This window comes from Meles meles, chromosome 17 (assembly GCF_922984935.1).
Source record: "Meles meles chromosome 17, mMelMel3.1 paternal haplotype, whole genome shotgun sequence".
In the NCBI taxonomy this organism is placed as follows: Eukaryota; Metazoa; Chordata; class Mammalia; order Carnivora; family Mustelidae; genus Meles; species Meles meles.
In genome coordinates this window covers 66798100-66870188 of record NC_060082.1, presented here as the reverse complement: position 1 = coordinate 66870188, position 72089 = coordinate 66798100, and the positions used below count along the sequence as shown (strand labels likewise).

Here is a 72089-nt window from a genome sequence, read left to right as displayed (position 1 = left end):
ACCTGAGCCGAAGGCAGAGGCTTTAACCCACTGAGCCACCCAGGCGCCCCAAACGAACTGTTTTTGAACCAAATGTAGTTGGTTCTTCAGGACCATCTGAATTTGGGGACCAAATACTACTTCCACATTATTATTATTATTATTAATTACTACTAGCAGTGGTAATATTGCTTACTTTTACTCAGTGATTTCTATGACCAGGCACTGGACTTCAGTTTTTTATTTTCATATTTCATTTATCTCTTTCAACAATGTTTTGGGATAGATATGATTTTTGTTCCCATATACTACTAAGTTATTTGTCCAAGATTATGTAACTTCTAAGTGGGAGGTCTTAAAATTCAATCTAAGCCATCTTAGGGTTAACATAGAATAAGATTCAGCGACTACTTGATATTCTAAAAAGTATCTTCATATTGGTAAAATCAAAGCTCTGGAAATTCTTTTAACACTAGGAAATGAAGTAGCTTAGCTATGTCTGGTTAACTTTTATGAAAGATAAATATGGTCAGATACAAGTAGTCCATGGAAGTATAATTCTTTTGCTTTGTTTTATAATAAACACAAAACAGAATTTCTCTTCTTTTCTATCTTAAAACATATGATTTTAAAATATTGAGTAATTACAGTTCTAGGAAATTGATGGACAGTATAATCTATAAACCTATCTAATACAAAAATGTAGAAAGCCTAGATAAAATATGGCATATTTCAAGCGCTCAAATATTCTCTTGAAGTCATAGTTGAGAATGGACAATCCACAGTTGCCAGAATCAGAAGGAAGACTGAAAACCACTGGGGAAAGGAAAAATGGTAGAATGTATATGGTGTATGCCTCTAATTATACTAGGGACATAGTTTCTATCGTCCTTACAGAGATGGATGCTGATGCCTTGGAACCATATAAAACAGGGAATTAAAACAAAGACCATCTGAACAGATCCAGAGCTTAAAAAGTCTTGCATCTTTAATTAAAGGATGGAATAGAAAAAAAATTACCATAGATATACAGACATGGCAAGGAAGCTTGCCGGAGAATGAAGTCTCTCCTGATAATTTGTAAATATGTTACTTTTTCTGGCAGGTGTTTGAGATTTGAAATTGTATGTTACGTGATCTAGAAAACTCTAGGCCTAGAAAATAATAGTAAAATTGATCGATGGCTAGTGATACTCCTGGGTCACTTGGCAGATGCAAACATTAAATTACTCGGGAATTCCATCCACAGGTACAAAGGATTCTTAGGAGAAAAAAAACACACCTATCCTATTTAAAGATACACTCCTATTAAAAATTATAGAACACTGAAAGAAACAGTCTGGTGTGAGTGAAAAATAGCCAATATGGCAAACAGCAAGCTTGGAATCCCTGAGAACTTGAGATAACTGGACAATAATATGACATAAAATGACTATGCTAAGATTTGTGCAGTGGCAGTATTGTAGCCAATGAGGTTTATCCGAGGTGTGATTGTTGCTAATTAAAAGTATACAAAAATAAGTAAAAGTCAAATAAATAAGTAAAGCATGAAAAGAAACTGACAGCTGAAAAAATTCAAGAAAAAAATTTAAGTTATTGAAATTTAAAACTCAATGAACAGTTTAAACAACAGACAAGTATCTGAAGAGAAATGAGTAACATGAGAAATAATATTTCTAAAATGTAGCACAGATTGATAATTAATGACACACAAAAAATACATGTACATACAAGAAATTGAGAGACATGGAAGATAGAATGAGAAGGCCTAGCATTTATTTCATTGCAGTGATAGAAGAACAAACGAATGGAGAAAGAGTTTCAAAATATTCTGGAATCAATGAATATACTGAATCCTCTCATCTAAGCTTCACAATAACTTTCAACAAATAAATAAAAATAAGTCATACCTGTACCTACTGTTGTGAATTTGCGGAACACCACAGACAAAGACCAAATCCTTGAAGCAGCCAGATAGAAAAGACAGAGTATCTACAGAGCAATAGCAATTAATTTTTTTTAAAGATTTTATTGATTTATTTGACAGACAGAGATCACAGGTAGGCAGAGAGGCAGGCAGAGAGAGAGGAAGGGAAACAGGCTCCCTGCTGAGCAGAGAGCCCGATACAGGGCTCGATCCCAGGACTCTGGGATCATGACCTGAGCTGAAGGCAGAGGCTTTAACCCACTGAGCCACCCAGGCGCCCCAGCAATAGCAATTAAAGTGCTTCCATAGCAACAATAGAAGTTGAAAGAAAATGCAATATTTTTAAAGTGCTGATGGAAAATAACTGCCAAACTAAAATCTTATATAATAGCTAAATATACACAATTACAAGCAAAATAAAACATTTTCAGTCAAAAGCAGAGATTTTCACTAAAAAAAGGTCAAAGACTGTGTGGTAATGGTACAAAGTTGACAAATGGAGAGTAGAGTGGCTCGGAGACATGTCCAAGCATTTAAGGAAACTTGATATGGATCAAGGCAGCCTTACAAAGCAGTGGGGGAAAGTTAAGCTCTTCCATCAATGGAAGTTATAAAATTGATCATCTATGTATAAAATTAAAATTAAATTAATATCTTATTTTATATCAGACACAAAAATAAATTCCAAAACATGAAATCTTTAAAACTTTAGAAGAAACTATGACTTGAAAGAGAAAAGAATTTACAAAACACAATTTTAAAAGGTAAAAATCATAAAGAAAAAATTGATAAATTTGATTACATTAAAATTAAAACATTAAGTGTGATACAGATGGAGAAAATTAATTTGTAACATGTATAATGAATCCTGTACATTAGGATAGGCTAGGTTATGATAGAACAACAGGTCCAGTGCTCCAACAGGTCCAGTGCCTTAAAACAATGCAGGTGCATATCTTGGTCATGTCGCATGGACACTGCTAGTCAACAGGGAATGCTACGCACTGTGGTTACCTAGAGATCCTGGTTATAGGAGCACCAACATCTTGACCATTGCCACGAACCATGCCGGAAGGAAAGAAAATTTTGGAAGTTTATACTGGCAGTTAAGCAAATGCTCTAACTTAGAAGTGATCCACACCACTTCTATTCAGAATTCATTTAGCAGAACTCCAATTCCAAGGAGGCCAGGAAATTCCATTTTCCATGTGCCCAAAAAGAAAGAACTGTATTTCACTATGAAACACTATTAACTATAACACTGACAAAGAATTTGTCATGTTTGGGGAGCCTGGGTGGCTCAGTAGGTTAAGCCTCTGCCTTCGGCTCAGGTCGTGATCTCAGGATCCTGGGATTGAGCCCTGCATCGGGCTCTCTGCTCAACGGGGAGCCTGCTTCCCTTCTCTCTCTACCTGCTGCTCTACTTGTGATTTCTCTCTCCCTCTCTGTCAAATAAATAAATAAAAGAATGTGTCATGTTTATGCAGAATATATAAATAGTGAATATAAAGTTAAAAGATAAAAATTTAACAGGAAAATGAGTACAGGGCATGAAAAAATAATTCTCCAGAAAAAGAAACTCAACTAGCTATTAAACAGTTGAAAAAACCTAACTGGTTTATAAAAACCTAACAAATGCCCAACCTAACTGGGAATCAGGAAAATTCCAAATTACAAATAAGTAGATAATGTTTAATGGCCACCAGAATGGCAAAATGTAATATCTGATAACACCAATGAAGGCGAAGATGTGAACTGGGAACCCCCCACACAGGTTTGGGATTCTACTATAGTACAACTACTTTGTTGAATCATTGCAACATTCAAGTTAAACATGTCAATACTCGGCAAGTGTACTTCTTGAAGTCCATCCTACAGAAGCTCACACGCCTAAGTGCAAGGAGACATGCCCAGGGATGATTGTCTTAGCTCCATTTTTAACATCAGCAAAGTGAAAACAACCTACCAGTTCTTCATTAGGGAAATACGTGCTCTGAAACTCCCATATGATACTGAATCTCAAAACTTAAGTCACAATAAAATAGAGTTTTGTATTTATATGGCATAATTCATCCATTCAAAATTTTAAAAATGGGAACACACTGGGATATCTTTGTTAAACATACAGGGAAGTATATGTCTATATATAGGAACATCTGTTACATACATGTATCTTAAATATACAGGAGACAGAAGCATCATGTGTAAAATAATTGTTACTTTGCAAGAGCGGGGAAGGATGGAGGGATTTCAACATCATCTGAAATAGTTTACATTTTTAAAAATGAAAGAAAGACTTGAGGCAATAAACAAAAAATTAGCATGTTTTCTCTTACCAGTGGTACATAAGTGAATACAATATGTTCTGAAACTTCATGTATATTTTGGGTCTCATAATTAGAAACTAAAAGAAAAGAAGAAATATTAAGTGCATTTCCAGTCAAGGTGGAGCTTTAAAGTCCCACTCCTCTGCTCCGAAGACTTAGCAACAGTAGATTTCTGTGTGTATGAAATTAAAAGGTAATTTACTGCTCTTAAAGCAGTAAAACAATGTTAAAACTATAAATATATTATATATTTTATATATCCATACAGTATTTATTTATATTATTTATGTATTACATATGTTACACATATATAGATACATTTTAACAAACGTTAGATATATTTGCTGATAAATAATAAGAAGCAAAACAACAATCAGGAAGAAAGCACAGGCCTGCCAGACTCTGGGACTAGAAACAGCCTCAAAGAAATTTGACTCCTATGAGGTATAAAGAACATAAAGGCCCCATACATGACAAAGGACGAGAGCTAAGCTCACTGTGAGAAATAAGAGACTGACTTCCATCTAAGATGAGCTTACAAATTAAAATTCTAAAACATGTTAAAAAAACTAATATTCAACAGTCAACATCAGTCAGTGTATTCAGTAATTGTGATGAATTCACTCTCAACTAAATGAATACAATAAAGCAATTTAAAAATGATTTTGAAATGCTATATTAAAGATGGATATAAAAAAGAAGGAAATTGGGGCACCTGGGTGGCTCAGTGTGTTAAGCCTCTGCCTTTGGCTCAGATCATGATCTCAGAGTCCTGGGATAGAGCCCCACATCGGGCTTTCTGCTCAGCAGGGAGCCTGCTTCCCCCCCGCCCTGCCTGCCTCTCTGCCTACTTGTGATCTTTGTCTGTCAAATAAATTAATAATCTTTAAAAAAGAAGGAAATTGAATTTTTGAAATAAAAAATATAATAGAACAAATATCAAAACAATGAGTGAATCTCTGACATGAGGGTATAAAAGAAAATTAGTATAATGGAACATAATGCTTAGGAGATCCTCTGAATATGGCCCAGGAATGTCATGGAACAAATTTGAAAGAGAAGTTAGGGGAAATAAAGGGTAGATTTTGATGAATCGATAATAAGACTTCTGGAAGTAGAGAATAAAGAAAATATGGAGAAGCTTTGTTTAAAGTAATATTTGTTGGGAAATTTTTAGCCTTAATAAAAACAGGCGTCCCCAGATTTGAAGTAAACACCAAATGCCAAATAAGAGAAATAGAAATAAATTCACACTCGGCATATTGTAGTAAAACTTCAGACCAGCAAAAAATAAAGAAAAAAATTTCTAACCGAGAGGAAAGACAATTTATCCACAGAGATACGAGAGAAAATCAAGCGATAAGCTCTCATTTGCAACACTAGATACTGAACTACATTAAATAGCCATCTCCTTCCAACCATGTTATCTAAATGACTTTTCTTCAATGAGGAGGAAAATAAACGTATGTTTGGATATTTAAAAATAAAACCCGTCTGGCCTCTCAACAGGTGCTTACAGAAAGAACTAAAGGGTCAATGTCAGTTAAAAAAAAAAAAAGTAAATCCATAAAGGAAAAGAAAAACTGAAGAAAAAGCAATGAGAAGTGACATCACTGAAATATCTTGGCAAAAATGAATAATCCTTACTCTAGAAAACTTGGAAAATAGAGAAAGGTGGAAGAAAATAAGTATCTATTAGTTTGAGCATCCCAAGATGTTCACATTTTATTGTATTTCCTTCCACTTTTTACATCAATCACTGGCTTTTGCATTTTTGTATATAATTATAGTAATATTGTATATCAAAGTTTATAGACTGCTATTTTTTTTCGCCTGACAATCTAACAACCATTTTTCTCTATTATCCTATTTTCCTTGTTAACATACCTTTTGAAGCATTATTCCAATTGCTTTTTGGAAATTACCTTTTAAATAACTTTTGAATTTGACATAATTTCAAACAAGAATGAAAACTTCTGGAGTAGTACAAGGAGCTCCCATACATATAACTTCTGAGAACTACAATAAATCCTTTCATCATGTAGGTGCTCAGACATCCTCCGGAAGGGGGAACTCTGAGCTCTTCTGCCTCCATGAGGAGCAAGCAGCCCGTTGTCCCAGGAGAGCAGCTATTCCTGCCGAGAGTGGCTTTGGGAGGGGATCATCTGAGATCAAAGACTGACTCTGTATCTTACAAGCTGTGTGCCTTGGACAGAGGCCCCAACTGTGCAGAGCCTTATTTTCCTTGTCTATAAATGAAGAAAAGAGTACATATCTACTGAGGTTATTGAGCCAATTAAAAGAGATAAGATAGGCAAAAAGCCTGGCACCTGGTAGGGATCCAGTACATATTTATTTTCCCTACTTCCTCAAATAGCTGTTCCATACCTGAAATAATTTACTTATAATAGAGAACCAACAAGTGTTGGGTCAGCTGGTATGAACATTTTCATAGTCTTCGATACATGTTTTGAATTTGCTTTTCAAAAGGATACTGATACACTCACCCCGGCTATGCATGAAAGTGCCAGTTTCACCACACCCTTGCCACCACAGGGAATTAGAATTCAAATTTTCTGGTAGATTATTAAAAAAGAAAAGCTTTTTTTTTTTTTTTAATTGCTGCTTTAAGTTGCGTCTCTTTGATCAAAAGTACGGGTGAATATTCCCCATGTACATGTTCCCTGTTTGCTGGGTTACCTGTTCATAATGTTTGTCCAGTTAACTAAATCGGTGCATTGGCATTTTTTATATCAGTATGTATGGATTGTTATTTTTCTTTCTTCCCTCTGGTGTAGCGATTATGTCATACTTCTTTATTTTGCACCCTTAACACTGTAATTTACTTAGAGGAAGTTTCCTGCACTCAATATGTTCAGCCCAGTGGTTTTTAGTATATTCACAAAGTTGTATAATCACCACCACAACTTAATTTCAGAAACTTTTAACACCGCAAGGAGAAACTCCATATGCATTACCAGTAATTTCCAAAGTTCTGCCGCCCTCCCACCCTAGCCCCACACAGCTACTAATCAACGATCTGTATGGATTTGTCTATTCTGAACATTTCTCATAAACATACCCAAACACTATGTCTCTTTAATTGTCTCTGCTAATTGGCTTCTTTCACTTAGCTTCATGTTTTTTTTTTAAAGAGTTTATTTACTTATTTGACAGAGAGAGACACAGCGAGAGAGGGAACACATAGCTTCATGTTTTTAAGGTTCATCAGTGATGTACCATGTATCACTACTTCATTTGTTTTTATTGGGGAATAATATTCCATTGTATGGATATACCACATTTGTTCACCCACTCATCGGGTGATGGACAATTACAGAATTTCCACTCTTTAGCTATTGCAAGTCACACTGCTATAAACATTCATGTTCAGGTTTTTACATGAACATATGTTTTCATTTTTCGGGGGTATATAGCAAGGAACGAAATTGCAGGGTCAAATGGCAACTCTTTGCTCAACATTTTCAGGAATGGAAAACAATATTCCAAAACGGCTGCACCATTTCACATCCCTATCATTCCTCTTAGCACACCCTTGCCAAAATCATACTCCAAGGAAACTTGAGCCCAAGTATTAAGGTCTCAAGCCCCAGGGATTCAGACCTTAAATCGAAAACCATGCTCCCAGGATACTCAGACCATCAGGCTTGTTCAGCAGAAGTATGGAGGATGGAGAGCCCATCTGCAAAGACAGCATGGAACTGTGGAGTGGATTCCTGATTCCACCTACTCCCTCGCTTGGGCAAGACACCTGATTCCTCACTTGTCCAAGTGAAGTAAAAGACTCATTTCTCATTTAGGATTCCAGTTATGATTACATGACATGCTTATAAAAGGCTCAGTATTGTATTTAGCATTTATGTAGCACTCAAGAGCCATTTTTGTTCCCTCTGGAAAGGAAGCAGAGGAAATTGGAGAGACAGACAAGCAGGAACAAGGAGAAAAGCAAGGAAGACAGAGGGAAATCGGAGCCCAGGAAAACTGGGTGCTCACCTGGAAGCTGTGAGGGAGCTGATCTGAAGGGGAACAAAGAGATTTGGCACAAACGCTCTTTTAAAAAGTACATTATCTCCCACCTGCTTCCCACCCTACTTTAAGTCTGAAGCATACGATACTGAGGGAGAAAAAGTCAGAGGATGTAAAGAGTAAAAGGTACGAGTCAGTGAGCAAGGGAAAATAGGAAGCAAGAGGGAGAAAGAAGACATAAGCAGGCAAGTGTAGAAGGAAATGAAAGATAAACGACAATAAAAGAATCAAAACAAAGTTAAATACCTTGGTAGCAATTCTGGCGAGCAGACAAAAGACCACCAACGGTCTCTGTTAATTTCAAAGGCAAGCCGGTCTTAGTCCTGTTAGTTTGGACCTTTAAGTTTTGTTGGTTTCTTTTCTTTTTTTTTTTTCTTTTTTAAAATGTTATGAGTAGACTGAATCATGACAAATGTTCAATTTAAAATTGATTTAACTGCCAATTGCCTCTCCTGTGAGAATCAACTACCAGCTCCGCTCTAAAACAGATAAAAATGCTTGGATTAATGTATTCAGCAAAAGAAAAATATATCTCTTTCTTTGGGGTACATTGGAGGTAAAGTAAATGAGTTTCTGTTTAAGAGAAAGAGCCAAAGAAAGGGAGAAGCTCCTCTTTTATAACGGACGCTGCCCTGAGGTCTCCACTGTCAGAGGCACAGAGCGAAATCTAGGTAGTGATTTTTTTTTCTTTTTTAAGATTTTATTTATTATTTGACAGAGAGAGACACAGCAAGAGACGGAACACAAGCAGGAGAAGTGGGAGAGGGAGAAGCAGGCATCCCGCCGAGCAGGGAGCCCCATGTGGAGCTCGATCTCAAGACCCTGGGATCATGACCTGAGCCAAAGGCAGATGCTTAACGACTGAGCCACCCAGGGGCCCCTCAAGGTAGAAATTCTTGATTGAAAACATGACTGAAGCATTGAGCCCAGTAGGGTTTTTAGGGGTCACAAGTCTTTGACACTATTCCACATCAAACATTTTATTTTCAGGACACAGTGACCGGAAAGGTTTCTCATTCCAATCAACGTAAAAAAAAAATGGCAAACTGCTCTCCTTCTCCCACGCCAGAGGCCCTCCTGGGAACAACTTACAAGATAAGACATCTTTGCAACCCAACACTCTCAGCTCTCGCCTTTGGTCACTTCGTCCCTCTCACTTCAGTAAGGCTCTTCACAGGAGAGCAAAGACCTGACCCCATGCAGAGCAAATACAAAAGGCAAAATTATTTGAACAAGCTATGCAAGTCAGTGTTTTCTTCAGTCTAGTTCTTGGTGCCTAATTATTGGCAGGCCAGGAAAGCTTAGAGCCTGTGGCATAGGAATAAAGAGGTTTAGGAAGCCTGTGACTTTAAGTGATCTGGGCGGGATTTCTGGGCAGGGAAACATGGATTCCTGGCTCCAACGGATTTGAATCCCGGGGCTGCTTTGGGGAAGTGTCCTGTTTGTGCTGGGGATGTCCCAGGGCAGGGTTTCATTACAGAAATGGAGAGATGTTGCCTTAGGCTTCGGTGCCTTTCCCAGGCTTGTTAAGTGCCATTCACTCATTCCTTCATTCAGTAGGGGTTTATGAAACACTTGTGATGCAGATCTGGGGAAAATGTGGGTTAAGGGCAGGCAGCATCCCGGGAATTGTCTCTCTGACCTTGAACAGGCAGAATTTGAGGTTGGTAACAGAGACATTAATTAGACTCAGGACGTTTTGGGTCTGTGTCCCATATCTTTCATTTTCTAATATGACCTCTGGCACCTTATTAACTTCTCTGTGTTTCAGATGCTGATAAGGAGACTTATTTCATAAGGTTATTATGAGCGTTAAATAAGATATGATTTTACCTATGCTTGCCTTGCACGTTGTAACTGTTATTAATATTTTATTAGTCTAATATTAAGGCATGTTGCTTCTTCAGATCTCTAAATTAAAACAAAGAAGCATGGCTATTATCATAGGAGATATTCGATATATAACAAACCTCTCCAGAGACGCTTCTAGGTGATGGAGTAGAGCCCAAGGTACCTTTGCTAAAAGGTCTCAGTCTTCGAGTACTTAAAAGTGAGTTATGTTCATTAAAACTCTTTTGTTCCCACTGGATTGCCAAGTGCTTTGTGAATACAAACTGATCCCAAGAGACACAGACATCCATTACCTCTGAGAGGAGACCTCCATCTCCACCCAGCCCGTCCTGCCAAATCCAAGACCTTTCCAGGCCTGCAGCGGGCTGAGCATTGCCATACCTCCGAGTTGAAAGAAGCTTTGGAGGTCATCAGTCTCAGCCCTGCTCCGCTGCAAGAGCCAAACCACGGAGCTGAGTAAGACCCTTAGGTCAGCTGATAATATTTCCTCCCCAAGTCTCATGTTTGTTTTGTTTTCAGAGTTTCGGGTCCCAGACTTTCACAGAATGGGCCAAGTAACTTCTAATGGGCCACCTGCGAATTATCATTGAGTTAAGTGAAAAACCAGCGGCTTCATTCGGCGGCTCCCTGCTTTTGGAGGTGGCTGCGCATCTCTGAATTGGCTCTGAGTTTCTATGAAGGGTGTAAGAAAACCACTGCATTCACCATCCAGGCAGTATTAAGACGTATGCATTTGCTTTGTGTGTAGCCTTTGGAAATGCATTTCCACACAGAAGCTCATGCAGAGTAGTAGCAACCACAGCCACAGAAGGCCGATGCGGGGCGACCAGAAGTCCAGGAGAGAGGCCTCCCAACCATCTCCGAAGCTGAGCTCCGGAAGGATGAAGTGCCTTTCAAATAAGAATAATAGTAGTAGTAGTAGTAGTAGTAGTAATATAACCAGCTGCACCAAGAAGTAAAGGGTTAAGCAGTGTTGTTCATTGTCACATGATGCTGGGAAAGAGCTGAGCAGGAACCTCGGGCCAGGGAGGAGGCACATCTTGCCTGCACATGTGGCCTCCACCACAAACACTTCAAAGTGCCTCCTCAGACCGACATAACATTCTGACGCCGACTGTAAATGGCCTTGACACGCAGAGTGGAAAATATCAAACACTCCACCAGTCCCCAAAATGCAGTGTCTCTGCACTGGGAAAGGCCTTAATGAGCCTGCAGTGGAGGAGGGGGAGGTTGGGAGGGAGGACTTGGAGCCAGGGAGAGGGGAGGGGGTGGACGGGTGGTTCTGATTTAAGGCTTGTACCGATGCGTGCTGGCGTGTGCACTTGGGCTCAGACCACTGTGGATCGAAATGCCCTAGGACCTCACAGAGCAGCCCCCAACATCAATTCCAGGCCTTGCTGAGTCAAGACCCTACTGAGACTATTTCCCCTTGCACATTCCAGAGCATATGACTCTTAAGTGGAAGAATTTCCTGGCCCACAGAGCTATGATTTTTCTGCAAAGGAATCTCTGTGCCTTGTTTTCTTCTGCACGTTTCCCCTCCGTTCTCATCGAGGACACTTTGCGATGCTGTCCTCTCTTTGGTAAATTTTCATGATGGATAAAGGGCAGCAACCTAAAAGGTCTCTTCCAGGGGTGTCTGCATTTCTGTGAACAGAGGATTTCCCTCGGGGTCTGTTGTTCTCTGTTCCCAGGAAACCCTGTGCAAAATAAGTCAGTCTGCAGAATAGTCCAGACAATGTGGAGGAAAAAGCTGAGTCCCTCCTTAATACCCCATCTCCTCTCAGATGTATCATGGGATGCTTCCATGGGGATGGGCCGCCCATTCATTCTTTAATTCAGTCACTATTTTTGAAACACAGGAGTACATAAAATTTGTAAAAACATGCTCCCTACTTTTGAAGATATCACCAGTAGTGGAAATGGACATGCAAGGAGTAGCTACAGATGAGTGTGGGTGTTACAGTGGAGACCTGATACAAAGTATCCAAGAACACAGGGAAGGAAGAGACCATGTCAGTTTCAGGCATTCAGAAGTCTTCCCTGAGATTGTATTTAAGCTGGGATTTGACAAATGGGTGGGATTTCGCCAGGCAAAACAAAGAGCCAGTCCAAAATCCTGGGAGAGAGCAAATCCTGGTAAATTCGGGGAAAGAAAAGTTCAGCTTGGGCGGACACGAGGTGTGAGGAACAGCAGCGGTAGGTTGGCTGGACAGGTACAATGTTCTGGGTTCATGGTCCAGGCTAATGCTTTCCTTACAAGCCTGCAGGAGTTTCTGTAGGGATCTGACTTGATCCCATCTGCACTGGGAAAAGGCAGATTGAGCGGCAGAGTAAGAGATGAACTGGAAATGAGGAAGCCTGGAGACTTGACTGTGTGGGACTTGCTCTGTCAATTTTAAGAACATCACTTGCTCCTCAGAAGAGATATTTAATTTCTATGTCTTCCCAGATCTGCTAAACTCTCTTGGTACTGCTGCTCCCAACTCCTTAGAGGCTTAGCATTGAAAACGCCAGTGCTCTCAAGGCATTCCTCTCCTGGCTTTTGCCCCTGCGTTAAGTCTTTTCCATATCATGTGTTCCAGGAGCAAGAACTTCGGGAAGTCATCAAAACCACTGGTCCGTTATAGCGCTACACCCCAGAGGAAATATGGGGGATGAAGTCCTGTTCCCTGGAGGGAGCAAACACATTCTTATATAAACACAGAGCCAATGTGAAATTTTAGCCAGAAAAATAGAATCACTTAAAATGTATTCTGGTAACTAAGCTTGTATCAAACAGGCCTGAAGGGACTCGTCAGGAGTTTTCTCGCAAATTACATCTACGTGGGTTTAGATGGTGTTTGGGTGGTTAAAATTCTTCTAGTATAGTAACATGGCAACATCAGATAAGAGAATAATAAAAAAAGGTAATTGAACCTCCTGTGTTAAGTCCTGGAGTTTTTACAGGTATAGTCTTCAGGGAATAAGGAGGATTTGGCACATGAACAGGAAGTGTTCTGGAAAGAGAGAGAGAGCGGTAGCCGGCAGTGCTTTCTTGCAAAGCTTTAATTGTCACTGCTGGAGACAAGAACCCAGAATGAACTGATTTGCCTGATGAAAACATCAGATTTTATATATTTTAAAAATAATTGGTGGGAACTGCTGTAAAAATAGTTATCTCTTGTTTCTCCCATCACAGAAAGACCATGGATGGCCGAAGTCATTGCTTTGTTTGGAATATTGGTTCCGATTAACACTGTTTATAGTTAAGGCTCCGTTGTTTATTACTGGGAACTTGTATAGCCTTGCTCGGCCAGTATGTCCTGGGCACACTGAGCACACGCTTTTGTTCTGTCCGTCTGTCTCACCAGATGTAGCACTTAGGGACTGCCCTGCCCAGTACTTACCGAATACCGGGTAGCGTACTGTGACTTTTTCATGCCTGTTACTTTATTCCATCTTTGAGCAATTCTGTGAGATAAGTCCTTCTTTTGGCCTCATTTTACATGTGAGGAAACTGAAGGCTCTGGGGGGTCGAGTTAATTTGGAGCTCCCAAAGAGTAGAAATGAGATTTCAATTCAGATCTGACTCCCTTTGCTACACAGAACACTGACATTGTTAAGGGAGGCTAGAAGCTCTTACTGGAGTGTGAGAGTGAGGAGAGGGGGTTGATCTGGGTTGAACATAATCAGGTGGCCTGGGAGAGTGAGGGACAGCTTCACAGAAGTACCACAACATTAACTCTCTTCTTTTTGGGGTGGGCTTCGCTTTTCACCCCCTTGGGTGCCAGAGGAAGCAGGACATTGTTTTCCCTGGACCCAGAGTTGGGTCTCATTGAACAGGTCACGCTGCAGAGCCAACACCAAAACTAACTCGGCAAGCTCAAGGTCTGAAAGCAATTACACTAGACCTAAGAATAAATGGGCTGCAAGTAAAACAGAATTTAATGATGTGTATTTAATTTCCAACTCCCCCCTGCTTTTACAAAATAGCTGGTATATATAGAGATCTGTCTCCAGGTGGGCGTATACCTGGCACTCTCTCCACCCCCTCGGCCAGGCAAGAGCCGCCACTGCTCTTCTGTGTCCCCACCCGCCACTCCTGATGAGAGCAGAGGACAAATGGATCATATACTTGATTGTGGGGAGCATCTCCACGTGACCAGCAGCCATAAGAGGATCTCAAGCAGATGTCCTGTTTCCTCTGGTACATTCGCTACGAGGTTTCCAAGCCAGTAGGAAATAATGCCCAGTCTGCCAGAAAAGATGTGAGCGGGGATCTTGTCCCTATATTGTTCCAACAGAGATGCTGAATCCAGCCGGTCCCTTCAAGTGACAAGCCACTGTGGTGTAGGTTGGAATAAAAGATGAGGACATGGGGCACCTGGGTGGCTCAGTGGTTTAAGCCGCTGCCTTCGGCTCAGGTCATGATCTCAGGGTCCTGGGATGGAGTCCTGCATCGGGCTCTCTGCTCAGCAGGGAGCCTGCTTCCTCCTCTCTCTCTGCCTGCCTCGCTGCCTACTTGTGATCTCTCTCTGTCAAATAAATAAATAAAATCTTAAAAAAAAAAAAAGATGAGGACATGACGGGTCATCATTATCCGGATGTCCTCAAGGCAGCTCCTCTTCCCCTGCAAATGTGTTCCCTGCCCGTACGTCCTGCATCAGTGCGTGGTCCTGCCACATGTCAGGCTCCCATGTCGTCATTTCTGCCTCCTCTCCTAGTAAGCCCTGCCTTGTCCTCCTGGTTATCTCTCTTCTCTGTCTTCTCCTTCCACAGCTATTGTGGGCTCTCCAAATCCTCTTTTTCGTCTTGTCTCCTTCTGCCTCCACACCGCTGCCGCAGCCAAGCTTGTAATCAAGGAATAAGAACAATTACCATCAGAGCCCCTGGCTGGCTCCGTCGGTGACTCTTGATCTCAGGGTTGTAAGTTCAAACCCCTCACTGGGTGCAGAGCTTACTTAAAATCTTAAAAAAAAAAAAAAAGAAAAAACCCACAAAAATTGAATTCACAAAACAAGTATCGTCACAGCCAACATCTTAATGTGTGTTTACTGGCTGCCAGCGGCATGCTGACAGCTCTGCCTTCTTCCGTTCCTTTGCTCTGATAATGTGTCTCTGTTCCAAGGTGCTGGATAATTTCCTTGACCAACAGGATAAAATCGTAACTCTTTCATCCGGAAGCATGATCGGGCCCTTTCCCCATGTGACTCACCTGCTGCCACTGTGATCCTTTCTCTGGAACCTACCGATGCCCCCGCTGCAGCTCACCTGTGCTCTCCCCTCTTCTCGCTTCCAGTCCTGCTGCCCCTTGCTCTCAGGTACCCCCCGCCACGGTCAGTTTCGTGTACCTCATGAATTGAATCACCTCCCCGGATGACACAGTTTCTCTGTGGCTCTTCCCTTCTTCACCCCTAAACCTATCGTTCCTTGGAGCACAGGAAAGGTTCTCCTGCGAGCGAGCACATCCTGGCAACAGAACTTGAGCCTCCCAGGTCCTCAGCAGCTTCCGCAGACTGTGGACTACATTCCAACAACGGATGTAAAAAGAAACGCTTTAGATCAACCATTCTACCACCCACATCGCAGTTTTGGTTGACAATCATCAGTATTGAAGGGACCCACCTAAGAGCTCTATAGCAAAGAAAATGCAGTCCCTGTGGGGATGATTTTCATCAGCGCAAGGAAGGATCTTTCAGTGTTTTGTCCCTCCGTCTCAGTTTCTAGAACAGAGCCTGGCATATTTTAGGCAATCAAATAGTTGTTGAAAAATTTTACTGATGCAAGGAGACAATTTCATGGATACAATTAAACATTTGGACTTGCACATTTTCCCCATGTTACATTTTTCATTTTCTGTGGTAATGAGAGTGTAAACATTTCTGAAAAGCCATTTACTGATATATATTGAGAGCGTGAAAAGAATTCATACTCTTTGTGGCAGTGGCTGCAAGCTGACTGTCCATGACCCATTATTTTTCTGCATCTTTACTAACAGAAATCCTTTATTATTGAGATGGAAAAGTGTCCAGGTAAACCTCTACATTTCCAAGCTTTCTTTGAAAGTAAGTGTGGCCATGTGACTAAGTTTTTATGACTAATGAGATGTAAATGAAATTTTTCATTTCATTTTCATATCCAGGGAGTCTTGGAATTGGAGCAGAACACTGTAAATCGCTCTTGTTTCCCTCTCCTTCCCAAAGGCTGAAAGTCAGATGAGATGGCTGACTCTCCTGCAGCCATCGTGGGCTCATTCAATCAAAAAGGCTTCATTACAGGGTATTGGAAGCCTATGGAATTTCTAAGAGGGCCAAGGAAGCAAGCTTGGTGGTGTCAGTCCAGGCCATGCATCCAGGAGAAATGATATTTTGGGGACTTCTCCGCCATTGCCTTATTGCTCAGCAGCTGATACCTATGAAAGCATGATGGACAATCCATGGGCTCCCCCACCATGTCTCCTAGAAGATCCCATCTTTCTCTGCTTGCCTCCCCTTGGTCATTTCTGCCTCCAAGCCTTGCAGTGGTGTGTCTCCTTGCTGGAACTCAAATCACCTTGGAAACCAGAGCTCTAAGGAGATCTGGAAAATATCGTTCTATTTTCCACTTTTCCCAGCCTGTGAAGTACAGGAAGACGCATGAAAAGGGGACTGGAGTGGGTGTTGAGAGAAGCAGGATGAAGTAGTTACCGTTCTGTCAACTAAGTTTCACCTGTGGTTCTTCGAGTCAGAGCTGTCATTGTTCACAATGAGCAGGGACATGAAGTGGTGAGACTGCGTGATGGGGTATGTCTCGTGCATGTGATGCTGAGGAAGAAAAATCTAGAGAGCGTAGGAAAGGGAGGTTACGGAACAACCGTCAGCTTTGAAAGACAACAGCAAATACCCGCTGGCGGCAGTCGATTCAGGAGCTCGGGGTAGTCCCTGCAGCCTCCTGACAGGCCTCCTGCTGCCACTCAGTCCCTTCCAGCCTCCCTCTACACAATGGCCAAGGTGACCCTGTTAACACTTAACACATCAATCACAAGAAGTCAATCTGGCATTTCGGTCCCTCTCTCTCAGTCTCCATACAGTTTGCTTTAATAAACATTCCATTGAACCAAAAACCCTCCAGGCGCATCGTGGGGCTCTTCCGCTTGAAACTCCCCATTGACATCCCCAAAGACACTCAAGAGCAGAGGCACAACCCCTCTGCCACCTGCCCCTTTGCTCCTCCCATGGCCCAGGACACTTCACCTCGAGTTCTGCTCTGCTGCTCTTTGCCTGGAAAACTGTGCCTTCCGGGAGCGGGGCGGCCTCTCCCAGAGCCACCTTCTCAGGGAGGCTCCGAATCGCACACTGCGATCTCCCTCCCATCGACGTCCTACGGCCATTCCTCTTCGTTTTCTCCCTAGCACTTGTTTCCAGCGTACCGTAGTTTCAACAAACCCGCCGTAGTGCACTGTCCCTTCGACTCCCTAAAGTGTGAGCTCCGGGTAGACAGAGGTTGTCGGCTTCTCCCTGCAGGTCTGTCTCACAGAAACCAGAGCAGTGCCCCGTGACAGGGGCTTCAGAAACGCTTGTTGAACAAATGGATGAATGAGTAAACTGAGGAAATGAAGGAGTTGTCAGATGGATGCAGAAACAAAGGCGGTTTCCTGAGGGGGGAGAGGAGGTAACAGGATTTCTAGGGAGAGAGAAAAAGGAACTTTCTTTTTTTCTTTTTTTTCCCCACAGGCAAGGTCATTTATTTATTTATTTATTTAGTTTCATTATCATATAATGTACTATTAGCCCCAGGGGTACAGGTCTGTGAATCGCCAGGTTTACACACTTCACAGCACTCACCATAGCACAGACCCTCCCCAATGTCCGTAACCCCACCCCCCTCTCCCTGCCCCCTCCTCCTGGCAACCCTCAGTTTGTTTTGTGAGATTAAGAGTCTCTTCTGGTTTGTCTCCCTCCCAATCCCATCTTGTTTCATTTTTTCCCTCCCTACCCCCTAAACCCCCCACTTTGCCTCTCAAATTCCTCATATCAGGGAGATCATATGATAGTTATCTTTCTCCAGTTGACTTATTTCACTCAGCATAATACCCTCTAGTTCCAACCACATCGTCGCAAATGGCAAGGTTTCATTTCTTTTGATGGCTGCATAGTATTCCATTGTGTATATATACCACATCTTCTTTATCCACTCATCTGTTGATGGACATCTAGGCTCTTTCCATAGTTTGGCTAGTGTGGACATTGCTGCTAAAACATTCGGGTGCACGTGCCCCTTCGGATCACTATGTTTGTATCTTTAGAGTAAATACCCAGTAGTGCAATGACTGGGTCATAGGGTAGCTCTATTTTCAACTTTTTGAGGATCCTCCATGCTGTTTTCCAGAGTGGCTGCACCAGCTTGCATTCCCACCAACAGTGTAGGAGGGTTCCCCAGAAAAGGAACTTTCTAAAGCACTTTTCTTTCTGGGTTCCCTTGGGGGCAGGAGAGTTGAGGTGCTCTCTGCCAGCCACCCTTCTATAGAGAGGTCTCGGGGCCGACAGGGTGGTGGCTGGGAAGGAACACAGACAGGCCTGGGACCCATGACCGCAGGCTCCAGCCCTGCCCCTGCCTCCAGCTGCGTGACTTTGGAGAAACCCTTCCCACTCATTTGGCCCCTTGATTTTACCCATGTCCCCATGTCCCCAGGCTTCTGGGTCCTGGCTTTCTTCCATGATGGACTGGCCCTGAAGGGAGAATTCATGGACGAGACATTTGAACTCTGTAACTCCAAGGATACGAGTTTCCTCCGGAAGGGCTTGTGGCAGCTCTGCCCAGGGAGCACATCCTTTGCAAGCTCGCGTTAACACCCCAAGCCCATGCGGGTGTCTGCACCCACCTCATGGGACGCCGTGTCCCATCTGCTACAGCAAACTGGTGCTACAGTCTTCGGTTCCACTCTAAATATGCAAGCTTGCTCTGGACACCTCACATATCTTGAAGGAATCCAGGGATATTTTTCTTTAATCTGCCTGAGATTTGTTTTGGCAGAAGTTCTGAAGGCTGAAGTCTTGAGAGGTTGGGGTTTTGTTAAATTATACTTTCAGTAAGGTTAAATAACTCGGGCAAAAATTGGAGTGTCCTCCCATCGGCTCTGCCCTTGAAGCTCTACCTATCCTGCAGGGCCATCCTGTCCGTGAAGCTTTTCCTCGTCATCACCCCGAAACGGTGTTCTCTTCCCCCGGTGGCTGTGAGCTGGCAGAACATGTACGGGAGAGTCAGAGGGAAAAGGGTTTGAACACCACACCTTGCTCGTGGGTTACCGTGACCAAGTTCAGTAACTTGCATCAACCTCAGAGTCCTCGACTGTCAAAGGCGAGAACGACAACCGTAATAGCTAATATTTACCAGTGCCTGCTGCCGGGCGCCGGATTAGGTATCTTACATGACCTAACTCATTCAATCCTCTCAAGACCCCTGTGGAACAAGGCATTTTACTGTATATATATGAGGAAACCGGAGGTCAAATGGAATGATGCGTTATACCTGGGCAATGAAGATTAAGTTTAAACAATGTATGGATTGTGGCATTCAGTAGCACTTACTAAATAAAAGCTTCTTTCCCGTCAGACCCAGTAAAGGAGTTTGGGTGTGTCATTCTCACAGCGCTTACAATGAGTTGCCTTATATTGTGGTGTATGTAGAATTAGTGAGATTGTCCAGGGCAGGAAATAAGGGCTAGTTTATGGACTGAGCCTCGTTTCTCGGTCCCTGCCCTTGGACACGTGAGCTAATGTTTACGAACCTTGGTCTTCTCAACTGTAAAATGGGAGTAATAATATCGATGAGGTGTCATCGAACCAATATACAAACATAGTCTAAAACAACGCCTGGCATATAACAACTATTATTATTATCATTTATCAATAACGTTAAAATCTATATTTCTTTTTAGTTTGAAATTTACTGAGGAATAAATAGGTCTCTTCTGTCTTTCTGCCCCTGCTCGTGGCCTCATCCTTTTCCTTATATGTTGCAAAGTTGCTTCTCAGATTGCATCCAAAGAGCCGCTTGCACTAGAATACGCTGAAATCTCGTTAAAAGGAAGATGCCTGGGCACCTCCCCAAACAAGTAGATCCAGATCTCTGGCAGTGGCCCATGTGTTGTGTAAGGAGTTTCTATGCCGATGATAGATTAGGGTCATGTATTTAGTCAATAGTGCCAAATGCAACACCAGATTTTTGTGATGCCAGTTTTAGGAATAATGGCCATCCGTCCACTGCTTTTCCTCTGAAGAATACAGAACACCGATATGAGATTTTATGTTTGTGCAGATTACATTGCGATAGCGAAGGAGTGGGGAATATTAATCTCTCCTTTCTGTGTGGTAGAAGGACCCCCAAGAAGATGAAACTGTTTTCCTAAAGTCACATGATTGAAACCCAGAACCTCTATCTCTTCACACGAAACCCCAGACTCCAGTTAGTAGAGCTCACGTGCTTCTTGTGGGGTTCCAGGGTACGGTAGCCTTCCTTCTCTTTGCTTTCATCTTCTAGAGTGATCATTCATAAATTTCAACCACTTCCGTGGTTTTCGCGATCACAGACTCTCTGGACATGGTTCAGCATGTTTTTCTCCTCGACTTCGGCATAGATGTGATGCAGGTGTGAGTCTCCTGCTGGGCAGGATTAGCGAGTAGTGCAAGGGTGAAGGCTCTGGGGGACCACACCTATGGTGTCCCGTTACAGGCAGGTGAAACAAGTGGGGACCAAATCCAAGATCTGCGGGAGAAGAGCCTGCATTCCAGGAAGCAGCCTCAGCGTCCAAGCAGGAGGTATCAGGGGTGGTTGGAGAAACTTGAGAATCAGAGAGTTGTCTGCTCAGAAAGGAGCCCAGTCCATGGGGAACGTTTTAGGCATGGAGAATGACTGTGGGGGGTTGACATAACGAGCAGTCAGGTTGAGAGAGCTGAGTTGGAAGAATCATCTAGAAGCTGGGCGGTCATTGACAGAATGCCCATTATTTTAAAACAAAAAAGAGAGCCGTTAAGGAAAAGATGGCCCTATAACACATGGGCAGAAAGTAAATGAAAACAGAGAAAAACAAGCTTTTTGGCTCAGGCTTTAGTCATCAAATTTCCTTGTTTTGGAAATAATGAATATATGTTTCTAGAAAAATGCACCTTAGGGAGTTGATCAGAAATGTAGTAAAGGTTTCTGTTAGAAGATGTTCATTGTGTTACACATATTATTAAAATAACAGAAGCAAATTAAACATTTTAATAATGGGAGAATTTTAAATAATTTAGCATATATTGATATGAAGTGTTAGATGTCTATTAAATAACAAGTTTTTAAGGAATGTTTTATGGCATAAAAATGTTGCAATGTCTTACAATAATGTATGTAAGTGAAAAAGTAAGACATAAAACTGTGCATACAATTGGCTTTCATTATGTGAAAAAAACACAAGGACATAAAAAAAATTGGAAGTAAATATACCGTAAAGGAAATAATGATACCCTATCTCTAAGTGACAAGCTTATGAAAGATCTTTATTCTTCTTTGTTGAAATTTTCTAAAAATACTTGAAAGTACAACTGACATGTATCTCTTCAATAACCTGAAAAAAATAGTATTTGAAGAAAGATGGTGTGACCGACCCCTATGGAAAGATAGCCAATGTGTCTGGAAGCCAATTTTCCTGCTCAAAACTGCTTCAACATTCTACACCTGGAGAACAATTCCAAACCAGCCTCATGCTGCACCACGCCTGTGGCCATCTTGCCTCAAACCTACAGGAATTCCCCAAGCCCATACCGCTCAGCTGGCCGCAGGAATGCGCGTGTCTGAGCCACTTCCCTTCAGCCATGTGGGGAACATCACTCCCATATATCCAGAGCTGTAAGCAGTCCAAATCCTGACATTTTCTGTGGGTAAAAGGAAGAGAAGGGGCTACGTGATGGCATGCGGAGAATCGCATATCATCTCTCCTGCCATTCCATTTTACTAGCTTTCTTAGGGCCCAAACCCTTCAACACGCTGCTTCTTTCTTTCTTTCTCTCAAGAATTTGCCCTAGACCTGGTGTGTGTAGATGTCTCTTCGGCTCCCCTCCTGCAGCATTCTAGCCAGCCACTCGGATGTGTGGTGGGAGAAGAAAACCGGTTCGCATTACCACTTTTTTATTCTCTGGGTTGAATTCTCTCTAGTTATTGTTTATCTGGTTTTGAAATGCTCTCCTCTTGGAAAATGAGCCTTTGCATACATTGCAGGCAGGAATATGAATTGGTACAATTCTGAGTATTATAAACGCATATATATTCTTTTTAAAATTTTATTTATTTTGTTATTATTACTTTAAAGATTTTATTTATTTATTTGACACAGAGAGAGATCACAAGTCGGCAGAGAGGCAGGCAGAGAGAGAGGGGGAAACAGGCTCTCCACTGAGCAGAGAGCCCGATGAGGGGCTCGATCCCAGGACCCTGAGATCATGACCTGAGCTGAAGGCAGAGGCTTAACCCACTGAGCCACCCAGGTGCCCCTTACCTACATGATATAAGACTCTTGAAAGTATGCATACTCTTTAATGTCAAAACTTTTAGGACTTTATTCTAATTAAATAATCAGCAATGATTCATGAATAAGAGTTTTTATCAGATTATTGTAATTATTATAATTACTCAATTATTATAATTGAGTAAAACCAGAAATAATCTAAATATTTAAAAATTAAAGATTAATTAAATGAATAATAGAGTCACAAAATGGTAGAGTATGCAATTGTTAAAAATAAGAATATTCAATGACCTGAAAATATTAATGATGTATTCACAAGTACAGAAACCAAAGTATAAAATATTGTGAACCCAATTTTTTAGAAAGAGAGAAAAGAAAAGAAAGACAAAAGTGAGCAATGAAAAATCCATACAACTTGTCGATCATTGTAGAGTCTCTGGTGACATTTACATGACATTTTACACTTTCCTTCTGTTCCAAACATTATACACTGACCATAGTATTTCTTTTATAATCAGACAAAAAGAAGCTATTTTATAATTTCTTCTCATTTAAATACTATTGATCTCACATGAAATTTAGTTTAAATAACAACATTCAAAATAATGTGTCATTGGCATTTTTTTGGATCAAACTCCAAAGCTTGGAGAAAAGGTAAGGAAACTAGCATTTGTTGAGAATTTCCTATCTGCCAGACGTTCTCCCAAGCTTATTTTATCTAATCCTCAAACAAACCATCAGGGACTGATGACGTGACAGACAGTCTCCTATAATCCTTTGTACTGCAATCCTTTTATACTGGAATAAAATTCACCCACAATGTTTTCTCGCAAGGGTCTTGTACAAAGTGATTGAAACCACTGTGTAGTCTTCAAAACGATGATCAACCAGTCACTGAGGATGGGACTGGAAACTGTTCTGTGATGGTTGGGATGTGGAGACATGTCAAGTAGCAGCCCCGTGAGGAAGCGACTTCTGGGAAGGAACTAGTTCAAGGCACCAAGAATATCCATAACTGTCAACCAAGTCCAAGCTCTTAGCAGAATTGCTCCCTTCTCCTTCTTTTGGGTCTAATCATTGCACCAGATGACTTGAGAAAATTCACCAAATTCCAAAACAAACATAAATGTTTCTCTAATGGGTTAAATGACCAGAAGGTTTATGAAATGGGAAAAGTGGGCATTGATTATTTAAAATTAATTCCATTTTCCCTGAGATCAGGAAACTTACTTATTTACTTTTTCCAGTTCTTTTTATTTAAATTTCTGTATCATTAACATACAGCGTAATATTAGTTTCAGGTGTACAAATAGTGATTCAACACTTATCTGCATCACCCAGTGCTCAAGACGAGTGTACTCCTTAATCCCCATCACCTGTCTCAGCCATCCCCCCTCCCCCCCCCACCCATCTCTCTCTGGGAGCCATCAGTTTGTTCTCTATGGTTAAGAGCCTGTTTCTTGGCTTGCTTCTCTCTCTCTTTGTTTTTTTCTTTGTTCATTTGTTTTGTTTCTTAAATTCCACATATGAGTGAAATCATACAGTGTTTGTCTTCCTCTTACTGACTTATTTCACTTAGCATTATACTCTCTAGCTCCATCCAGGTTGTTGCAAAAGGCAAGATTTCATTCTTTCTTAAGCCTGAGTAATATTCCTATATATATGTATATGTATATATGTGTATTTATGTGTGTGTGTGTGTATCATCTTCTTATCCATTCTTCAGTCGATGGGCACTTCTGCTGTTTCCATAATTTGCCTATTGTAGATAATGCTGTTATAAACACTGGCTGCATGCATCCCTTCAAATTAGTATTTTTGTATTCTTTGGGTAAATACCTACTAGCTTAATTGCGAGGTCATTTTTAACTTTTTGAGGAAGCTCCATACTGTTTCCCACAAAGGCTGTACCAGTTTGCATCCCCACCAACATTGCAAGAGGGTTCCTCTTTCTCCACACCTCACCACCACCTCTTGTTTCTTGTGTTGTTGATTTTAGCCACTCTGACGTATGTGAGGTGATCTCTCATTGTAGTTTTGATTTGCATTTCCCTGATGTTGAGTGATGTGGGGCGTCTTTTCATGTCTGTTGGCCATCTGGATGTCTTCGTTGGAAAAACATTCTTCTGCCCATTTTTTAATTGGACTCTTCCTTTCTTGTGTGTTGAATTTTATAAGTTCTTTATATATTTTGGATACTAACCCTTTATCAGACTTAATCTTTTTGAACAGACTTGATAGTTTAGTTTTGGCTTTTAAAATCCTTTGCGCCTTTTAAAGCTGTTTTTTTTTTTAATAAGGAAAGAAGACTTGTTTTTTATAAATTCCTTCCTCCATCAGTTAAAACACCTGGGTTCTTCCCAGCAATTGAGATAAAAGGTAAGTTTTCATAAGATGCCCTTCTTCTAGTGACCGTAGAAGAGGAGTCTAACATTTAGGGAGTGTGTACCTCATCTTCTCTGGAGCTTTATTTATTACAAATTCATCACTAGTCAGTTTATGGAGAATGCTTTCGAGTTAGTGTGACTGAATAATATCTTAACTCCAGCTGGATGGGAGTAACAAAATCTTTACAATTATGTGGAGGAAAAAGTAATGCAAGCTTCATTTAGGCAAAATTCTTTGGCCTTGACAACTTCCAGAATTCAGTGACTCAGGGAAGGTCTGGAACTTCACATAAGTGAACATGGAGGCCATCATGATAATTGACACCTGAATTTGGTATCTAAATGCTGCAAGAAAAGAACACAATTACAGACCACAAGAGGACAAGATAGATACTCTCTGTATATAGCTATTCACCCAACACTGTTGTCGTTGCCAAGAAGAGAATTATAAATCACTCCCTGATCATTCTTCATATGTTCCCCAGATTGTAGTTCATTTTCCTGAGCCTCAACTTACTGGAAACAGGAAAATAATTACACAACTATTCAATGGGCCAGATTCTATTGTAGGGGTGAATAGGGAGGCATCAGCTGGTAGCGAGTGCAGAGAGACCACTGTGTTCTTGAAACTCCTTGCCCCCTCCAAAAAGCCATATCCATCTGGGGATAGATTTCAACCAGGACTTGATCCTTCTAGGACCTTTACATCAGGCGAGAAGTTCTGCAAAGCACCTCCTGTCAAACCTTCCTGAACTCACATCCTGAGCTATCTGAGAACCTCAAACTCTCCTGCTTACTTTCATTGTCTGGTTTTCCATTCCCCAGAAGCAGACCCAGAGACAAAGATTCACGTTGAGCAGTATATAAAGGCAAGCAGGAAATGTTGGTGGAAAAGTGGGGGAATAAGGCAAGGAAGAAAATGTTGCAAAGAAAGTGCAGCCTGAGAAGCCAGATACTACCGTGGTTGACTGGAACGTATCCCAGGGGATCTCTGGAAAACAACGTACAGTGCAAACCTCAGAAGTATCCACCCGAGGAGTCAGGAGGACTTAGACGCCTACTTGAGCCAGTTGCTGGATGAGAGTTGCGTAGAAGGGTGGTAGAGTGGGGGTACTTAATTCCCTGGTACTTCCTGTCTATCGAGTGCGGAAGCAGAATCCCACCTGACACTTGGGGGAAAGCCCCAAGGGAAGGTCATGCAGATACGTGAAGCTGGCCATCTTGAGGGACAAGGGCAAGGTGCAAGGGACATGGACAGGACACTGACAGCACCTGCTGTAAATATCAGGACCTTGAGTGTAGGGTTGGTGGCGATCTCTATTCCTCCACCCCTTTTGGCGTATGTACTGTGTAGACCACTGTCTCTCAAACTTCAGAGTGTGTGATAAGCACTCGGGAAGCTATTTAACCAAGCAAACTCTGGGACCTCACCCACTGAATTCTGACCCATGGTTCAGGGATGGAGTCCAGGAATTCACGTCATTAATAAATACCGCACGTGATTCTGACACACGTGGTCTGATTGCACAGTGAGAAACAATGCCTGGAATCCCGGGTCCTACATGGGAAACAGATGAGCAGAGGGGGAGGCCATGGGGTACAGTGAAAAGAGGATGGTACTTGGATCAAGAGAACCTTGGATGTAAATTCTGGTTCCATTACTTAGTGACCTTAGAAAAATTACATAATCTATTTGTTTCTTTTTACCTATTGGAGGGAGAGAAAAATACCCCCTTGTGTTATTTCCTATGATAGTTACCTAAGTAACATAGAAGAGTACAGAGCAGTACCTGACTTACGTTAAATGCTCAGGGTTGATGCTCTGTCTTTTTCCTGTTACTCAGAGAATTGAAGTCTGTCGACAAAGTGATGCCAATGGCATTTAATAACGTTCAATAAATTATACCGACTAAACGAAAACATGATGATAAAATAATGCAGAACTTGGCTCTAAATTTGCGCCGTATTTTCTCAATGCACCTGCAGTTGGGTACTTGCTGCCTTCCACGTATTGCCGAAGATTCCCCGGAGGCTGGGAATGGATGTGTCCAGAAGCCAAGGAACAGGTCCGGCTGATCTCTCCCCAGACCTGAGCCAAGGACCTGGACTCCAGATTCTTATCCATAGACACTGAGTTTCCACACTGAGAAACTATTTGGTAGATCGGGTGTTTGTGCTTCTAGAAAATATATTTTCAAGTAAAAGAAAAAAAAAGGGAAGGTGCCGAGAGAAATGTTGAATAGACTATGATTTTGAATAGATTATACCTATTTTTCGTTCTTAGGTGATCAGGCCCAGACTGAGTGGCAATCAGGATGAATTTGGGACTGTTACGGTATTACCGCAGTATAACACTCTAGAGAAAATACCGGGGCACAAAGCAACACACTTTGTACTTAGTAGGTCCCCAAGTGTTCACTGAATTCAGTGACATTATTCAGGGCAGGGTTACCTTTATGCTTTTCCGCGTTCCCTAGGGAGCTCACTCCCTGGGCCTCATCTTTTCTCTTAGTCGCCCAGTTTGGCTTAAACATTAACCAAATCTCTCTTGTCTTAAAGTAAATGACTTGTGCTCAGTCTTCAGGAGTATAAAGGAACGTGTACCAAAGAACGAAGATTTGTTGCTGCCCCTAAGATCAATTGACTTGATCCCATAAAACATGCCTGGGATAATAGCGAAGATTTTATCTTATTTTATTTTTCAAGAATTTATTTATATATTTGAGAGAGAGAGAGAGAGAGAGAGCATGAGAAGGGGAGGGTCAGAGGGAGAAGCAGACACCCTGCCCAGCAGGGAGCCCAATGCGGGACTCCATGCCGGGACTGCAGGATCCTGACCTGAGACAAAGGCATTTGCTTAACCAACGGAGCCATCCAGTCACCCAATAGCGAAGATTTTAAAAGAAAAATTTTCTTGTAGTGTTGGCTTCATTTACTCCTGACAGAGATCACAAAGGTCATTTACCACAGAGTACGCCACCACCCACAAACGTGGCGCAAGAACTCCTGTTCCTTCAAGTTCAGAAACATGGGCTATGCGTCCACCATCTAACATGATCAAAGGAATCGGCCCTGCTGGGCATGGAGCTTAGGGCACAAGCCTTGTGGGGAGCCAGTCTTTTACCTCACCCTCCTACACTGCACCTCTCACAGCAGTCACTCACCCCTGCTTTCCCAGGAACACTGGAGTGGTCTCTGGACCACCAGAGTGGTTGGTAGAAGGAAGGGCCCCACGGCTGAGGCACCTGCTTTAGTCCCGATCCACCAGGACCCGCCCTCTTACTAAGGGGCCAAAATCAAGCCGCATCTCTATGTCATATTCTCGAAGGTAAAAGGAAAGAGTTGGCTTAAATGATCGATAAACTCTCCTCCTCTCTAGACGTGATTTTTCTAAGGAAAAAAAAATCAAGATATCCAGTAATAAGTATATCCGATTCCCATTATTTGCGGCAGGTGCGTCCTCTAAGTGGCTGGGAACCCTGAATTAGCAAACGGTGATCCGTTGCCCCTGGAGAAACATAGTGTTAGGTTCCTGTGAGCCTCGGCCACATTTTCACGAAATGATCGATAGGGAACCTGGTTTTATGTGTGTTTCTATTTAAAGACACCTATATATATTGTGATTTATTGACGATGAACTCATAGCCGACAGCCCTGTAGTGGTGCCTGAATGAAAGTTGTCGAACTTGCATTTTTCCTCTATAAGGTGCCTCTCAGTCTTCTCGTCCTCAGGAACAGACACAGCATCTCCACACTGCACTTGGGGACCATTTTAAACAGATGAAATCAACAACAAAAAGTACAAAGTGTTAAAAACATGGCATTGAATAGACCGTGGGAAGGACACTTATTTATAGTATGAGAGTCGCCACAGGAAGGCAGAGCACCGCCTCGTCTAACCTCAGCTGGGACTACGTGCACGGGGCTACTCAAAATTTTTGCTGCTCCGCACATGTCTGGGGATGACTGCGAAATCACCCACAAATATATATTTGGAAGTTACAAATGGATTTTAGTGAGTATCCAGATTTGTAAACACGGAATCCATGCATAATGAGAATCAACTGTATGTTAAAAATTTAAAAAAAAAACAAATTATTTTGTTATTTTATAGTCTCTTGCTTGTTAAAACAGCACACTTTCTGTAAAACCTTGACTTAAAGCAGTGTAGTAATCCCCTCTGTGTTGCATGAAATTACAACTTCATCTCACAGGTGGTGAAATGTGGACACGCAGCCGCTTCCCAGTGTCCCGAGGAATGTGACAAGTGAGCCGGGATGCCCCAGGAGTGTGAACTTATCCTGAGTTTGGCACTGGGGCCGTCCTGCCCCTACTCAGTGACGGACAGAAACGATGCTCCCCCTTCGCTACCTGCTAGCTAAGTCCTGGACTGACGTCGGCAGTAGAAGGTTGGCAAAGCGTCCGGGGACACACATCCTGGAATTCTACCAAGTGACTCGAACTACCAGCCTGATTGGAGTCCTGGATGAGTGCTGTTGCCTGGGGATGGACTGGCTGTTCTTTTACCAGAATTTTCTGTTTCAGGGACGGCATCACTGACGTTTTACCCCTGCCCACTCTAGTCAGTCTCTGCTCCACAGCCTCAGACTGAGGACATTGTGGCCTCACCTAAGAACCAACCGTTCCTTTTCTGAAGGGCAACGATCATCTTCTATTCGTTTTTTAAATTCCACTCTCTTCCTCACCGTGTGCGTAGCAATGACTGGGACGTGGAGCCCACTGGAAACACGTCGATGCCGTTGAGTTCTACTCCACAGTGAACAATTCCCCCAACATTTTCAGAACTTTAACTGAGGGAAATACCCCTGCGGAGAGTGCTCAGACCCGCTGCGCACTTTATGTTACATCATCTCCCTTAATCCTCAATGACCCTGCAAAATTGTTAGTATTCCCATGTTATAAATGAAGAAATAGGACCCCATGAATTTACATCACTTGTCTAAAGTCACAAAGCTAGTGAGTGCACGTTTACTATGACTGAAATTTGAGCCCGTTTTTTCCCCCTATGAGCAATGGTTAGTTTATTGGTATCAGTAATGCCTTGTTGCTCACTAGCTGCAGTTTCAACTAAATAGGCAATTTCAGATTAGGGGGAAAAAAAGAAGAAGAATTCTGCTGCTTATTGCCCAGGCCTTCCACAAGAGCTGTGGAAGACAGTAGGGACTGGGCAGTATTCAGGTTAAGAAGATCTGCCATTCCAACAGACACATGAAAAAGTGCTCCACACCACTCGGCATCAGGGAAGTACAAATCAAAACCACAGTGAGACACCACCTCACACCAGTCAGAATGGGCAAGATTAACCAGTCAGGAAATGACAGATGCTGGCAAAGATGCGGAGAAAGGGAGCCCTCCTACACTGTGGGTGGGAATGCAAGCTGGTGCAACCACTCTGGAAAACAGCATGGAGGTTCCTTCCAAAAACTTGAAAATAGAGCTACACTATGACCCAGCAATTGTACTACTGGGTATTTACCCTAAAGATACAAACGTAGTGATCCGAAGGGGCATGTGCACCTGAATGTTTATAGCAGCAATGTCCACAATAGCCAAACTATGGAAAGAACCTAGATGTCCATCAACAGATGAATGGATAAAGAAGATGTGGTATATATACACAATGGAATACTATGCAGCCATCAAAATAAATGATATCTTGCCATTTGCGACGACATGGATGGAACTAGAGGGTATTATGCTTAGTGAAATAAGTCAATCGGAGAGAGACAACTATCATATGATCTCCCTGATATGAGGACATGGAGATGCAACATGGGGGGTTGGGAGGGTAGGAGAAGAATAAATGAAACAAGATGGGATGGGGAGGGAGACAAACCATAAGTGACTCTTAATCTCACAAAACAAACTGAGGGTTACTGGGGGGGAGGGGGATAGGGAGAGGGGGGTGGGGTTATGGACACTGGGGAGGGTATGTGTTATGGTGAGTGCTGTGAAGTGTGTAAACCTGGCGATCCACACACCTGTACTCCTGGGGATAAAAATACATTATATGTTTATTAAAAAAATTAATTAAAAAAAAAAGAAGATTGGCCATTTACCAGTTGCTTCTCTGCCAAGAAGCAAGAATGTAGACATTCACTGGGAGAACCATTTTACGATGTTAATCTTTTAAGAAAATGAAAGTTAATGAAAGTAATATATTACAGGTTGAATACAAACAACCGTATCAGAAAATTCAAAACATAATCTGTAAAATGGTGTCTATTTTACATTCACTCATGTTTCAACTAGTTACAGAGCTTCTCTATTATCTCACAAGAAGGCACATAACTGACATTTTCTTCTCTCTGTTAGTAGCTGCCGGACGTTGTGGGTCTGTGTGGAATTGAGCAGGCAATACAATCTCCATTATATAGATGATGTTCAGAAAGCTTGGCTGTTCCCAAAACTTCTTGTGCATCAATTAAGGGCCCCGCATTGCAACTATCAGTCAACCCTGGGTTTCGTGACCTCTTAAGGTCCCTCGCGATCTATAGTCTGTGCCTTTCTGCAGCTACTCTAAAGATGATCAGATTCTCCCAATATTTATGAACCCATCTAAGGTCTTTGGAAGAATATATAAACCCATGGAAGAGACTTTTTCTTTTCTTTTGACATCTGCTACAACTATTCCAGCATCCCGGGGCTGATTCTTCCCTTTAAGATCTGCTTATAACCGTGTACTGAGAAACCATGACAAAACCCTTGGAAGGGGCCCTGGAGCTCATCTTGTCAACTGCGGTCCTCTTCGCGACACCCGTGCTTCGATTTAATGCTTCCGGTGACGAGGACTTCTCCACCTCCTGTGCCACTGAAAGAAACTCTTCCTGGTATTTATTTAAAATCCATCTTCCCATGGCCTTTCCCTCTAAGTTGTAACTCTTTCTTATTGAACCAGGAAGAATAGGTGCAGATGGCCTTGACAGGACTATGTGGTGTAATCACAAGCCCAGGACAATACTAGTTTATGAGTTTCCAATCTGGTTTACCATGTGTCCCAGACTTTCCGTTGTATAATGAAACTTTACCATAATAGTTGCTTTAGAATAAGTTGTGAAGAGTTTGGCGAGCCTCCCCTTTGTTTTTCCAGCTCTACCGTGGTCTCATGTAGTGGGGGTAAGATGTGCTCGCAATGTACAAGGTTCTTATTCTCACATGTGGTGAAATCCGAAAGATGACCCGTGATAATTCAGTCTCCTCTCCTGGAGAAACAGCTCACTGGTAAAAAGAAGCGTGCTCAGACATGCGTTGTTAGGTACAGCTGTCTCCCCGTGTCAGTTCGTTCCGGGACTAGTGTCCTGACTGCTCGGTGTCAAACTCAGTTGTGTGGTGCCTGGTGGTTGCGAAATTCGTGAAGCCACTGGGTCGCAGTCGGCAGGGGACTGAGCATGAGAAATGTGGTCATTTATCGTTTAGGTGCGTGTGGAATGAGTGAAGGAAATAAAAGCAGGACAGTCCTGTCCATGAAGCGTGAAGAGAATGCTTTGGACAGTTTAGGTATTGTTGTTTCATCTTCAGTGTACTGTGTAAAATCTACAAGTATTTACTCATTGTTTGACGATGCTTTTTTTTATTTTGCAACAAACACTTTTAGCAGCAGTAAGTGTTTGAAAAGGATGTGTGTTGTTGAAAAATAAGTGAATTTTGATTGCTTGAGAAAGTTAACGATGAACGTGTAACGTGCACAAAATGTGTCTCTTCGTGTTGACCGCCCACCGTGGGGTCACAGTGGTATGACGGCTTGGAAACCAGAAGGCTCAGACCTGCTGGAGAGCCATCAGCAGTTACTTCAAAAGGTAGCAACTCGTTTATAAACTGTGATCTATTTACAACCACAGAAATACTCTTCATATCATCCTGTGAGGTACGAATTTTCATTTAGATCAAGTAGCTACTGTTACTTTCATTCACTTTTTAAAATTTATTTTTATTAACATATAATGTATGATTTGCCACAGGGGTACAGGTCTGTGAATCGTCAGGCTTACACACTTCACAGCGCTCACCATAGCACAGACCCTCCCCATTGTCCATAATGTGACCCTACTCCCCTACCCCCCAGTAACCTCAGTCATGTTTTATTCCAAGATTTCTTGTGCATGAATTCAAAATAAAGCCACAGCTGTTAGTGTGTGACTTCATAAACAGCAGAAGAAATTCACATTTAAATACGGAGTTTTGGGTCAGCGTCATCAGAATCTACAAATAAAAAATTAGCTCATCCCAATTATGCTTTTTCCCTCAGTTCAGTCACCAAAGCTAACCTTTTAGAAATTCATCCTTCTGACAGTGTAACATTTGACATTATTGTGAATGTCATCAAGTTAGTGAAAACGTTTGACATTGAAGATAAAATCACATTTTGGCATTGATTACTCAACGGCAAATTCTAGTAAGCTACAATGTTCCTGATAAAAGAAGCAGCCCCGTAAGCAGAGAATTGGATGTGATGCACTCATACTTCTTAATTACATGCAAATAAGTTGGGAGATTCTACTGTACACAGTAACTGAATTCCGTAATTTTCCTACAAAGCCGATTTAAAATTCTTTTTTTTTTAAAGATTTTATTTATTTATTTGAGAGAGAGAGAGATCACAAGTAGGCAGAGAGAGAGGAGGAAGCAGGCTCCGTGCGGAGCAGAGAGCCTGATACGGGGTTCGATCCCAGGACCCTGATATCATGACCTGAGCCAAAGGCAGCGGCTTAATCCACTGAGCCACCCAGGCGCCCCCCGATTTAAAATTTTAAGGACATACTTTGACATGGCAATATGCATTTTTTCTTTGTTATTTGAAATCAGCCTTAAAAAAACAAGCTTTTGAAGAACTCCTTTGTAAAGTAACCCAAATGTCCTACAATTAAAAAAAATATATCAAAAGATTTCTATAAAACTGGGATTGAATTTTAGTCTAAATCAGTTGGAAATCTTTAAGTCAAGTATTTGATGAATGAAACAGAGAAGTACTTTAGCATTTGAAGCTTTGTATATATTATCTTTACTGAGGTATTTTGAATATTTATGTTGAATATATTGAAAACAAACTTGCAAAGAGAAAGGCATTGACATGTATCCCTACAAAAGCAAATAAGAAACAGATCAAATTAAATGGTGAGCATTCAAATAATTTACCTAATAACTTTTAGACCTGTAGGCACTAATAATATCAATGGTAATCAGTAAGGATTAGCTTTGTGCCGGGTACTGAGCAAAGTGTCATATGCTTTATCTTCCATATTCCCAAGTGTGACGGAACCATAACAATAAAAAAGAATAGTGATAATACTATTATTATCCTGGGGTTTAGTTTGATTTTGGTTTTGGATTTGTTTGTTTTTGTCTTTGTTCTTAAATTAAGAATTTGAGCTGAAAGGAACAGAGGCGGATTTACCCAAGATCAGGCAGCAGGAGGCAGAGCCAAGGACGTGACGCACCTCCCTCGGGCTCCAGATCTCGGCTCGTAGCCTTTGCCCTCCAGCGGAGCTTGGCCCACTAGCAATCGCTCAATCCTTTAAGATCTAGGCTTCACCCCGAAACTGCTAAAAGCCTCAGTTTGCCTTGTTTATACCATGAAAAAGTACCCGGCTGTTCCCCAGTGTTGTTTTCCCAATCCAAAAATACATTGTCACTTTCAACTTTATATTTATTTATTTTTCATTCAGTGTATTATCCCCCTCCTGGTTAAAATCCTAATTCTCTCTTGGGAAGACAAGAAAATTTTTTAGCTCTTTTGGTTTACGAACAAGGACTCTGAAGCCCAACATGCTTAAGGACATCCTCCAACTCACAAAGCAGGCTGCAGGCAGAGTTGGGTCTGGAAGTCGCAAACTTAGTTATCTCGCTTAGTGCCTGTCCCTACCTCAGAGGGACTGTTCAGTCCCCACAGCAAGGTTAGCATGAGTCCGAGTCCTCACTCGCAGCTGCAGGTAACCCAGCAGTGATTCTGTGGATGTAGAAAGAGCTATGGCCTCAGGGTGGGCTTGCCCAGAGAACCGCAGGGCTGCCCTAGTCAGAAAGAAACACTCTTGGGAGAGCGCGGGCTCAGAGACGCGAGGCGCCTTAAAGTCGCTTATATTTTCATTGAAGAACATTGTCATTTGCAGGAAGCAGGGAGTGTAGGTCTGAAAATCCTGTCTTCCCTGACTCACTTCCAGAGAAATGAAGAACAGGACCCATGCGGCTTCCAGCCACCCTTCCTGACAAGGCTCCCCTCGAAGGCCCTTTCCCTGGATTTTCAGATGACATCATCAGCCTAAAGCATCTCCAAGTGGAACTGGCTGCGCCCAGAAATCTGTCAGCTGAGTGTTTGGAAGAAACTGAGAAACCCTTGAATCACGTGAAGGGATCAAAAGTACTTATTAAAGTATTTTCAAAAGAGCTCTGGGTTCAATAAGAAGAAAATGAGATCAGATAGAGAGGAATCTGGAGCCCCAGTTCTGGTGTGGAAAACTCCTTATAGCGAAGACCAGAAGAAGGGAACATACCGAGGGGAATGGAGCTCATTAGGAAACAGAGTGTTCGTGTGCCGTGGAATTGCTCTGCCCTTGAACCTGGAGGAGTGTGCAGAAGTAAGCAATTACTTACAGAGACACATCTTTCCTGAGAGATCTGATCCAAGAAAAATAATGAATTACAAAAACACAAATCCTAAGGAAAAAAGAGGGAACAGCCTCTCTCTGACCGAGAGCCTTTTTTGTGTCTCCAGATACCCTGCGACCTAGAGTCCTGACGACTTAGGCATCCGTCGGTGGTTGGCGCTCTAACCGTTTCGTTACAGAAGACCCCAGGGAACTTAGGGACTTTCTTCTCTCACCGACCAACCAACAGTCAACCAATAGCCAGTCAATTAGATGACAGGAGCCTCTACCTGCTTTACTTTAGACTACAATGTAATGCTTTACTTTAGACTACAATGTAACTTAAATGCATGTTACTAAGTAGAACAGTTGTCGGTGGCAAAGAGGATCCATTCACTTAATAAACTCCTCATCTTTGAAGAGACCAGAAATAGCCAAAGCGCAGGCAGACATAAATACTGAGGCATCAAAACTAGCATAGATTTCTTCCCCAGAGTGTTGGAACCCTGTGTGTTGTTCATGAAATTTGAAAAAAGGCCAACGGGTAGGGAGATAGCTATCTCAAAGGGATCAGAGATCTGACGGCAGCAATCGTCCCTTTTAAGTTTCAGGTGTATAATTAATGAAATATGGTAAATTGTAAAAATGAAAAATACAGAGAAACCCATAATACCCGGTGTTCTTTGGATATGATAAAACAGATACTTCATATACAACATGTAAGATCTTAAATTAGCATAATTATTTCTGTAAAACTGGCAGTATTTGCAATAACTTTAAAAAGTCTCGGGGCGCCCGGGTGGCTCAGCGGGTTAAAGCCTCTGTCTTCGGCTCAGGTCATGATCTCAGGGTCCTGGAATCGAGCCCCATGTCAGGCTCTCTGCTCTGTGGGGAGCCTGCTCCCCCTTCTCTCTGCCTGCCTCTCTGCCTACTTGTGATCCCTGTCTGTCAAATAAATAAATAAAACCTTTAAATAAATAAATAAAAAATAATTCCAGTTTAGTGACATATCTTAACGAAGCCGTACGCCCATACGAGGTCAATCCTTACCCACAGAGTTGTTCACTGGAGCTTTGTGTAAAAAAGAAGAAAGAAATAAGAAATATCATGAAGTTCAACAAAAAGGGATTGAGTAAGTAAATCACAGTGGCACACTTGACTGCCCTTTATGTGGCCATTAAAAAACAGAATTTATGTATGTGACCAAATATTTATAAATAAATAAATAAAAACATTTATATTTATATGATTTATATTTATATGAATAAAAGGTAAGTTAGATGATAAAATCACCTTATTCAAAACTGGTAAAAGATAGTGAACACACTCGTGTCTCTATTGCAACTTGAACGCAGTATATTTAAGTGTTTATGGCAGTTGCTTCTGGGTGGTGGAACTGCAAGCGTTTTTGCTTGTTTACATTTATACTTCTATTTTCTAAATATTTGTGTTTGTAGTTGATATGTCTGATACAGCATCCGATCTTTCCTTAAGAGCAAACATCTGCTCTCTGGGCGTAGGTGACCGTCTGACTGGTCCAGGGGTAGTTCCCTGACCCGACCTTATCTCATCCTTAGGTTGGCTGGTGAACCTTAATATGGCTCCATATTTCAAGAGTGATGAGAGAAGTAGAGAGAGAGGGAGGAGAGAGGGAGAAAGAGAGAGAGAAAGAGACAGAGACAGAGAGAGAGATGGTCCTTAAAGCTGCCTACATTCTCATTTTCCATGTTTCCTGGTGCCAGCTGAAGAAAATACATGCCTCACAATCCACCTCTCTTTTCAGGATGGCGGACGTGTGTCTTGTAAACAACTACAACAACACTGTACCAGAAAAGCTAATCTATTATAATTAAGAAAAAATGTTAAGTTGCATTTTGAAATAAAGCTGAATCAGGATAATAAATTTTTATGCTTTGCCGATAGAAAGATAACTAACTAGACACACTTTATATTCTTGACATTCTGTTGAATAAAGTGTGCTTTTCTCAGAGAGGTTAAATTTGTTTGCTGTGTATGCTTCCCTATTTTTTCTTTTTTTTTGTTTTTTTTTAAATTTAATTTTTTTTATATTTTAAGAAACATATAATGTATTATTAGCCCCAGGGGTACAGGTCTGTGAATCGCCAGGTTTACACACTTCACAGCACTCACCATATATGCTTCCCTATTTCTATCATTCTGAGCAAAGGATGTTGTTTTACATGAAGCTAAGATTTTCCTCCTGTATGTAAGTCTTCATCTTAGAGATGTTCACTCAGAATTTCACGTTCAGCACAGTTTTCCTTATTTATTCATCCTTATTTGTCCACACACCTTTCTGAGAGTGGGCATTAGTAATGCTATTGGTCTTCCGTCCACTGTGCTTTGGAAACTTGCAGAATCCACCTATCCTGCAAGTGGGGAATAATATATTAGAAGAAGTCATTACTGAGCAGATGGAGAGACGGATGGACAGATGGAAGAGACCTCAATATGAATCAGGTAGGGTTTTTGTCTAGTGTATGTTTAGCCCTGGGCCAGTCTCTCAGAAGCTGTGAGAGCAAGAATCACGGTTTCCATCCTCAGGAAGCTTGAAATACTGTCATGCCAAACTGCAAGTAAGATCCTCCGTAAGGGAATCTATCTTTGTCAAGGCTCCCTCCTTGAAGGCAGCTGGATCATTCTAAGATACATGAAGTTCTGGAAAAATCATTTTGGGGCTCTGCCTATGTAAACAACTTGCGTGACCCCAAACTAGTGTGTCAGCCCCATTCTGGAGGTCCAACCTCGTGTGCTTCTGCCGAAGAAATTCCACACCAGCCATTGGGATTGATGAGCTTGCCCGGTCAGCCTCTTGAGGCTCTGGGGTGACCCCGGAGGTGGCAGTCTCAGCGCTTCTCACAGCATCTGGTGGACCCTACACATGGGAGCGCAGGTTGCCTGAGATGCGTGCGGGTTTCTGGCTAGGCGTGGAAAGCCTTGCCTGGGTGGTGTTGTGGGCTCCACCTGTTCACAGGCACTAGAAAGTGGACTGGAAAATGCTGAGGGAGACGCTACAAAGCACAGGGCTCCATAAGACATGAGGCTTGAGGCAGGAGTCCTTGCCCGCCAGGACTAATGGTGCTTCTAAAAGTAGGCGTTTCTTTTTTCCAGATGTCCTTCCCCTGGACTCACTGTCGCTTGCTTTGTCGTAAATGCCCGTGGTGTCCAAGGCACCAACTAATGACTTTGGTAATGGAAAATTCCACCTCCCTGCCTAGAGTCTGACATGCCGTCACTGAATTTCCAAACAGCCACTGTAACAACAAGTCTAAGCACAGACGTACTTGTATTTACCTTCCAAGCCTCTGAACAGATTAAGGGAAGGAAATACGAGCTCTTGCTCCTGACTTCAAACCAGGTGACTCTAGTGGTTTTCTCCAGTGCTTAGTCATTTTCCCTGTGTGGGTCAGGAAACTGGTGGGCTAGATGGCTTTCTTCTTCTAAATGAAGAGCCTCCAACCAAAGTAGGACCACAGAGTTGTAAAAGCCAAGTAGTAAAGACCCTCGGCCAGGGAAGGTCTGGGAAGCTGGAGTTCAGAGGACAAAAGCGGGGCGTGGGGAAGATCATGGAGTCTAGTGCCCCCCCCCCCCCGTCCCAGAGCCAAAGAGGAGCCACCAACAAATGCTGAGAATGTCCTTTTCCTTTAACACAAAGTGCCATGGGCAAGCAGTGTGGCCATAGAGCACAGGAGATGGAATGCAGGTCGCATTCATTGAAGGACTCTTCTCCTTTGGTCCGGAGTCAAGTGGGGCCTTTCCCAAAGAGGACCCACGACCTGCAGTTCCATCTCGTGACTCAGGGGCTTTGAAGGCACAAGGACATGGTGCCCTCAGCACAGGTGTCAGTGTCCTCCTGGTGAACACCGGCAGGGACAACAGTTTCAAGGAAAAATCAAGAAGTTTCGAGGACATCAGAGACTCACAAGTGGGTTCCAGAGCAGAAGAGCCCAGCAGGTGCGGCATCTTTACCGCTGTGGGCAGACATCAGCCTATGGTTGTGCACAAGTGAATACAGTGTTTAATACACGTCAGAAGTCTTCCTCCACTCCGCAGGAAAGTCTTTCTTAGAGAAATGAAAAGAACTTTTTATGACTCTTCGAGAAGATCATTGATATTCTGGAGACTCATTTTCCTTATCACAGAGGTGGCGTGAGGACGAAGCACGCCCCGTGAGTCTGCTGTGTCCTTAGTGTGAACAGTCAGACCGCCGTTCTGTTCTGAGGCTCAACAGCTACCGCTGTGTTCTCTGGGCACGGGCGGGGGGAGCACAGTATCCTAGTTTTTCGAAAATGTGGGATTCTTTGCGGGACCCTTCCCCTGGTTGCCAGTTACAGTGGTGAGTAATTACGTGCAAATGCATGTTCTCTACCGAAAGTTGCGAGAAGCAGAAAACTCATTTCTTCAGCGTCCTTGAAAAGACACTAAGGCATGTCTGTGTGCCAGCAGTTTAGAAATGAAAATTTCCACATTCCTTGTGCCTGGTCTCATTAATTCTCTCCCACCCCACTGGTGTTAAGGTTTTATAAATAAGCAAGACAGGATTGATTTGTTCCATTTCAGCAAACTGTAAAAGAAAACAGTGGAGAAATCACTCCCATCATCATTCCTCCCAGCCCTGCCCCTCGGCTCATTGCTCTCTAAAACTGGGTGAAAGCCTGTGTAGCCCCCTCAATTAGGTGAAAGATGATTTCATCTCAGTAATCGGTAGGGAGGTTATTTCCAGTTTGCGCAAACATGCCAAAATAAGGCAGCAGGCTTCACGAAGAGTCCAGTGTGATTTCTCTCTGGCTACAGGGAAACTCAAGATGTAGGAAGACCGGACTCCTAGTATTGTGAGGGGTTACGGCATTTAGCCGGACCTACATGGATGTAGCCTAGAGGAGTGGAAGGAACTTTGAGGGAAGAATCAGAATACCTGGGGGGTGGTCCTTAAAGGTGTCTGGTAGTGGGGTTCACAAACCTTTTTAGCAAAACCCCGGAGATTTCAGTCAAGGGTGGCCTTTTGGATACAGACAGGGAGAGGGGAAGAATCTTCGGCCGGAGAAGATCTGCTTTTGTAGGTTCCATATTTTAGACTTCTGCATCTGATCAGTTCCCCACACTAACACAATCCAAAAACCTTCCCATGGTTCGAATTTTCTCTACTGCTTCTCAGCTGATTCGTCCTCTTGGCTAAACAGCTCCAGTGACAGGGCTCCCAAAGCAGCCATCTTTGGACAGATGCTCCCCAAATTCCCTGCTAGCTCTTTGAATCTGCACCAATGTATGAACGTAAACGGGAAATGCAATCGTGTGAAGACCGAGTTGACGCTGTCGGCCTCACAGGACTCCCCAATCCTATGCAGTCGCTCTTCTGTCTATAGCTAATGAGGGCAAAAGCAATTGCAAATTTATTTTATTTTAATATATTCTTAAAACATGTGAAACTACAACCCCGTCTCTGACACAGGGTGTTGCTTTTTCTTTTCAAGAGGGAAAACATTCACATCAGGATTGATTTAATTTTTTCCCCCTTTTAAATCATAAACAGTCCTGGTACAAGAAACAGTAGCTGTTATTGATTAAAAGTTCATTTTCCTTGCCTGGGCTGATGATTGATACTTGGAGGGGAGGAGGGGGGTTGGATTTTTGGCTGGGAGATTAGAAGTGGGGCAATTTTGTCACATTACCTGTTCTTTATAAGAGTGTTGGTGTTGGAGGAAATTTAGGTCTGGGGAAAGAGCTTTTTTTCCCTCTGTAAATTTTAGGAGATGTTGGTCCAACTTTTTGTTTTATTTTGTTTCTTGCTGTGCTGGGTTCATCAGCTTTAAGTACCTGCAGTGCATGTGAGCTTGTGAGAGCCCCTCTAAATGGGCTTTTAATGGTCTGTTGAATAAAGCAGCTACCAGTTCCAGAAATGCATGCGTTTTATAGGTGTGTATTTTCAAAGCTTCTATTTGGGAGTGCTAGCTCAGACGTGGCTTTGTATATGTTTTTCACAGACTCAGTACGGCAGTAAAGACTGCCTCTGGAAGCATTAAAAAGCAAGGAATAAATTTCCTTGTCCCATTTATATTTCTAATGTCAAGAATAATAATTCTTGTGGTTAAAGAAAAAAAAGTATCTTTCCTTTAGAAAAGTCATTTGAGCCCATCAGAAAATTATAATTTCACAGGAAGGTGGCAATCAAATTCACTGAATGCGCGTGTCTGTGATATTTATAATCAAGGCATAGGGTTTTTGAGAAAGTAAGAAGTGATCAGCAGTTTTAGCAAAATTCTTTGCCTTCAATTTTCTAATTTGTATGTGTTATGAACATTATCTCTCCTTTGGTTTTCAACCGAAGCAAACATGCACCATACAATAGAGATCCTTGGACCTGTCAGTTAGTGGAACATCTGGAAGTAATAGTGATCTTTGCACAACACCATTTAATATTGACGTATTAAATCTAAAATAACAGAATATATAATATGACACCAGGTTTTATCAGATAGCAATAAAGACAACAAGTAGCTATAACCAAATATTTTTTAAAAATGCGGTGGGAAAACCTAGAATTAAAAGATACTCCATTCAATTTTTCTGAAAAACTGGGGAGACTTATTATTCATATTTAATGGCAAAGCACCTTGGCTGAAACTGAACAAGTGGGGTTCCGTGGAAGCATGGTTTGAAAACCCGTATCCTAGAGATGCACGGAAGTTCTGAATTTGTTTCTAGAGAGCTTAGGTATCGTCAGTTGGACTTCTTCAAAGTTGATTAAAAATCCTCAGGACGGTTTAAATCTGAAGCCAAAGGGAAAAGCAAATAAAGAAATGCTGATAATTTTGACTACCATGAAATGTAGTCAGTTTAGTTTGTTACAAAAAGCACCATAAGAAAAATAAAAAGGCAAAAAAGGAGAGAGTGGAAAAAATATTTGCAACACATATTATAATGTGTTACTAAATCAAAATAATACAAGTTTGTACAGTTCAGTAAGTAACCAACTAGTCCTTGGTAGGGTAGAAAACAGTGGTCAAGAGAAAATAAACGATTTACAAAATAAGAAATACATACAGCAACATGCATATCAAAAATTATTCAACATTATTGCTAATTAGAGGAATCCATATTAAAACAATGCGATAACACTTTTCCCTTCAATCTGTGGGTTTAGAGAAAGGAACACAGTCACACACCGCTATGTATAGTAGTATAATTTTTAGAAAAATAATGCCGTGACATCTACCAAAAGCTTTAAAAATTTTTTGTGCTTTTAATCTAATCAGCAGTTTTACTTCCAAGCATGTGTTACCATCTCTCATATTGCTCTTATGTAAAGGCTTTTGTATGGTATTCTTTGTATCATTGTTTAAAGTTGAAAAAAACGGAAATAGTTTCATGGTCTAATCCTAAAGGACAGGATAAGTAGGCGATGGTCTAGCACACGATATCACACTGTAAGGTCTTCAACGACGCGGTTACAATGTTTCCTTACTGACAGCAGCAGGTATTCATAATTTTAATGGGAAAATGCAAGTTTCAAAGATGTATTATGCTATGTTTCTATTTCTGTTAAATTATATGTGCAAAGTAAGTGGCTAGGAGTTTGTACATCATGGTGTCTTTTTTTAAAAGATTTTATTTATTTAATTGACAAATCGCAAGTAGGCAGAGAGGCAGGCAGAGAGAGAGAGGGAGAAGCAGGCTCCCCACTGAGCAGAGAGCCGGATGCGGGGCTCGATCCCAGGACTCTGGAATCATGACCTGAGCGGAAGGTAGAGGCTTAACCCACTGAGCCACCCAGGTGCCTCTGTACATCACAGTGTCTATCTATCATTATATCTGGATGGGTGGAATGGAATTATGTTTGATTATTCTATTTGGTTTTCAGTCTACACATATTTTCTTCTGTAATGATTATGTGTATCAGATTGAGGGGAAAAACAAAGGTATTTTCCATCCTGGAGAAGCTATGTAAGGAGACCAAATGACATATCTAGCCTAAGACATGTTATTATCTCCAACAATCATCTTTTCTCTCTAAAAATAATCTCTCTTACAGATTCTTCCTCTGTAGAATGCATTTTACCCATTTTATTCATGGGTTGTCTCAGCTGATAACGACTGTTATATTTCTCCAAGGGAATGTATAGACCGTTTCTATGCAGTAAACTCTTCCAATCACCAGCAATGAAATCAAATCACTCTAAATTAGGGTCTTAGGGAGGGAAAGGCCAAGTCAATAAATAGCTTTGTATGATTTGAATGAATCCCTGAAGAAATAAGTCAGACTCTTGGCTTTCATCTTATTCCCAGCCCCTGGAATAAGAATGTTAGTTCAGCCAACTTAATGCTTAGGAATACAAAACAAAACAAAACAAAACAAAAAAACATGGAGAAAAAAAGGCAATAAAATGTTTAGGAAAACCAAAAAAGAAAATAAAACAAAACTTTAAAGTCTCAGTGTCCATAACAAGGATGAAGATACTCATTTTGTCCCATTTTCTGAGCATCTATTTAGAAGATTAGTATGGCCTAAACATGTTTTAAAATGAACATAGGAACAAACTTAGAAGGGGAAAAAGAAGGAGAAATAACATACAGATTTTGGAGTTGGCGAGAACTCCAGGGTTCACAGCTCAGCCCTGCATCTTGCAAACTTTGAGAATAAAGAATCCACTTAGTCCTTCTAAAGGGAGATAATACCAAAGTGAAATTAAATAGATCGTGTACGAGCCAATTAATAAATGTTAGTTTCCTTCTCGGGAGAAGAGTAAGAGGGCAGAGGAGGAAAAAGCAGGAGATCTTCTTCGCTTCTAACCCTCATGTTTGGGCACAGCCCTAGCAGTCTGGTGGGGAAAATATTTATGTGTTTGGAGGGAAGGATGTGGGTAAATGATTGGGAGGAGAGAATATTTTAAGGTAATTTAAGCATCCATCCGAGAATCAGAACAGCAACAGCAATAAAAACAAATGCTGGTCGTAAAGAGTAGTAACAACTGAGATGCTGCGGAGTCCAAGGGACACAGACCTTTGATCTGATCTTCCAGAATCATCAGGTTCTCTCCCTGCCCCGCCTCCTCCCGGACCACGCTGAGGGGTACCCTACTGAATGCCTACCCTGGTTTTGCTGTTTGGCAACTGAGAAAACAATTTTTTCCCTCTCTTTACCCAGAATAATACTTTGAAAACACAATATATGGTTGTTAAAAACGCTTTGAGCTTCAGGGAAGGTAACAGACTCGAAACATTGTTGTCCTTGTCAGGCGCGGCGCAGCGAAAGGTGAGTTTCATCTCTGGAACTCTGACGCTGGAGAAAATTCTGTCTCGCTTCCAATCTAAGTGGGAGATAGTTTGGAGGAGATTTGAAATTTTAGGAGCTCTTGAAGCCTGGCGATTGTGGAGCAGGTTTGATTAAAAACAACACAAGTGTTTGTGAAGTGCGTGATGGGGGCTGGTGAGGGGGAAATGCGAGCGGACATGTGGTAAGTACGTCGCACTGAGTGTGGTTTGGGAGAGTTGGTGTGAATTAGGAATATCATGAATGTGAAATACATCTACCACAAGGTCTGCTATTGTGGGTTTGAGCTTGGAATCCTGAAGTGTTTCTTTAGGATCAAAGCTTTGGCAGAGTGAGGTGGGCACGGGGACAGGTTCCAGTCTGGCCAGAAGCAAAATCTCCGCATTTTCCTCAGGAGACATGTAGTCTGAGAAAATGCTTTTGGTTGCTCTGAGTGTACGTGTTCACGTTTATTTTGGAGTACTTTTGAAATTTCTTAAGTAAAAACGCTTGTACTCCGAAACAGGACAATCACAACAGCTGTTTATTCTCTGTCTCTCGGTCTCTGTCTCTCTCTCTCACACACACACACAAACACATCAACACTTATTCTTTGATGCTTTACTACTGTCACTACCTCTGAGTGCACATGATGAACTGGAAAGAGTCCTTCTGAGGTCCATCAGGAGCTCTGTGCCTGAACCCTCTGGAAGGGCCCCGGTGCTTCTCAGCACATTTCTTCTACCACAGTCAGGTTAGCTTTACTTGAGGTCAGAATGGCAGCTAAAGCATGAAACACACTCTAGGTATTTGGGGAAAGAAAAGGTGACCTGGACGGATGTGGGCACTTGCTGTGTCTCGGGGCAAAGACAGCACGACCACCCAACTGCGTCCCACGAGGAATGCCCAGTTGGGAAGGACATCCCTGAGCGTTTGGGCCAGATGTTCACAGCATCTTGCACCTTCCCAGGAAATTAATTTTGGGATAAAGGCAAAGCATATGACTGGAAAATGCTCCTGTGATGGAAATTGAAAATGTCAGGGAACAAAAGGCATAGGAAATAAGAGTTCCCTTTGGACGCAGCTCTCACAGCTGCATCTGAGAAGAGTGAGGCAGCGTCCCGTTCCCGGCCAAAGCCCACCAGTCAGCCCAGGGGAATGAAATCCAAAAGGGAATCTGGCCTCCCTTGCTCTGACCTCTAGAGGTGGCGGTGGAGGGGACTGCTCCCCATTCCCAGTTTCCCGCCTTCCCTTTCGCCTTCCAAACGCAACGCTGTAGTGGAGCAAAGTCTCCGCCCCTACCAAGTGGCACAGAAGCAAATTCTTAAAGGACTGGATGTTAATTTCTCTCTGTAGCTCTGCCTCCTGCGGATAAGTACTCAGTAAACGCTTGTTCATTGCGTGTGTGGAGGTGGTTAAGGGTTTTGGAGCACCTGCCCTGGGTCCGAGGGCCAGGCACAGGGCCGCACGTTTCCTACGAGCTGTGTCACTCACCTCTTCTACCAGTCCTACAGGGTAGGTCATCAGAACTTCTCAGGAAATGGGGGCACATGGAGATTAATGTCGTATTTGAGCTGTTGGAGGTCGGCAGTTGAATCGAGAACGGCCCACCCCAAAGAATGAGCTCCTTCCCTACCAAGATGATGGGGACTGTCACCGATTACATCCTCTCAGACAATGATTAGGCAGTGCCATGTTTACAAGGTGTGAGGTGGGGCAACATCTGGTATTGTGTCATTGTAGAGAAGGGTCCCCCAAACTCAAATTATTCCCACCTGTTGGCTGATAGACCAAATCCATTCCAAGTTCCTTTCTGAAGGAAGCCCTAGGACTTAGAATCAGAGTGGAGTAATGTAAAAGATTACTGAAATTGAATCTTTGGTGGATTTCCAGCATTTCCCCTGACTGAATACGATACTCTATGAATCAGGCTGCCTTTCTGAGTTCCAGTCTGTTCGACTGGCAAGCCGGAATGTGCAACATCTCCCGTGCTTTCGCCACAGAAAATGGTCTTAACTCAAGGATTAAATTTGAGGAATTTCATGAAAGAATTTGAAATCTGTTAGATCGTTAAAGTCAGAGACACTGCTTTTCATCTTTGTGAACGCCAAACACCTGGGAAAGTGCTCAGTAAATTGGTGAACCGGGTGAAGTAGTATAACTTCATATTCAACCACAAGATTTCCATTTTTCTGGTTCGGTTTAGGCAATTGTTGCCACATAGTGGTCTCTTCTTTCCAGTGTCCTGGGGAGGTGAAAGTGGCTTGTGTAGTATACCTGAGGAGAGCGCGTGAGATAGGAGAGATTTGAGACATATGAAAGTGCCAAGCTTCAGCAAAAACCCTAAAACCCGAGACTGGCAAGCAAATAGCAGGACTGCCTAGATTCAAGGGCACAAATGTGCTTGAACAACTTATCAGTGATGGCCAATGTTGACCAATGACAACCAGATACCGTGAAAGTTACAGGAAGAATAGTTCTTGTATGATACCAGAGAGGTTGGGAGGTTTCCTCTCTCACGACCCCCTATCAGTGTTGCAGATGGCTGGATTTTAATTTTCTACCATCCTGACTGGAACTCATTAAATTAGATTTAAAGAAATAAGTATATATACCACTTGTGACCCTGACACTATGAATCAAAGTTCATACGTGTTAGAAAGGCAATATATAACTTCTGACCGAGGAGCAGGCTACACAGTCCATATGAAACGTGTGCAAGTGCCTTACCCCCACTTGAAGAAGCTTCCTAACTAGTAAATGCGACTCTAGGAAGCCTTTTGGTGAGCTCTGGTGGAAAACAGAATCACTCAGAAACGCCTTTAAATCCCACTTATAGGGGCGCCTGGGTGGCTCAGTGGTTTAAGCCTCTGCCTTCGGCTCAGGTCATGATCTCAGGGTCCTGGGATCGAGTCCCACGTCCGGCTCTCTGCTCAGCAGGGATCCTGCTTCCTCCTCTCTCTCTCTGCCTGCCTCTGCCTACTTGTGATCTTTCTCTGTCAAATAAATAAATAAAATCTTTTAAAAAAAATAAATCCCACTTATATTCATTTTATCGTGTACTATTTCCCAAGTGCTTTATACATATGAATTAACCTGAGTCATACAATAAGCCCACAAGGTAGACGATAATATTATCATTTTGTAGATCATGGAAGACGAGTGACAGACGATAATCCAGTAATCAACCTTCTATGAATGGTCCAGAAAGGCTGTGTGTGTTCCCACAGATTCAGTTATTGATTCTGAATGCAAAGCTCATATGACTGGTGTCATGGCAAACAGGAAATAGATGACAGAACCTCCTAATAACTATAATTTTAAGAAGCAGATCAAGAAGACATGAGAACTGGATGGGGACAGATGGCTTTCATCTTTCCTCACTACAGTACATAGTGAGAAGAATGCAGAGGCCACTTGGGTGTTAGAAAACCAAAGTTTTCTTCCATGTCTTACCTACTCTCCCCTCTTGCTTAGGGGAAACGCATAAACACATCACGATAATTGAACAAGCACACTTGAAGCTGGGTCATGAAATTCTCTTAAAGAGGCTACAGAGAGAGAGAGGGGAGAAAGAAAGAGAAAAGCTTTGGAACAAAGACCAACAACATTATTTTGCTCTTGGTCCCACTGTCTCATCATGACTGAATCATCAAGTTATATGCATGTCCGTATGAACTCTGATGATGTGTGGAGGTAAGAGGGTAACCTTCATGATTCTGGCAGGCAGTGAGGCACAGCATCTGGGGTCATGGATTCCACAGCCTACGTGTGTGTTATCAATCTGTACCGAGTGAGGAGAATAAAAGAATTAACAGCTCTTCCTTCAAGACTTACCTACCCTAAAATATTTTCCCATAAAATTGGGTAGTATATGCTTCAAGTCATGGGATTTGCAGTCAGTTCCTCCTACCCATTCAGCACACTCTTCTTCTCCTCTTGGTTGTTCCACGGGGTCAGAAACAGGCCCCCTTCCCCCCTACCCTCAAGCTCCTAAGCTTCTCTGCGTTTTCAGCCCCTGCCACAGCTTCATTTCTATCAGCCCCTACTGGACCTAGGTATTTTGATTCCAACCACGGATTGACTGACCTCCCATCCTCCCATTTTCCTTCCAGGGATGCCTGTGGTTTGAGCCAAATACGATGCAGCTCTGACCACTTAAAACAGAGCCACTGATTAAGACACAGCTATAACAACTGGATGCAAAGCTCCTGTTCTGACAGTGACCAGCATCCTGTGCCCTGACAAACAGCCAGTCCAAACACACTGGAGACTAAACGGAGCTTTGGGGGAAGAGTGGTTGATTGTGTGTTGGTTCCCATGGACAGAATCCATGTTTCCATGTGTCATTTGCAGACTATCCAAGAGGAATTATAGGAGAGGCTAGATGAAAGGCTTGGTATGAGTGATAAATAGGGGTGAGAAAAGTGGAGACTGGTTGGGTTAGATGAACTTCGAGAAGGTTACTTGTGGACATTAAAGCTAGGCATTGTGCCTTACATGGCTTGAATATAGGCTGTCCTTGCTTGGAGTCCTGAAGTCCTGTCTTCATAGGCTCAACATTAGGATCCAGTTACTCACAACAGAGCTTTATTTGATCTATTTTGGTTTCTATTAGACTACACATCTTTCTTGAGCACCTTCTATATGCCAGGTACTATATGCCAGAATCAAGCAATGAACAAGACAGACAAGGTCTCTGCCTTTAATATGGTTAGCGTCCCATTGATGGAAACAGAAAACAGACCAATAAACAAGGTTATTTTGGGTCATAGTAAGGGTTCTGTGAGGAAAAGTGAAGGAATTAAACAGGGAGAGATGCTAAAAAGTGACTGGGATACAAGAAAACCCCTTTAAATTAGGTCTTCAAAGAGGCCGTCCCCCCTCCCCCCCAAAAAGAGGCCTTCCATTGTAGAGGGTGGAAGAAGATGTGAGAGGAGACAGAACCAGTAACAGGAAGAGCTGAGGACGGAGGCTCACAGAAAGCATTTGGAAGGCAGATGAAGAACCACACAAGACAGGACGTTAGGACCTGCTTGTCCTAAAGGAAGCCATGTGGTTGCAGCATCCTGAAGAGGGAAGAGAGCAGACCACAGGACGTTGGGGGAAGCCAACTGAAGCCACAACATGAAGGCTGTAGGCGATGGTAAAGTTAAGATTTGATTCCAAATGTAGTAAGAATCTTTTGGAAGACTGTTCCATGCTCTTGGATTGGAAGAATAAACATTGTTAAAATGTTTATTTTTATCTATAAAATAATATATTCTATAAATATCTATAAATATAAATAATCTATAAAATAATATATTATCTATACTGCCTAGAGCAATCTATATTTTAATGCCATTCCGATCAAAATTCCACCGATATTTTTCAAAGAGCTGGAGCAAATAATCTTAAAATTTGTATGGAATCAGAAGAGACCCCGAATTGCTAAGGAAATGTTGAAAAACAAAAACAAAACTGGCGGCATCACGTTACCTGATTTCAAGCTTTACTACAAAGCTGTGATCACCAAGACAGCGTGGTACTGGCATAAAAACAGACACATAGACCAGTGGAACAGAGTGGAGAGCCCAGATATGGACCCTCAACTCTATAGTCAAATAATCTTCGACAAAACAGGAAAAAATATTCAATGGAAAAAAGGCAGTCTCGTCAATAAATGGTGCTGGGAAAACTGGACAGCGATATGTAGAAGAATGAAACTCGACCATTCTCTTACACCGTACACAAAGATAAACTCGAAATGGATAAAAGACCTCAATGTGAGACAGGAATCCATCAGAATCCTAGAGGAGAACATAGGCAGTAACCTCTTTGATATCAGCCACAGCAACTTCTTTCAAGATATGTCTCCAAAGGCCAAGGAAACAAAAGCAAAAATGAACTTTTGGGACTTCATCAAGATCAAAAGCTTCTGCACAGCAAAGGAAACAGTCAACAAAACAAAGAGGCAACCCACGGAATGGGAGAAGATATTTGCAAATGACAGTACAGACAAAAGGTTGATATCCAGGATCTATAAAGAACTTCTCAAACTCAACACACACAAAACAGATAATCATATCAAAAAATGGGCAGAAGATATGAACAGACACTTCTCCAACGAAGACATACAAATGGCTATCAGACACATGAAAAAATGTTCATCATCACTAGCCATCAGGGAGATTCAAATTAAAACAACATTGAGATACCACCTAACACCAGTTAGAATGGCCAAAATTAGCAAGACAGGAAACAACGTGTGTTGGAGAGGATGTGGAGAAAGGGGAACCCTCTTCCACTGTTGGTGGGAATGCAAGTTAGTGCAGCCACTTTGGAGAACAGTGTGGAGATTCCTGAAGAAATTAAAAATAGAGCTTCCCTATGACCCTGCAATTGCACTGCTGGGTATTTACCCCAAAGATACAGATGTAGTGAAAAGAAGGGCCATTTGTACCCCAATGTTTATTGCAGCAATGGCTACGGTCGCCAAACTGTGGAAAGAACCAAGACGCCCTTCAACGGATGAATGGATAAGGAAGATGTGGTCCATATACACAATGGAGTATTATGCCTCCATCAGAAAGGACGAATACCCAACTTTTGTAGCAACATGGACGGGACTGGAAGAAATTATGCTGAGTGAAATAAGTCAAGCAGAGAGAGTCAGGTATCATATGGTCTCACTTATTTGTGGAGCATAACAAATAACATGGAGGACATGGGGAGATGGAGAGGAGAGGGAGTTGAGGGAAACTGAAAGGGGAGATGAACCATGAGAGACTGTGGACTCTGAAAAACAACCAGAGGGTTATGAAGGGGTGGCGGGGGGGGGGCGGGCGGGGGGGGGTGTGGGAGGTTGAGGAACCAGGTGGTGGGTAATAGGGAGGGCATGTACTGCATGGAGCACTGGGTGTGATGCCAAAAACAATGAACACTGTTATGCTGTAAATAAACAAATAAAAATAAATTTAAAAAAAAAGACTCTTTTGCACAAATGGGCCCCAAAACCCACATTTTGCTCCCTTCACTTCAATTCAATAGTCCATTCTCCTAGGTTTGCATTGACACGTTGATAGCTACATTAGGACTATCAAACCCTAATCTTTGGCCTATACTGAGTTAAAATATAAGCATATAGGATTGAACTGTAAGTGTATAGTATTGCAAATCATTCAGTAATGGCTCTTTCCATTAAGCTTTTCATGGCAAAGATCTGTTCTTCTCTCATTTGGAATACTCCCTCTAATAGCTTCTCATAATTTACCATTCTTCTTTGGCAGAAAATACACATTAATTCAAGAGAATGGCTTCTGGAGATAGATTTTACTTTTGTCAATTATTGATGATGGGAAAGCTATAAAGGATTTTTTTTTTTTTTAGAAGGGGCAGGTGATACCTCTCTTGGTCTGCTGTTAGAGTCAAGTAAACAGTTTTATGTGAGAGGAAAAAAATTGAGATTATGACTCAAACTTTCCAGTGTTAAGAAATTGTGTGTTAAGTAAGGCAAGATACCTGCAGTAAAATACTAAATAAAATCAACGACTCAAGCCTGGGACTAGTTTTCATAAAAATGTACATTGAATAGTTTCTGCCATATGATTTCACAGGAGTACCTATAATCTGCCATTTCCCAGGCATCTGGGTTCATGAATATTCGGACAGGTAGAGTGTGGAATACTGTAATGAATGGTGACATCTGGTGCTCCTGGATTAAGTGATTCTTCTAGTCCTAGGAGAAATAAAATAGGTTACTACTAAGAATACTGGTTTTTATATAGCATTCACTGATTAATGAAAAAATACATTCTCTATCAGTCCATTGAGTTTTTTCTGGGTAATAACCTTGTACAAGTTGTTGTTACTAAGTTCCCTATTCACAATCTTATATTTGACATTCACCAGTTTTGTTTAGGAAGTTTTGTTTTTAAGCCCTAGGTACTATTCAAAATATTGAGTCTACTTGTATCTCTGAGAAATTTTATGACCTTATTTGATAAGCTGCAATAAACCTACTTCAATAAAAATTTGAAACTCTAGGATCTAACTGTTAAATTGGCCCTAAGGAAATTTTTGGAAATGTATGGGACCATCGTGAACTATAGATCCCAGCTCAAGACTGTTTGGCCAAGGACCCTTGGGGATTGTTAATGTGTGTGAAAATCTTTTATGCATTTTGTCTTTCCATTTCTAAGGCACAACAAGCACAGGCATAGATTGTAGGTAAAGTATATTCACATTTCTTAAGCCCATGTTTCTGATTCCAAACGATGGGCACTTGGCGTCTCTCGCTGGTGCCATAAGGAATCCCTAGACTTGGACATTGCCTGCTTTAAAGTGCAGGTGATTTTGTATCCCCCACTATTTGTGCCTTACTGCCCCTTTGAGAACATAGCTTCTCTGCACGGATGCTTCATTTCTTCACCAGCAACCCCCACATCCGTTCGGATCTTAATGTTCATGGTGCCTGCTCTACATAAGTCTTTTCTCTAAAAATACCAGATCGTCCAGAACCGATAGCTTTCATGGAAAGTCCATTACTTTGTTACTTCTGGCGGCACATGTGTTTTTCTTTGGCTGCCCAGGCTAGCGCTGTTTCCAGCAGCATGGCTAACTGGCGACCCCGTGTCGTTCCTTCTCTTCAGCCTGTCAAAGTCTTGTCTGACACAGGTAAACTGGACACGACTATAGAAACGTGCCAGGCCTTTCAGTGCCACCTCTAAGCTGTCACAGCCGCCCGAAAGTCCCCCTAGTGTGTCGGCGAGTGGTTAAAGCTTTCTGGGTCCAGCACAGCACCTCACCCCAAGGTAAGATTTCTGCAAGCAGAACTTCGTCTTCAAGGTCTGCATTTTGCTTAAAACTAAAGCTCCAAAGGCTTCATTCCATTGCCATATATTTCCCCCTTGTCATTTAGGGTTGGAGAGTCCCCAAGGGTTCCTTTTGGAACCTCGGGCCCATTATTTTGTTGCATTTCTGCTCTGCTCTTTCCACTTCTCCGCCTTCAGTGTGTTTATACTGACTCATGTACTAGCTTTCTCTTCCAGAACACGTTTAAATAAAATTGTAAGTACGGATCCAAGTTGCTTTTTCATTTTATGTACCATGGAACCAGTGAGAGGGAGAGTGACTTGGGCTCTTGCTCAGAACAGCCCTCAGAGGACCAGCCATTGGCGTTCCACACTCTGTCAAAGCTGATAGACAAAGCATGGGAATTCAGAAATCTGCTCTGTAAATCATGCTTGTTGCACTCTCTTCTAATTTCTATCATGCTAAGTATCTGATTTTAAACCCACCTCTGTTTTCCCCTAGAGGGAAAACTCTCTTAAAGCAATAGTGACCACAGTTTCCACTCAGCACCTTGCCTCTTGCACTTAAATGGAGTCTCAATTAGTGTCTGTTGAACTGAATTTAAAACCAGCTACATAAACTCATTGGATTGAACTTGGTCTTCTAGCACAATCCGATTAATTGATAGCTCTTCTCTCTAAAGTTCTATTTCAGGGTACTCATTACATCGTTCAAGTCTGACACTTTCAGAAATAGAAGGTTGAAGAATTCCATCCATAGCCAAAGTTGTTGAAGTGTTTTGATTCCAAGTGTACGTTGCCTCATCTGGAGCCTGAGTGTAGATGAATGTTTGGCCCTTCAAGATAAATTTGCCTTCTATTAGATCACCTAGGTTAATGGAGGAAAAGCTTCCGTCTGTCCTTACTAAAAATAAAATCTCTGGGCTTAATGGAACACAAGATGTCTCCCTTGCACGAGATATAATGCAGCTGGGGTAGAATTCTCTGATGGTTTTTATCGAAAAATGCCCTAGTCTCCATCTCATTCCCTGAAGCACTGGGTAGCTGCCAATTCATTCAGAATCTGTAGGCATCTGGTAAAGCTCTGGTTTGATTGCCTTGGTCAGGTTGGATAGAAGTAGACCCAGACACCGCTCTTCTAGGCATGGCTTCTCTGTTATTGCCTTGAAGTTGATCCACTCTGTAAGTTCAATCGCCTTGAAAATTACCTTTAGTTTTCCATCACTCACATTACCTTAGTCAGTTTCTTAGCTACTTGGATTTTGTGTGGAATATTTATCAAATTAAATCACACCAGTGGGCCCGGGATCCATAAGCTATAAATACATTTATAGTTAATCATTTGACTAAATACTTTTCTGAAAGGAAAACAAAACATGTAAAAAAGGATATCTTCTAGGAGTTTCCAGATTGTGAAAATGCAGATCTTGTCAGCATTCTGCAATATCCATTTAACAGGGCTCTGTCTATGGGGTTTCCGTAGTGTAGTGGTTAACAGGGCTCTGTCTAGCCTGGAATGGGAGAAAGAACCTTAGAGAAAACTGTTAGTTCTTGGTTACCAAAAAATTAAGTGCATTTTGTGGGGGGTGGTTTAGGGTTTTTTTTGTCAGAACTAAGCATAAACAGAGCTAATTTTGGAGTTAATCAGATTTCAAAACTTTAGGATATTTTTTTAAAGATTTTATTGATTGATTGGTTGATTGGGGAGAGAGAGAAAGCACTTGAGCAGGGGGTAGGGGCATAGGGAGAGGGAGAAGCAGACTCCCCGCCGAGCAGGGAGCCTGACACAGGACTCTATCCCAGGACCCCGGGACCGTAACCTGGGCCAAAGGCAGATGCTTAATGGACTGAGTCACCCAGACACCCTGAGCCTCAGAACGTTCTTTAAACAGAAACTCTCAGAACAACAAACATCTCTACAGCTTCCCCGTATCCCCAGGGCTTACCGTGGAGTTTCTGACCAGCTGCCTGACACTGGTAGTCACAGAGCAGGAGCCCCAGCTGCAGAAGTAAGAAAGTCGAAGTAGAACAGTGTCACGTAGCAGTATGCTCTATCTTGTCTCATCCTTCTTTTGTACGGCACATTGTTTTTCCAGTGTTCTTGTGGTCTCTTCAGCGAGAATGTGTGGACAGAGATGACATATAATACCCCTTTAAGGCAAAAAGTGAGATATATTATCTCATATAACCAAATGCTGAAGACAGGCGTTTGAATTCTATCAGTCTGTCTCCCCTCCACCTTCTGGTCTCTTCTCTTCTCTCCTGGCTTCTTTCTCTGCATACCAGTCCTGTGCTCTTGGGTCTGCTTTAAACACGGTTTCTGCAGCGTCCAGGCTCACATCTCAGTTTTGACATCAGAACAGAATTGAATCAAATGGCAATTTCTGTATTTGTAGTAAAAACACAACACCGTGCTCAATTTCTCCCTAAGAGTGATTGCATCTTGAAAAACCTTAGTCCATAGATGAAATGTCAACACAGAAATCCTGAGTATTATAAAATATATGAGAATTTTTTCAGTTAACTTGTCCAAATAAAATATGAATGTCAGGAATAATACAGTAATAAGGCAAATGAAAACCTCGTGAGACTCAGGTGGGAATGTAAAGTGGCACAACCACTTTGGATAACAGATTTGCACTTTCTTAAAATGTTAAACATATATCTGTAATAAAATTCTAACTTTCTCACTCCTAGGTATTTATCCAAGGAAAATGAAAGCATGTATTCGGAATTATGTGTACACCAATACTCGTAGAACACTCATATGTAATAGTGTAAAACTGGCAACAACGCAGAGGTCCGTGAACAGGTGGATGGATCAACAAACTGTGGTATATCCATACAGTGGAATACTACTAAACAATAAAAAGGAAGGAACTGTTTATACAGACTGCAACATAAATAAATCTCAAAATAATTATATCCAATGAAGGAAGTCAGAAAGAAAAAAGTACATATTGCACGATTCTATTTACTTAAAAGTATAGAAAGCAAACTAATCTGTCGTGACAGAAAGCAGATGGCTTCCTGGAGAGTGGGAGTGCAGTGAGGAAGAGCAGAGGGGAGAGAGCATGACAGGGCATAAGAAAATATTTGGTGGTGATTGACATGTTCATTGTCTTGACTGCAGGGATAGTTTCATGGTGCCTCATGGTTAAAATCATTTCAAATCATACACTTTAAATATATACATTTTAATGTGGGCCAATTAAGCCAAAATAATCTTGTGGAAGTCAACTAACATTATGCTTAGGAAAAAAAATTATAGTATAAAGGCTCACATTAGAAATAAAGAAAGGTCTCGGGGCACCTGGGTGGCTCAGCGGTTTAAAGCCCAGTGTCCTGGGATCAATCCCCGCATCGGGCTCTCTGCTCAGCAGGGAGCCTGCTTCCTCCTCTCTCTCTGCCTACTTGTGATCTGTCTGTCAAAAAAATAAATAAAATATTTTAAAAAAGAAAAGAAAGGTCTCTGGGGTGCCTGGGTGGCTCAGTTGATAAAGCATTGGACTCTTGATTTTGGCTCAGGTCATGATCTCAGAGTCATGAGACCGAGCCCTGCATCAGACTCCTTGCTCAGCAGGGAATCTGCTTTAGATTCTCTCCTTCTCCCTCTGCCCCTCTCCACCATGCTCTTGCTCGCTCTCTCTCTCTAAAATAATAAATAGTTAAATCTTAAAAAAAAAGAACTGAAGAAAGTTCTCAGCTCAATAATCAATACTTCTATCATAGCAAAGTTGTAGAATATAAATTCAATACACAAAAATCAATTTTATTTCTGTATACAATAAATATCTAAATGATATTTAAAATTACCATTACAATAACATTAAATGTCTGAAATTTTTAAGGATAAATTTAACAAAACATCTGCATGATTTATCATAAACTTTAGTATCAAAAGTTTAAAAGTTAAGAACTAAAGTTAAAAAGACCTAAATAAATGGAAGATAAACCATTTTCATGGGTCAGAATACTGATATTAAGATATCAGGTTTTCCCAAATTGTTCTAAAAAATCAATTGCAAACCCAGTCAAAATAGCTTTTTCTTGGTAGAAATTGAAAAGCTAATTCTAAAATGTATATGGAAATTCAGAGGATCTAAAACAGAAAAATCAAGTTGGAGGACTTACAAAAATCAAGTTGGAGGACTTACACTCCCTGTTTTTAAGCCTATAAAACTACATTAATCAAGATAAAATGGTCTTGGCAAAAGGACAGACATAAGGATCAATGGGAGAAAACTGAGAATCCAGAAGTAGATGGTAATGGTGCCAAGGTATTTCAGTGGGTAATGTATATTTTTTTATCAACAAATAGTGCTAGAACAATTAGACATTTACCATTAAGAAGACAAAACTTGACCCTTACTTTCACCATACAGGAGAATTAATTCAAAATTGACCTAAAGGTACTAAAACTAAAATCCTTTTGGAAAAACTTATAGGAGCAAATTTTTGTGACCTTCAGCTAAACAAAGATATCCTAGATTGGACCCCCCCAAAATCTGCAAATGATAAAAAATAATTGATACATTGGAGTCCAACAGAATTAATTTTGCTTACTAAAAGCAGTATTTAAAAAATGAAATGGCAAGCCACAGACTAGGAGAAAATATTGCCCAAAAATGTATCTGACAAAGAATCTGTACAAAATGAAAAATACAAAAGCACATTTACATCTCAGTGTTGAAAAGAACAACAATATAAAAATAGAAGCAAAATATTTTAACAGTCATGTCACCAAAGTAGAAATGTAGATAATAAATGAGCACAGAAAAAGGTGCTCAAGATCATTTGTCTTTAGGGTAATGCAAATAAAACCACAGTAAGATACCAGTACACACACATGCATATGGCAAAAATTTAAACAACTGACCATAACAGATGTTGGCAAGGATATGTATACGGAGCGACGGGCTCATGCACATTGCCAGATAGCCCACCAATTCCACTCTGTTTTTATGCAAGAGAAATAAAAACATAAGTTTACTCCAAAACTTGTACTCAAGTGTTTACAGCAGATTTATTTATAATAGTCCCAAACTGGAAATGACTCAAATTTCCATCAACTAGAAATATTTTTAATCAGACCTAATTTTGAAAAACAAACGTGTTCAGTCCCCATTGGAACGCTTAGAATCACATGGTTTTCTCAAGTTTTATAGTCATAGCCAAGTGTCTTAACTGTCAGTGAAAACGTTTTGATTTTTACTAAAATTTAGAAGACACTCCTCTAGGGCCCATTAGTACCAGTCTTATAAAGGGAAGAAGAGGGAGGCTTTGTGGGTTTCACTCTTAGTAATTGTCAGACACATAACATAATGCTAAAAGCAACTTTACAAAGGGCCTTCAAACAAATGCAATCTCCATTTATTTTTATTTATTTTTACTTTTAATAAAGTAATATGTGGTTGACATAATTAGTTTAGTTAATTAGTTTAGTTAATTAGTTAAATTAATTAATTAACTGCTTAATTAGTTAAATTAGTTTTAGGAGAACAACATACTGATTCAACAGTTACTATCATGGAAAGGTCACCGCGATAGCATATTATAGTATTACCGACTATATTCCTCCTGCTGTACTATTCATCCCTCTGACCTATTTCTTCTGTAACTGAAGTTTGTTCCTCATATTCCCTTCACCATTTTGCCTACCCCATTCCCCTTTGGCAACCAGTTTTTTCTATATTTATGAATCTGTTTCTCTTTTTTATAATCAGTCTTTCCTGTTTCTACACAGGACGTGTTTCTACATGTCTTGACAGGAGGGAACCTTTCCAAGTAGACACTCATTCTCTGGGCTCTGCAGAGAGCCCCCAGCTTATATGACCCGATCTGAGTCACCAGTATCCCATGTCCTCGTTCGTGCACCGCAGTAGCTGTGCTTTCTGGATCATTTTGATGAGAAATCAGAAGAAAACATGAGAACCAGTTGGGAAGCAAGCTTTTCCTTTGATGTGCATTAGTATGAAAACCAAGTATCTGGTGTGAACAATTTCCAATCCTTGAACACACACACACACTTTTAATACGAAATTGTCACTTGAGCAAAAACCTTATATTTTAGCTGATCCAATGAAGAGAAGCTATTTGGCCCAGACTTAATAAAACTTCCGTATAAAACCAGCGAGAAGGGGCACCTGGGTGCTCAGTGGGTTAAGCCTCTGCCTTTGGCTCAGTGGGTTAAGCCTCTGCCTTCCGCTCAGGTCATCATCTCAGGGTCCTGGGATCCAGCCCCGCATCAGGATCTCTGCGTGGCAGGGAGCCTGCTTCCCCCTCTCTCTCTGCCTGCCTCTCTGCCTACTTGTGATCTCTGTCTGTCAAATGAATAAATAAAATCTTAAAAAAAAAAAACAACAAAAAACCAGCGAGTAGCTGCCAGGGCTTCCATGCAGAGTGTAACTTGATTTATCCTGGTCCTCCGAGAGCCGCCCAGCTTTCCAGGAGGCTGGTAAACAGTAGGGAGGGCTATGGCTGAACCGGGAATGCTGCAGGCAAAGTCGGTGCTTGTAAATATGCCTTCGGATTTCATTTCAGATTTCCTGTGTCCAAGACTGGGCTCAAGGCTGGGCGGCTCCCAGCACGGTGAATTCTTGAGATATCCGGAACTTCCTTTTTCAGAAGTAGGTGTATTTGGGCTACAAGAAGACAAAAAGTAGAAACACGTGAAAAAGTGATAGAGAACATTAACTTAGTAAGTCGTATTAATTAAATCCAATAAAAGAATTGGTAATTCAAATCCTTCAATAATCCCAAGTTTTCATTTTATTGGTAAATTCCTACCATTTTCCATGTCGTCTCTTAGAAAATGTTGTAAATGTTCTCTCTTGAAGTTAAAACGTGTCTGACAGAAGGGAGAAAGAAAAATAAGAAATTTCTGGGAAAACTGACACACACTTAGAAATTTACTTTTGAACAACTAAGAACTGGGTCCATTCCTATGAAAGTGAAGCAAAAGCATCAACAAATCCACTGTGGGCCAGAAGGTCTGAAATTTTCTCTAAGCAACAACGTACATTCCTGTGTTTCTCTTTGTGCCCTACATTCGGTCTGGAGAGAGACCAATATACTCCACTCTGGAAAGGTCTTTTGCTTTCCATGCACCCCTTGTTCAAATCTCCCTTCGAAGAAGAAAAAACAGCACTGAAGAGAGATCCTTGTCGGAACGTCGCCTCTCAGGCTCGGTGGCCTCCTGGCCGCTGCAGATGACCGGAATGAAGCCAGCAGGTCAGTCGGTCGTTGGTGTCCTTCAGAGATGAGCGGATAGTCAGGAAATCAGACCCCATGGATTGTCCGAAGAGACAGCTTGGGCTGAGCACGTCACAGAGCCCTGGACATGAGGCCAAGAGTACAGTAGGCTGAAGGGCAATTTGGTGCACAGATACCTGGTGAGAATCGACCAACTAAAATGAAACAAAGGGGAAAGGGCTGTCAAGTTACGCAGCCGTGGGCCTTGGGGAACTTGGGTTTGAGCTGTGAGGCCTCACACACAGATTTGTTTTCAGGAAATATGGTGCAGCGCTGTGCATGCATATTCCCTTCCTTACCGTGCTCTGTAACGCCTCCAGCCTGTCTGGTTGCTAGAATCCAGTGTGTGATATGGACAACCCACAGGTGTGTGTTTCCTGGGCTCCCAGTACAGTCGAGCTTGGGGGGAGTCAAAAGTCACATGTGGATTTTTGACATACCCTCCTCATTTTTCGAGGGTCGGCTGTGCGTTACCCTCACGGACCGGGCAGATGGAACTGTTCCCGAGGTCTGACAGGTAATGCTTGGCGGCAGGGCGTGCCCTCAGTCAGAGGCAGGAATAACCGGAAACGCGGTCTTGTTGAGGCAAAGGTGGAAACTAACTTATTCCTCCTGTTTCAACAGATAAGGCCCTGAATCTCATCATCATGGGGCAGGAGGCTGTGAATATTCTGATTTCTAACAAAAGCCTCATTTGCAAATTTTCCCTTACCTTCTTATAGCCACAAAACTCTGGCTAGCTAGACTTCGGAGCACACACAAAAATATACCTCCTAAAATGTGTGTTTTGTCCCACTTAAATACACTCAGGGAAATAACACTAATTGATCTTGGCAGAAAAGCTTTGAATTATTGAAATATCTGAATTAAATTTATTTTAGAAGTGAGGTTTTACAACTTTCCTATACTTAAACTATTTGGATTAGGCTCACAATATGTTGCTTGCTAACGTGGCACTCAGGGGACCTATTTAGTGAATGCAGAAAATGATTTTAATTATACATACCAAATATTTATATTTAGATCACAGCTGTAAATTGTTTGGAAAGGCTATTTTCACTTAAATTGCTTAAAAATTCTATTTGCAATCTTTATAAAAGCCAAGGATGTATTTAATAAGCTCTTGCTCCTTACCCCGTGAACCTTAAACAACGTAAGTGCCTCTCCAAGGAGTCATTAATTATACGTTAAGGTACTCTAAATTTTCCTTACAGAGCAACTATAAGGACTACGCTCTATTGAACTTTAAGTCCTGTGCCTTGACTGTACAAAGCCGGAACCTACATGGACGTACTCCTCCGTGGCCACTTACTGCAAAATGTTCCAGCCGACCTCGCTCAACAGTCCCTCTCCCCTTTCCCACTGCCACTTTTCTCTTTAGAATTTATCATTATCTAACTCACCACAGAGTTTCTTTTTCTTTTTCTTTATTGTTTGTCTCCCACCCTGGGCTATAAGCTCCATGAGGATAAGATCCCTTGTCTGTTCCCTGCTGTTCTATCACTGGAATTGTGCCAGGAACGTAGTATTTGCTCAGTAAAGAATTGAACAAGTGAATAAATGAGATGTGTCTGAGTTCTGACATCTTTTCATATAGAACACAGACATTTATTTATTAAACACATACCAGGTTTACTCCCGGCCATGTATGTTCTAGTGAATGACAAGAGAGAATTCTGCCATAAAGGAGCCAAGTCTTTTCCCTCACTGCGGATGTTAACTGTGAGGATACTTCCCGTGTGAGCGAGCAAAAATAACAACCATTCCAGAAGAGGGAACAGTGGCTGATTCCCCTGAAGGTGGGGATCGTTGAGGAATATCTCCATGTTCACCTTAATATGAGTTAAATCTTAAAGGAAGAGGATGACAACGTTTCATGTAGAAGCAGGTACAAGTAGTCAGGAAGTAGTCGAGGTTATGCAGCTTTTCAAATTTTATTCAATCAACGGCCTTGCCACAAGCCTACAATTTAGTCATCCTGCCTTTAATCTTACCCCATAATTTAATCAACGTGATTGTTTCTTCTCCAAACCAATCCCCCATAATGCAATGACTTTCTCCAGTTAACGTGTGAGCATGCGAGCATGCGTGTGTGAGCTCACATACATGCTCAGGATCCAAGGGTTTTTGTGATACATTCTTCTATACTTTTAACAGAAATAGCAGAGAGCTTTCTCTCTGTGACTCTGAAGTTTTGATTTAAAAAAAAAAAAAGCTTTTGGGGGTGCTTACCCTGCAACTATCACACCTTTCTATCTGCTAGAATATTTGGAAAGAGCTCAGTCCTCTTTGACCATCTCAGAACATCTCCCATACCACAAGCTTCGCACTATGTGTTCGATAAGGGCTGAGGCTTGAAGAAACAGACATCTCTCCCACCAATGTCTGGAATACCCACTTCTTGATGGAAGCCATCAATTTCAACCTTGTGTTAAGGGGAAATGAACAAGGAGATAATGAAGACTCTTTGGGGTTTTGTGAGTGTGTGAGTTTAAAAAACAAACCCGGGGAAACAGACGGCAACTCACATCATTGAGACATATTAGATCCATGAAGATTATTCTCTCTTAAGTCCAAACTGATCCAGACCTACGGGCACACGGGATTACTGTGAACGTTACTGCTCTCTTTTATTGAGAAAGCTCAGAGGTACAGAACGGGCACTGAGTGACCACTCAGCAGGTGCCTGGGAATGCTGCCTGTGACTTTAGGGACTCTCACAGAAGACAAAGATTTGCCTAAGATAGTTCGACCTGGACTCTGTATTATCCTCAGCCAGAATTCATTCTTCCACTATTTTAACTACAGTGAAGAGCTGTTGTCATTTTTTTCTACTCTGATAGACACTTGTTAAAGCCCTGTATTATTGCTTCAAATCTTTATCCCTCACAGGGTTTCCTTTCGTTTGGTACAGGACAGGGATGATGGCATCATTTAATCAGTTCCACAATTTAAGCTCTCTCTTGCTTTCTCTCTCTCTCTCTGACAAATAAATAAGATCTTAAAAAAGAAAAAGAGGTAAAACTGAAAGATGTAGAGTGGTGAAGGCCCACTGGCATCTGTCAAGTCCCTGGATCCAGCTGTAACTGAAACTGGTTCTGCCCCTACAGTTTTTGGTTAGGAGAACTAAAAAATTCCCACCACACCCGCCCCCCACTTTTCTTTTCTTTTGTTTTCTTTTTTTTTTGCTTAAGCCAAATTTAGTTAGGTTTTCCATCATTGCACAAGAAGAGGCTGATACAGATGGAGAATGACTGAATCGTCATGATCCATTCCAAAATTAAAGTTCCCGATGTTCTGAGGATAATTACATTATGAACTGGGTGTGGTGTGTTTCACAAGGAAAGCTGAAATCTGAAATGAAAATAATATAAAACCTCAATTAAGTTTGAGGGAACATTTTTAAAAACGTACACGGGTTCCACTATTGGAACTGTTTTGTGAGACTGACGGATGGATAGATAGGTGGATGGACGGGGCTTACACGGAGGTGTTGGGTGACACTGGTGTTGCTGTGACGTCTGTGGTCCTTGGGGAGATGGTTTTGTAGGGTGTAAACTGCCTTCCTTGACAGAACATGGGGTATTGTCTCGAAGGTGTTGTGAATGCCTTCGTTCTCATGATGTCTCAATTACATCTTCCTTTCTAGATTGTAGTGGCATTTTGTAACAATACCACCTGTTACTAAGAGGTGCTAAGTATCACTTGGGCCAATAGGTTGCTTTTAGCATGTCTGGGTACAGTGAAATTTAAAACTACACTGAGAAATCTGTAGTGGGTGGTGACCTTTCAGGGGTAGTGTTGAAATCTGGTTCATGATTAAAGCAGGGTGTGGTTAGAGAGCCAGGGACAGAAAATTCTCTTTTGGCAACGTGGTGGAGATGTGGGGTTAAACTGTCGAAACAGCCACAAAACGCTGTTGCCAGAAGAGAAAAATAAAAACACTAACAGCAGCTTCTAGCCGTGCCAGGTGCTGTGGTAAGTGCTTTATGCGTGAGCTCATTAAATTCTAAAAGCAATGTCGATTTCCTACTACTCTGCACATGTTACAGATGAGGAAGTGAAAACAGAGAAGCTACCTAATTTTCCAGAGTTTCACGGGTGACTGCTGGTGAAGGCTAGGTTTGCATTCAGGTCCGTCCGATTCCTAGCCTCCCACTCTTTCTAACTGAATGACGGCTCATCCCGTTGGCACTTCTCTCTGACCTTAAGGACTCATAAACATTTCTCTGCTCTCCAGCATGCACAGGATTTTGTTTTACTCCACTAATCCTCATATCAAAATCTTCTCTGTTAAAACATCAATACTGTGAAATACTGACTTACAAACATGGGAAAATATTCAGTTTCCTTCTTCTCTGTTCCTTGGCCTGGATTATCATGAAATTTTTTTTGTTCCCCTCACCTGCCTTTGCATTAAAGAAAGACAAATACCATTTAATTTTTTTTAAAAGCATAAAATCTCCATGTCACTTCCTATCTCTGTTAAGGAACTTTTTTACAGCAGTGAATATTTTCAAAAGCCTCTAAAATTGCAAGAAGATAGACACAGGATATGTCCTGACTTAGCATGCACATTTAGATGTGTTTTAGAAATCACTGTCTGTTGCTCGAAGTCTCCTGATTAGATCACTGTTTAAGAGGGAGAGATTTCTAGGAGAAAATTCACCCTCATAGCCACTATGGGATGGGTTAAGTGATGCTTGACCCTGTCTGAGGAAGAGCAAATGCATATGTTTGTGGGAGTCTCATACAGGAATGTTGTGGGTCTATTTTTACCTCAAACAGGAACACGTTCTTAGTCGAGGAAAATACTGGTTAATATTGACGTGTCTGGAGAGGAGTGAGCATCCTGGGAAAACAGAATCAATTTAATTAAGATTTCATATTGGTTAAGGTAGACTGAGGGTTTTTCCTGTTACCGATTAAGTTTTTAAAACATCTTTAAACACTGAGATTTTTTTTTTTTTACATTAGAACTTGAGAACATGGAAGTTTGCCATTTCTCCGAATTAAAAAGAAAGTTAGCAAACATACTAATTTTGAGAGATACAGGCTTATTGTGGCTGGCCATTCAGTTATCATGCCCAAGTCACTTATCTTTCCATTCACACATGACTTACTTCTTAGGCCAAGAAATAAGCACTTTCCTAAAAGCAGTATGTGCCTTGAACATAAGACTTTTGGAAACAAACTTCTCTCAAACAGTTAAATACTTGTAAGAAAAGTCAGAGGCAGCTTTTAAAAACTTGAAGTAACAGTGGTTAAGAGGAACTTTGAGGAGGGGTAGCTCTGATGTTGGGGAAATTAGAATCCAATTTCCCTCTGTCCAGCAAGAGCCTCAGTGCAGAGAGGAGAGAGGGTCTGCACACGGACCTCAGGCCAGCCAGGTGCCCTGAAACAAGAAACAGTGTTGGGAAACATCTTTCTGGAAGTTTCTCACCAACTGAATAGCATGCAGCCCACCTCTGAGAATATGTGACCGGAGAACATCCCCTGTCCTGACCGACCACAGACGCCATGCTGGTAGGCAAGGGTGCTTCATGTATCATCCAACTGCGGTTGTATTATGGAAAGAAAGAACCACCGAGAGAACCAGCCCCAAGCCCCACATTAAAGCAATAGTGAGTCTGGCGTGGTTTTCATGGTAATCCTCCTGGACAAACAGTAGAAATCCTATCACTATTGATAAATAGTGCGGGACTCGGGGTTGCTTTTACTCGCAGGAGTTATTCTCATGTTTCCTTCTAGAGGCTCCTTTAAAACTTTTTAAAAGAGGTGTAATGGGTTAGATTGAAGAAGGAAAATAGCGGATAAGAGATGAATCTCATTAGTAGGAGATCCGTACTTGATGCAAAATTCAGTCTTTGGGAGAAAGATGTAGCAGGGAACTTATGGCATAAAGAGGACAAACGTCTCCGGAAAATGTTTCTACACGCAGATAAATCCAAGGGCAAAAGCTTTTCGCTTCGGGGCGCCTGGGTGGCTCAGTGGGTTAAAGCCTCTGCCTCCAGCTCAGGTCATGGTCTCAGGGTCCTGGGATCGAGCCCCATGTCGGGCTCTCTGCTCAGCAGGAAGCCTGCTTCCTTCTCTCTCTCTCTGCCTGCCTCTCTGCCTACTTGTGATCTCTGTCTGTCAAATAAATAAAATCTTTAAAAAAAAAAAAGCTTTTAGTTTCATCACTCTGTGCCATTTCAAAAATTAAAAGAGAGAGAGAAAGGGATAGAAAAAATGTGATACTCTTTAAGGCTGTCATGTGCCAGGAAATGAGCAGCTTTACAGGATGGATCGTCCTATTCTAGGCATTCTCAGATATTGAGAACAACAGTATCTAGCCCATGGCCAAGGCACAAATGAATGCCCATCTATCTGATGTAATCATCCAACCTTCACTCAACAAGTAGATGTTCCAATATTGTTTATTAGTAGATCATTAATTACATTTCAAACAGGATTTTCAAATAAAAAGTCTATATGTAAGTCATTAATCGAGGCTCCCTTTATGGGAAGGAATGATGAAAAAAAAAAACCCGCAGAAATTGGAAGTCCCATTTGATGACCTTAAACATATGGATACAGATTTTAGTCAATGCATTTCAGAAAGAAAAGGGAAAAAAAAACAAAACAGAAGAGAAATCTGCTCTAGAATTTTGTTCTTTGCATTATGGACCTTGTCAGGAAATGCATGAGAGCTTCCTCTTATCCAGGGTAGGCGCAGACCAGCATCACATCAATGGACTGAACCGCTCCCCTTCGAAGAGTTCTCCAGGACTTGGAGAGTAAACAGGAGGGCCTGTGATAGGCCAAGAGCTGAGTAGAATCCTTTGTAAATACATATTTACTCTGCAGAATTTCTATTATAGACATAGGACTATTTGGGGTAAAGGAGAGGAGTTGGGGCTCTACCTCAAACTCAAAACAAGATCTCTTTCAAACTACAAAACTATTTTGTTAAACAGGCTCAGAAAGACTCTGGATTTGAGATCGGGTCTGCCAGGCCACGACAACGGTGATAAGTACCTACTGAGTATAGTTTACTAATGAGTTCAGGGTTCTAGGGAGAATTAGAAAGAAGGCAAATATCGGGCCCTTGTCCCTTGAGAGCTTATGGCCCAATAAAAAAAGGACTACCACATAATTGCTTACAAGAAATGCTGAACTAGGGCAGGTTTTCAGCCAAATTACTAAAAAACACTGCCAAAGCTATTTGATCAGCATGCTTGTTGGCAGAGTCTTTCAAGGATCCCTCCCAGCCTGCTCTGTGGTCTTCCACCAAATCTCACCCAAGGGACACTCAGGGGCCATGTGCTCCAGGACGCCCCCCAGAGGACATACCCGTGCACTGTCAGAGCAGGGCCAAAGCGGACGAGTTCCTTACTGGGTACTTAGGGCATCTCCCTGGCTGGCAGAAGTCGTCACTGCATTACCGTCTAAGTCAAGCCAAGCTGCTGTTAACTTCCAGCTGACCTGGAAACCAGCGCAGCATTGCTGGTGATCCGCTCTCTGACTATTTGCAGATGACCGTAGCCATGTCCGAGTGCAGCTGCAATGACAGATTTTTGGCACCGATTTTTTTCTGTCTCTTGTTTTTCAACACCCAGTTTGTTTACTGGTTGCTCTAGTCAAGTTGACTTGGACTAAGGCGAATAGAGACGGCAGTGACTATGCAGAAAGGAAACTTGTGACTCACATCACAAGTGCCAGACTCTTCGATTTGGGTGGGACGTTATAATGACTCAAACCATAGCCTTCCCTTCGATTGGGGTCACCCCCAGACCATTGAGACTTCTCTCTGGATTATATTTATGTACACATATCTTTACATATTTTATATACGTGTATACCTGTGTGTGTGTGTGTGTGTGTGTGTATATGCAGAGCTGTGTGCACACTGCGTGTGTATACGGTTGTGGGATACTCACACGGTGGCTCCCAATGACGCATGCCTCCCCCGCTTGTGTTCTTGCCCTTGGATGGGCCCCACGCATGTGGATCCTGGGCTCCCTGACACAGCAAGCATGATGCACACTGAGGCTTGATCGCCGTGGGCGCGTGGGGCTTATTATCTCAGCATGTTGCCTGCTGGAGCCCTGAGCCCCAGTTTCAAGCGCTCCAGTCTGCCGGGGAGGCCCCTGGGGAGAGAAAGATGCCTCGCCAGCCCGCACTGTCCCCGTCGTCATGTTGAGGGGCCCCACATGTGACTGTAGCAACACCCCTAAACAGTTCAGCGCTTGCCCAGCCAAGCCTGGTAAACCCACAGGACCAGAAGGACAATAGCATTTTGTTGTGTGAAGCTCCTAAATCTGGGTAAGTGGGACGTTGGAGGGTAATGGTTAACTGAAACGACAGCGTGTGTTGGTGTATGACGTCTAGAGAAATGCCCCGCGTGTGCTCTTCTATTTATGTTTTTATTTTTTAATTATAGGATATTTAATAAGTAAGACAAAGTAAATAAACCCTGCTTGCACATTTTCACATAATTAACAAAGAATCGTGAAGCAAACACCTATGCGACCGCAGCCAGGTGGAGAAACAGAATGCTGGAACCCCCCGGGCCCGCACCGTCTGCCCGTCCCGCACCGTCCCCACAGGCACAGGGTCATGCTATTTGTGACATGACCCTCTCAGCCTTTCTTCATAGTTTTGCCACTGACGCATACCTTCTTAAACACCATGGTTCATTGCGGTGCGCGGAACTCTCTACGAATGGGCTCACTGCTCTCTTTCATGACTTGCTCCACCGGCTGACCGTGTGCCTGCGGCTTCTGTCCACGCTGTGGCTCTGGTTGCTTCATTGCTGCTGCGGCACAGCGCCCCGCTGTGTGGACGCGACACGGTCGGTTTATCCGTTTCACTCTGAGGGGACAAACATCTGAGCTGTTTCTGTGAGCTACTGCGGTATGGACACGCAGTTATGAACATCTTTTTATCTGCATCCTGGGCAGGACCTTCTCGACGGCAGAAATCTCTAAGGCTGGGCGCCTGGGTGGCTCAGTGGGTGAAGAGGTTGCCTTCGGCTCAGGTCATGATCCTGGAGTCCTGGGATCAGGTCCCTCATTGAGCTCCCTGCTCGGCGGGGCGTCTGCTTCTCCCTCTGACCTTCCCCCTCTCGTTCTCTCTCTCTCTCTCTCTCTCTCTCTCTCTCTCATTCTCAAATAAATAAATAAATAAGAAATCTTAAAAACAGAGAGAGAGATCCTCGAGATGCTTACAGGGGATTCATGAGTACCAAATGAGAATACTGAGATTTATTTGTCCTTTCCACTCTCAGTCTCTTGTGAACGCTGGGTGGAATTTTCCAGAGGCTCTATCACAAGTGATACGGTGCCAAACCAAAAGCAGAAGCAGATACGTGAATCCAGCTGTCTGCTAGGAAGTCAGACACTAAGGAGCTTGGCTAAAATGTAAAACAGGTCACTCTTCTCCCTGATTTCTTGTTGGAAATAGTAATTATTTTGGCTAAAACATTTCTCAGTTAGTGTTTAGTTTTAATATTATTTTAACAACACCGTGATTTTTAAATGAAGTAACACAAGCTTTACATTTTTCTTAGTTTTAATTTCAAATGCACTGTATATGTAAGGATAAAACTCACATAAACAAAGCTCTTAATATTTTTTAAGAGTATTAAGGAGTCCTGAGACCAGAAAGTTGGACACCTCTGCTCTGGGGCATAAGGTATAAATATTTAAAATGTAATAGAAAATGCCAGCCTGTTCTAAAGATGCAAGTTTTTTCTTCCCCCACCAGCAGCATAGGAGAGCTCCCATGGCTTCATATGCTTATCACCTAGATTTCTGTTTTCAAATCTGGTGGAGCATAAATGTGTCTCATTACAGTTTAGTTTTGTATTTCTCTGATACTAGTAAGATGAGGTATATTGGCTAATCAGACTTCCCTTTTATGAACTGCATTACGTCTTTTTTGTTTTATTTTTAGATATTTTTAGATTCTTATTTTTAAGTAATCTCTATACCCAGCGTGGGGCTTGAACTCACAACCCTGAGATCAAGAGTCACAGGCTCCACTGACTGAGTCAGCCAGGTGCCCCTGCATGCTGAAGTCTTTCATTTTCTCTCTTCAAGTTGTCTTTTTCTTACTGATAGGTAAAAACTTCATACACTCCAAATGCCGTTTCTTTGCCAAGTATACTGTTGCAAGTACGTGGTGAAAGCTTCACTGAATATTGTCTTCTTAGTCTTTCTATGGTGTTTTGATGAACAGAAGTATTTAACTCAGCATAGCCAAATTTACCATTCTTTTACTTTATGGTTATCTTAGGGAATTCCTTTCCATCCAGAAGTTATTTTTTATGTTCTTAAAAGCTTAAAGTTTTTACTTTCAGATTTTGGCTTTAACCCTACCCGGCGTTAATTTTTATGTGTGGCCTCATGTAAGAATCCACTTCATTCATTTCCCAGGTGGATAGCGAACTGTCCTACTATCCCTTCTTGAAAACTGATTTCCCCACCGATCTCTCATGCCACCTTCATCACACATATCAGGTGCCAGTCTCCGAGTGGGTCTCATTGTTCGGTCTCACTGGTCTTTTTGTTTGCCCCCATGTAAAAGCACAGTGTCTTAGTTACTGCCTTTATAATGAATCAGGATGTATGGGAAAGCAAATTATTCAGAAATGTCTTGTCTTCTTGGCCCCCTCCTGTATTTTAACCTTACACCACTTCAACCAGCAATCATGCAAAGTGTGGGGAGCAGGGCAGTAGGCACAATGGTAGACAGGTATCTGTTGGTGGCAGATGAGTGCAAATGTGAGCAATTAGGGCCCACAAAGATTTTTGCCCATTTTTAGTGTAAAAAATGGAGAAGTATGTCAGTGATCTTTCCTCTCGCCCTAAGATTATTTATTTAATTTATTTGAAAAAAATTTGAATTTAAGATTGTTTATTTATTTGAAAGATTATTTATTTATTTATTTGAAAGAGAGAGAGCACAAGCAGGGGGACTGGCAGGCAGAAAGAAAGGCAGGCAGAGGGAGAGGGAGAAGCAGGCTCTCCACTGAGCAAGGAGTCCAATTCGGGACTCCATCCCAGGACCCTGGGATCATGACCTGGGCCAAAAGCATATGCTTAACCAAATGTGCCACCCAGATGCCCCATGTCAATGACTTCTCTTAAAAATAAATGTTACCTCATTAATAATGAAAATGAATTAAGTTCAGAAATCCCTTCTTGT

General features: G+C 41.9%; 1 pseudogene; it reads left to right on the top strand.

Annotated features, from left to right (window-relative positions):
• The first annotated feature begins 1419 nt into the window (after positions 1-1419).
• Positions 1420-1502, top strand: LOC123928510 (annotated as a pseudogene).
• The last annotated feature ends 70587 nt before the right edge of the window (positions 1503-72089 follow it).